The sequence below is a fragment of the Patagioenas fasciata genome, chromosome 27 (genome assembly GCF_037038585.1).
Source record: "Patagioenas fasciata isolate bPatFas1 chromosome 27, bPatFas1.hap1, whole genome shotgun sequence".
Lineage (NCBI taxonomy): Eukaryota > Metazoa > Chordata > Aves > Columbiformes > Columbidae > Patagioenas > Patagioenas fasciata.
This window is the reverse complement of record NC_092546.1, coordinates 3,579,042-3,639,989: the sequence shown is the minus strand read 5'-3', so window position 1 is coordinate 3,639,989 and position 60,948 is coordinate 3,579,042. Positions and strand designations below refer to the sequence as shown.

At 49.3% G+C, this 60,948-nt stretch overlaps 3 protein-coding genes across 6 annotated transcripts; 1 reads left to right on the top strand and 2 right to left on the bottom strand.

Moving 5' to 3' along the window:
- Positions 1-1,755: 1,755 nt before the first annotated feature.
- On the bottom strand, positions 1,756-7,995 carry RAB8A (RAB8A, member RAS oncogene family). The gene is made up of 8 exons (XM_065858571.2): positions 7,834-7,995; positions 7,473-7,533; positions 7,195-7,255; positions 6,778-6,855; positions 6,492-6,581; positions 5,310-5,375; positions 5,028-5,078; positions 1,756-3,477 (listed from the first exon to the last, which is right to left on the bottom strand). Exons 1-8 carry the CDS (start codon positions 7,955-7,957, stop codon positions 3,385-3,387), a joined length of 624 nt encoding a protein of 207 aa, XP_065714643.1. The 5' UTR covers positions 7,958-7,995; the 3' UTR covers positions 1,756-3,384.
- Positions 7,996-8,330: 335 nt separating this feature from the next.
- Positions 8,331-17,490, bottom strand: TPM4 (tropomyosin 4). 4 transcript variants are annotated; one of them, XM_065858034.2, is made up of 9 exons: positions 17,168-17,490; positions 14,783-14,908; positions 11,401-11,534; positions 11,022-11,139; positions 10,615-10,685; positions 10,302-10,377; positions 9,904-9,966; positions 9,755-9,824; positions 8,331-8,647 (listed from the first exon to the last, which is right to left on the bottom strand). In XM_065858034.2, exons 1-9 carry the CDS (start codon positions 17,279-17,281, stop codon positions 8,565-8,567), a joined length of 855 nt encoding a protein of 284 aa, XP_065714106.1. In that variant the 5' UTR covers positions 17,282-17,490; the 3' UTR covers positions 8,331-8,564. The 4 variants fall into 4 exon arrangements, with proteins under 4 accessions (XP_065714106.1, XP_065714108.1, XP_065714105.1 ...); XM_065858033.2 differs by lacking the exon at positions 8,331-8,647 and adding an exon at positions 9,033-9,236 and having other exon boundaries at positions 17,168-17,489; XM_065858036.2 differs by lacking the exons at positions 14,783-14,908; positions 17,168-17,490 and adding an exon at positions 13,522-13,689.
- Positions 17,491-26,435: 8,945 nt separating this feature from the next.
- On the top strand, positions 26,436-33,109 carry TINCR (TINCR ubiquitin domain containing). The gene is made up of 3 exons (XM_065858570.2): positions 26,436-26,898; positions 32,806-32,912; positions 33,031-33,109. Exons 1-2 carry the CDS (start codon positions 26,492-26,494, stop codon positions 32,807-32,809), a joined length of 411 nt encoding a protein of 136 aa, XP_065714642.1. The 5' UTR covers positions 26,436-26,491; the 3' UTR covers positions 32,810-32,912; positions 33,031-33,109.
- Positions 33,110-60,948: the final 27,839 nt, after the last annotated feature.

The following is a 60,948-nucleotide window of genomic DNA, read 5'->3' as shown; positions in this document are numbered from 1 at the left end:
TCCCTGTCCTTCTGGAACTGAGGGGCCACAACTGGACACAAGATTCCAGGGGTGGTCTCCCCAGGGCAGAGCAGAGGGGCAGGAGAACCTCTATTTAATCTATAAATGAAGACAGAAGTCAGTTGTGGTTCTTTCCCAAGCCCTGTGAACTTTGAGTAGAGATGGAGACCGTCCTGGACGGAGCTTTCCCGCATTTCCTCTCCAGTGTAAACCCCGGGCATCTCTAGTTCAAGAGAACCCGAGCTCACGGCAGCTTTTGAGCACGATCACCACCCCTCAGCGACTGTCGGCGGGATGGTGAGCACCTCACGCAAAAGGAGACACCGAATCATTTCCAGCAGCAGTAACGACATTTACAATAATCCATAGGATTTATAAGCCCGAGGCTGAAGTCTGACGCTGGCTCCGATGTCACGGAACGCTGGACGTGCCGCTCAGCACGGGACACACAACCCAAGTGTGAACGTGGCAAAGTGTGCAAGCAGCAGGTCCGGAATTCACACCTGAATTATTGCAACCAGCCTGGAGATCAGGTCAACCACAGAATTCTATGATATTAAAGTAAAGGAATCTGAGAACGTGCTCGAAGATGGGTTTGTTTCTCTACAAACCAAGTGTGCCTCAATTACCGGACATTCTAGTGGCATTCAGACAGCCAGAATGTGTTGTAAGCACATCGGTTGTTTTTCAGATCTGCTTAAATCCCTCAGTTTTACAAATTTTGTATCCAATTTCATACTTTTCCTCCTTAGAAAGCTTTCATGTACATATACATCACCGTATTCACACAGTACCTCTTCTGATTCCGTTTTCCGTAACATTCATACTTCAAGCGCACAGTAACTTAATTACGTGATGGAAACACCAACTCCACGCTGTACCTCTCCAAGATCCCACGTCCGTATTTAGTGACGCGTAGCCAAGCGTACACACAACTACAGCATCTTTAACCTCCCTTACATCTGCATTTCAGGCTTCATATTGCTGACGCTGATTTAAGTTCCGTGTGGTCTGCATACCCTAGAACAGTGGTGACCGTAGTCACAGTGAAGCTTCCTGAGACCAGGCAATAATGGAGTCGCTCGTCTTGTCAAAGGAAATCATGCTATAAATCACATCGATAAACATGTGCAACAACCAGTGGGAGTTCAAACAAAAGGTTTTTCACGTACAGAGTCAGCTCTGAATGCAAAAAGGTAGCTTAAGGTATAGAATATGAGGAGTGAACAACACAATCCCATCCTTCAAGTTTCACAAATTAATAACGTTTGTTTTTATCGAGATGAGTTATGGGTTCAGTTACCATCACAGGCACACCCCGTATCACACTGGACAGGCTGTGATCTCAGTTTAGAACGACTTATTTCTCCAAGCACTTTGAAATATAAGCCTGGCTGCAACATCTGGCCCTATCGAAGCAGGAGGATGGAGGCCACACAACCCACGTTTACTCCTCAGCCACCAACCACATCTGGTTTGTGTAGGAACACAGCGTTCATCGCCTCCCCAGTTCTGCCTCGGGAATTGTTTGAGGCACACAAAGCGTTGCTGTTCATCCTTATCTGGACATAGAAGCATCGCCTGTCCAGTCTATAGCTCTGCATTAACTACATGTTGAAGCACATATTGACTAGAAGGCTCCTCAGCTTAGTGTAATTTTACTCTACAGATACACCTGTGTGTAACCCGCTGCGCTGCACGTTCACCGAGGCCTCACGCTAAAAAGCCACAAGGAAACAAAAACCCACCATAAAGTTCTGGTTAGCGGAAAGCTTTATGTATCATTATAATCATGAGGAGAGCTCACCGTAATCCGCTAGCTATTAAAAGAAAAAATATATTATTAACATATAAAATGCATTTATATAAACCAGTAACTAACACAGTAAAATGTCCTTTTTCCATTTTAGAACAGGTGATACGTTCAGCCATTGCATGCTGCAGATTCACGAAGATCTTTAACTCGGTAACACGAGTACCACCCTGAGGCCAGAGCGAAATACCACGAACTTGAAGAAATCCAAACCGGTGAGTAAACTCATTAACTTTAAAATCAGCTTTAATTTGATCCTTAAGTGCAGTTGTCAATGTAAACACACCACGTTACCAGTTCCAGTGAGTCGCAGGACACGGCCGATCACTCTGATCCAATAAACCACATTAAACCCTTGCCAGCAGACTCCGAAGCCGATGGCTCCTGTGTCAGTGGAGTTAAGCCAGGCTTGCAGCCTCAGAACAGAGCGCTTTCCTTGGCCGTGACATTTTACACATCGGAATGTTTATAGGAATAAACACATGGAATATTTCCGCTGAGGACTGAACACCGTTTGCATTGACGCACGCTACCAACACGGTGCTGCTTGACATCCAAAGTGATCGATCCGCAGCAGCGAGGCAAATCTCAGTTGGAAAAGAAGTTTGTTTGCGGAAAGTGTTCATATGTGCAACATTTATTTGCATATGTGAGCAAGTGTGCATGAGGACACACGGCGGGAAGCAGTGCAATCCATCTGCTTGTCCCGATTTGGAACGCGCTACCACGCCACAAGAGATCGGGAGCCACTCTCAGCTGGACAAGGAGGAGCCACCCACGGTAACGCTACAAATATTGCGTCCCTACCCAAACCAGGGTCTGTTCCTCTAAGAACAGACAACACATCATTCGCACGGGACTCCTTGTAGCTGTCACCTCCTGCTAAATGTCTCTAAACATCAGTATTTAATTAAACCCAGTCAAGTCTAACGCAGATAAAGTAATTTCTGATGGTAAGGATCCATTCTATTTACAGCACGCTTTGGTTTTTTAAAAAAATAGAGATTCCTTTAAACTTCAATAGTGGATTGTCTAGAATAACACAACTGAATAAGCAAAATGAAGGATTTTCTCTCTAGGAGCGAAGAGGTGGAGCTGCAGAAAGTTTCCTTCTACCTTCTGAAAAGGTAAAGCCTGTTCTGCCCCCCTAAGTGCATTGAGCTGATGTTTCGATGCACCTACAGCCCTGGACATGCACATGCATCATGTACACACCTGTACTTTATTCATATGGGCATTTCAGGTCCTTCTTTTGATCATAACTTAATCTTCCTAGCTTGGATACGTGACAAACGCACACAGAGATGTCAGCCTGTCAGCGAAGGTGCGATAGCGCAGGTCCCGTCCGAGCCGCGCTCCCTCTGCCAGACAACACGCGTGGCCATCTGACAGCAAGAAACCTGCTTCATCTCCAAAATCGAAGAGTCAGACAATTACTAAAATAAACAATTTCTTATTCGGGTGGTCACAAAGTGACAAGGTACGTGGAGAACGCTAAGTCCACCAACAGGAACTCCCGCTCCAACAGGCACAGTCAGTCCAGCTGAGCGCTCAGGTTAAGGCCGTGTCCCTCACAGAAGAACACATCGGAAAAAGCTGCTTTTCTTTTGCTGGTCTGGGGTGATTTTGACTCCCTGGTTGCTGCCTTGCGGGCTATTGCCTTCCTGAAGACGCAAAGAATATCCAGTTATTTATTTACGCTTAACAGCTTCTAGAACTGTTGGGAGATCCACGCTTCATCCACCCATGTTCCTGAGTCAAATCTACTGTTGACAAACACCACCACTAACATCACCAGGAGCCTTCAGCCACTGAGCTGAACCTCCCGTCAGCCCCTATGAAGAGCCAGAGCTGCAGCTGCTGCTCCTGGCTTCAACCAACACGCTGTGCCGGTTCTTCCTTCTAGAACTCAAAGACTGCTGAGATTGGAAAGAATTACAGGATGCGCCTGGCTCTTGCTGAAATACTGAGTGATCATCAGCAAGACTCACAACATCCCAGCTCTACCGGCCACGGCTGGTGGAACGTACACGGATTCTTTGTGAGCTTCATCTCCTAACGAACAAACTGACATCACACATGTTTATTTGTTCTACAAGAGAAAAGCCAATTGTTTCTCAGCATGCTCTTGCAAAAGCTATCAAAAACCTACTTAGTTCTTTACACAATGGTTTGAAGCCAAGCCTGAAGTGTGAACTGGGCCTCCTATTGGTACGATTGCATTTTCACAGAATCCCAGAACATCAGGGGTTGGAAGTGCCCTGGAAAGCTCATCCAGTGCAATCCCCCCATGGAGCAGGAACACCCAGCTGAGGTTCCACAGGAAGGGGTCCAGGCGCGTTTGAATGTCTGCAGAGAAGGAGACTCCACAACCTCCCTGGGCAGCCTGGGCCAGGCTCTGACACCCTCACCCCAAACAAGTTTCTTCTCATATTCAAGTGGAACCTCCTGTGTTCCAGTTTGAACCCATTGCCCCTTGTCCTGTCACTGGTTGTCACTGAGAAGAGCCTGGCTCCATCCTCCTGACACTGCCCCTTTCCATATTGATCCCCATGAATGAGTCCCCCCTCAGTCTCCTCTTGTCCAGCTCCAGAGCCCCAGCTCCCTCAGCCTTTCCTCACACGGGAGATGCTCCACTCCCTTCAGCATCTTGGTGGCTGCGCTGGACTCTCTCCAGCAGTTCCCTGTCCTTCTGGAGCTGAGGGGCCACAACTGGACACAATATTCCAGGTGTGGTCTCCCCAGGGCAGAGCAGAGGGGCAGGAGAACCTCTCTGACCTACTGACCGCCCCCTTCTAACCCACCCCAGGTACCATTGGCCTTCCTGGCCACAAGGGCCCAGTGCTGGCTCATGCTCACCCTGCTGTCCCCAGGACCCCCAGGTCCCTTTCCCCTACGCTGCAAGACTGCAAGAACAAGAAACACCATTAAACTGCTCTACTGCTCACTCGGCTTTCAATAAAACAAATCAAAGATCATTTAATTTAGAAAACCTCAGCCATTACAACTAATTCCTGAAACGCAGAGACAATTGTTTATAAGCCACAGTCACAGCTTGACAAAACTAAATATCAGCTTCTATAACCTTCAGTGGATCTCCCAGCAAAGAGACTACAATGTATGTTTTTATACACTGAAACCACTGGCTATTTGGCTTCTGGTTGGCTGGTTTTTCCTATTGAAACACCGCGCGGCCCAAGTCACGGTTACTCACCAACTTCTTGTCCATTTTCGCTTTGATATCTCTTGCAAGAGTGAAAAACGCCTGTGACAAAGGAAAGTGTTACGTGTTACACGGCGCTCGAAACACCAAATTAAATGATGTAGCAAAACGCGGGTGAGGCAACATCTCCATGGAATACGCGGGTATGTCCTCGACAACCCATCTGAAGTTATTAAAAGCCGAGTTTTGCACCCAGCCAGGATGGGCAAATGTTCTCAGTGCTCCTTTGCACAAATAAGACAATAAATGTAAGAGAAAGGTTCCAGTACTTACATTCTCTATGTTTATATTCGCTTTTGCGCTGGTCTCCATGAATTTAATTCCAAAACTTGCAGCAAGCTGAATAAAAGGAGGTTTCATGTTAGTTGGGATCATTGTGGGAGCAGCTACAGATACAAGAGAGCGTGCGACCTCTCCTGACAAACGGAGCCCGGGATGTACCCGAGAGCATCAGCTGCAACCAGAACTCCAGATCTCTCCGATCAGCATCTGCTTGTCCCGGGCTCCGTGCTGCTGGGTTACACCCCCCATGCATTTTAATCCTGTCCTGTATCCAAAAGAGCGTGGTCAGCAGGACAAGGGCAGTGATCCTTCCCCTGTGCTCTGCATTGGGGAGGCCACACCTGGAGTGTTGTGTTCAGTTCTGGGCCCCTCAGCTCAGGAAAGAGATTGAAGGGCTGGAGCGGGTCCAGAGAAGAGCAACAAGACTGGGGAAGGGACTGGAACACAAGCCCTATGGAGAGAGGCTGAGGGAGTTGGGCTTGTTCAGTCTGGAGAAGAGGAGGCTTAGAGCTGAGCTCAGCACTCTCTAGAACGACCTGAAGGGCAGTTCTAGCCAGGGGGGATTGGGCTCTTCTCCCAGGCACTCAGCAATAGGACAAGGGGGCATGGGCTTCAACTCTGCCAGGGGAAATTGAGGCTGGAGATGAGAAAGCAATTCTGTGCAGAGAGAGTGGTCAGCATTGGAATGGCTGCCCAGGGAGGTGCTGGACTCACCGGCCCTGGAGGTTTTGAAACTGAGATTGGCCATGGCACTTAGTGCCATGATCTGGTCAATGGGCTGGAGTTGGACCAAGGCTTGGACTGGATGATCTCTGAGCTCTTTTCCAACCCAGTCCATTCTGTGATTCTCTACCTTGACTGACACCTGACCCACAACAGACAAGCCCATCCGCCTCGTCTCAGTGACCTTCGGCCAAGCAGAGACATTTCCTCACTGTCAAACTCCAGCGCGCTTTTCCTTTCCTTTGCTAAGAAAAAATGCAGGTCGTTGATTTGTACCCAAGACACCTGACCAGATAACCGACAAGAATCCTTAACCCACACTCATCTTTTCAGAGCTCTCCACAGTTGTGCTTAGAAACACCACCAAGGTACCAAAGCAGCACGTGAACAGTAACAAATGCAACTTCTACACTCTGAAGAGTTAAAATACATGAAAGCGACAGCACTTACCTTCTCCCCTTGCTCTCTAGAAACTTGTCTTTTGTCATTTGCGTCACATTTGTTCCCCAGGATCATTTTTTCGACGTCCGGAGAGGCGTGCTGGGATAGAAACAGACCAAAGGGACGTGGGTTTGGACAAACATTGTCTAAAAGACGGGGTACAGACCAAGTTCTAACAGGGAGATGCTGGTGCTGAGTTCCCTTCAGCATGGGAATTCAGAAGGAATTCTGAAGTATTTAAGGTTCAGTTATTTTTGGAAGAAGAAAGAGCATCTTTAGTAAATAGAGAAATTACCTCTTCAATATTCCTGACCCAGTTCCGGATGTTTTCAAATGATTTCTCGTTGGTGATGTCATAGACTAACATAATGCCCTGAAGATGAAGAAAAGGAAAGATTGTTTCAGTGAATATCAGTATAAGAAAGAGTTAAAGACTCGTCCTAAGCAGAAAGGAGCAGCTTAACAAAGACTATTTTTAAAACACCCTGCTCATGGTTCTACAGAACCTTTAATCGCCATTTATGCCTCACTAGATGAGCAGCGGGAGGCGCGTTCGTGTCCCAGCGCCATTGGGAGCTGCCCCGCAGCACACGGGACCACAACCGGGAACGCTTGGCGAGGCAGTTTCCGTACTGGGACCCAGTCGGTTGCGCGTGTGCCTCGTTAAACCCGGCTGAGCGGTGTGAGCTGAGCGCGGCCGCGCGGCTCCTACCATCGCTCCTCTGTAGTAGGCGGTGGTGATGGTTCGAAATCGCTCCTGCCCGGCCGTGTCCCTGCAACGAGAGAGCGCGGGGTTCAGCGGGCGGCCCGCCCGCCGCCAAAACTGTAAATAACTCCATTTAAACCACTCTGTAGATGCCCTAAAACTACCTTTCAGTTTCTAGGACACCGCAAACTGCTGAAAAGCACAAGTGGAGTAAAATGTAACGCTACCATCAGCCCCCCAGTTATCGGACATTAACTCAGGTAACGCGAGAAGAAAAGCCTCACCAGATCTGCAGTTTAATCCTCTTGCCATCCAGCTCTATGGTCCTAATTTTAAAATCAATACCTGCAAAGAGAAACAACTCAATTACTCGGAGTTGGCGTTTCCAAATTAACCCTTTCCCCTCTAATTTGAGCGCTCGGGTTCCGCCATTCCCAGAGCGGCCCCCGCAGCGCAACCTCAGCGCGGGAACCGCCGGCGGCCCCGCAGCGAAGCCAAGAGCGGCCGGAGCCACCGCGGAGCGTGAGGCGGGAACCCCCCTGTCCAGGCGGAGCCCGGGCAGCCCCGACCCCGCGGCCCCGGCTCCCACAGGCCCGGAGCGCGGCCGCTCCGCGGGGCCGGTGCAGCCCCCGGCCAGCCCCTCACCGATGGTGGAGATGAAGGTGGCGTTGAACGCGTCCTCGGAGAAGCGGAAGAGCGCGCAGGTTTTCCCCACGCCCGAGTCGCCGATCAGCAGCAGCTTGAACAGATAATCGTACGTCTTCGCCATGTTCGCGGGCACCGCCCCTCCGCCTGCGCCCGCCCCCCGCGCCGTCCCACAGGCCGCGCCCGCTGTCCGTCACCGTTTGCCGCGCGCTGATTGGCTGAGCGCGGCGCGCGTCACCGCGGAGTCCGGCAGGAAGCGCGCGGAGCCGGCGCCCCATTGGCGGGCGGTGTCCGCCCGGGGTGTGAGCGGCGGCGCGATTGGCAGCTCGTCTCGCTGCGTCACTTCCTGCTGCGGCGTTAAAGGGCGACCTCACGCCTTTGCCTGCTGGCTGGTTCGTGACGTCACGCGAGCAGAAGCGCCACAATGACGTCATGCGAGAAGCGCCGCAATGACGTCACTCGAGCAGAAGCGCCACAAGAAACGGGGAGACCCGGGATGAGAGAAACCGTTTAATATGAAACATCGGTGGCTGCGCAGGGGGAGCAGCTGCGGGGCTGTAGAAAAACCATTAATGGGGGAGGTGGTAGCGGACCCCGGGCTGGCGGGTCCCTCGGTGGGACTTCACCCCACGGCCCCGGTCCATCTTGGTCATAATTTAGGAGCCGTTTCCCAGCCACAGTGGTGGGGATCGGGGGGGGTTCCGCTCCCCCCGGCCGGGGGACTCGGCTGCTCATATACAGTTCAGTTCGTTCAGCGTCTGGTCCAGTGTCTGGTGCAGCCCCAGGTTCTCTTCTTTGGCTTGAGCGAGTTTTTCTGGTGAGAAAGAAGAAAAAAAACCACGACTTAAAACATATTTTATAACATTTTCATTCTAAATAAACCCCATGACTCCTTACCTTCCTGTTCAACACAACTGCAGCCACAAAATGATTGTTTAGGTAATTGCTCTAACTCAGTGAGGCTTTCGGACACGAGTGACGTGACAGGCGCGTTTTGATATAACATCGGATTTATAAGATGCGTCTTTCAGAGTGTTTGTTGTGCCGGGTTTTGACCCGGGAGATGCAGCACAACGGGTGCAGCCAAACGCACTCAGCTTCTCGCTGCCCACACCTGCCTGGCCCCGCGTAAGGAGCTGAACCGATTTTCAGTGTGTTTTAGGTGAATTATTAGGAAATAAACCCCCAAAGCGGAAAGGTAAGAGGTGTCTTGTCTTTATTAAGCTCAGTTCTTCCAGAGGACAGTGAAGGATCACGGGGGAAGCTGCACAGAGCGAGAGGAATCGCAGGCGAGGGACAGAGCGAGCGGGACGGCCCCGGTCACAGGGAGGTCATGTCATTGAGCGCATGGTCCAGCTCCTCGCTGATGGCTTTGTACTTGAGCTTCTGGGCGTACAGCTCGTCTGTTGGCACCGGAGCACGGGGCAGGACGGGCAAGAAATGCAGAGAAAAGGTCCAGAGAGGAGGAGACGCGGAGAGAAGCAGAGGGCAGCGGCAAAGAGAGGGAAAGAAAAGAAATCAGATGCGTAACTGAGCATCGGTACCAAGCGAAAAACACCCACAGCTGCCAGGTCAAACCTTCATCTACACTCGTTTTAGTTGCTCAAAATGATTTTTCAGTGATCAGATTAAGCAGGGTTATGTCTTGTTATTAATAAAAAGGGCTCCTGAGTCCATGTATTTGTGAGGTGGCCAAAATCAGGTTATTGTTACCCACTTTTTGAAGAATAACCTCTTGCAGGAAAGCGTCCCCCAGGCAGGAGGTGTCACAGCGGACAGACGTGTGCAAGGAGGCATCGCACCAATCTACCAACACACCCAGCGTCTGTCCTTTCCCAGTAAAATCTAATACCTGCTCCTAAAGCGTCACTGTCTGATTTGAAATCAACCACTTCTGCATGAAAATCGAGTAATTTCATACCTTCCAGGTCATCAATAGACTTTTCCAGTTTGGCAACTGTTCTCTCCGCAAATTCAGCACGAGTTTCAGCCTAAAAGGAATTAAATAAAGTAGTTGGACGATGCCATAAAACCAATGCCAACATACAGAGTGGGGGCAGATAAACTTACTTCTTTAAGCTTGTCAGAGAGAATCTTGATTTCTTCTTCGTATTTATCTTCTTTTTCCGAGTACTGCAAAAACAATAAACACTCTTTAAGGGAAGCTGTAGCAACAATGATACACGTTCATGAAACCGTGACCTATCTATAAACACTTTTCCTTTTCCAACAGCTGTAAAAACTTTTCCCCTCTTCGCCGAGACATTTCGGACTCTGGTTTGTAAACCATTGTTTTAAGATGGGGAAGGTCCAAGATCCTTCGCGTGTCACCTCGGACCAGGACGGGGCTGACCCTGCGCAGCACCAAACCACCCACGTCACCCACCGTCTGTTACACAGGCAGGAACCCAAACCCATTCATGTGCTTTCTGACTCTGCCCCATCCCTTAGTTGACCAAAGAACCCACCTTTTCAGATTGAGCTTCCAGAGACTTCAGGTTGTTGGTGACGTTCTTCAACTCCTCCTCCAGGTCGCTACATTTACTATACGGGGAAAAAATTACATTACTACTGTTTCTGTTACAGCTTAATTTTCAAGACACCTAAAAATACAAGGGATGAATTATAGTATTAAATCTGAAAGGAGAAAATTTGGTGTATAGGGTACAAAAAAGCTTCTCTACAGATACTACCTACACCAGTGGTAGCTTTTTCTAATGAGATAAAGCTTTGACCTCTACTGTATATTCCGAACTACTCTGTGTATCTCCAGTTACTCACACTTCGGACACCTCCGCGCGCTCCTCAGCTCTTTCCAGTTCACCCTCCAAAATAACCAGTTTCCGAGCAACCTGTAAGGAGAAAACGGCTGTACCGAGCTGCTCCGGCATCTCCTACACGGCCCAAAGCGCCGCGCTCGTGCTTTCCTCTGAACCACAAAATCACATTAAACCCCACAAGCACAGACATAACAGACTTCTGCCCTAAATACGTTCGATTTTACAGTGTTCTTAGCATGAAATACCTAAGGTGCTGCTAAAGTCACTACTAAAATTACACCTTTTAGGGAATGTTCCAAAGTTGAACCATCACGCAGTGATAGGCATACAAAGAATGACTAAAACTGCAGAGGAATTAAGTTGCTCACGGTTCTCCCGTGTGTTTAATCGCTCCCTTATCGCTTTTACCTCTTCGTATTTGCGGTCGGCTTCTTCTGCAATGTGTTTTGCCTCCTTCAGTTGCATTTCCTGAATCTCCATTTTCTCTTCGTCTTTCATGGCTCTGTTCTCGATAACCTTCATTCCTCTGCAGAGTGTTTAATGGAGAAGCATTTTAGCACTTTTATCTCAAAAGTCCCACAGTGGAATTCAGTATTCGTAACCCAAAAGAGGCCCATTCTGACCACACTCTGTGCTATTCAAGGCTACCAGAAAGACACCTCTAGTTCTGGGGCTCTGACCTGCAATGCACATCAGCGCAAGCAGATGTTAAATTATACAGGGAGATTTTATTGACGTATTTTCAATTTTTTAGAAACAAACAAGACAGAAAGAAGCGGGACGGTACCTCTCGCTCTCATCAGCCGCTTTCTCAGCCTCCTCCAGTTTCTGCAGGGCTGTGGCCAAGCGCTCCTGGGCACGATCCAGCTCCTCTTCCACCAGCTGGATGCGTCTGTTCAGAGCCGCCACCTCACCTTCCGCCTGCGGAACAAACCGCCCGAGCCCACGTTACCTACGAGCCCGTTGCTGGGAAATATTCTCGACTAAAAGTTTCCTAAGAACTGCGAAGGCTTCCCCGTGCGCACAGGGGGGGTCGGGAACCTCCGTCTCTGCCTGGTGTTTGTTTAAACTCTGGCATCTCAGGAATTCCAAGGTATGGAGTATGTGCTTTGTTTGTAACGGCACTTATCATTCCTGCCACACAATGAGGGATTGGATACCGGTTACCAACGGAAAACTATTTTCAGATCACTCCAGCGGGCTGGATCTACCCAGAGGAGCCACAAGTTCAAAACTCGACTGTTTCCATAATGGCTTTTTCCAAAAACTCCCCAGCTGGTTTGTGCGTTGTGCAGCAATTCCTGTCACAGCCCCTGCTGAAGTTCAGCTGTTTCACGACCCACCCGGGTCCTGCGCTGTGCACTCTCTGTGCTGTGTAATCTCTGTGCTGTGCACTCTCTGTGCTGTGTAATCTCTGTGCTGTGCAATCTCTGCGCTGCGTAATCTCCGCGCTGCGTAATCTCTGTGCGGCCGGCAGGGCAGATCCCACCAACCTCGGCTGCTTTGAACACAAAATTACATGTTCTTGCAAGAAGCTCCCTTGCCTTTTTCATGGCTTCCTGTGGGCCTTAAGGAATGAGGCGGAGGCATTTCTTAATAGTAAGGTCTGTTTGTGTATTATTGAATAAACTGCATGGTAATTGGGAACACTATTAATGTTTAAAAACCAGACTAGATAATAAATGGAGAGGTTGTTGGGGGAAACGCTCACATACCATAGAGGCAATATCAGCACATAGGTGGCTGTTAATCCATTGTGTCTATTAAGATATGGCTCCTTTAATTGCTTGTTATTTGAAACAAAATAAAGCCCCGCTTTAATAACTGCCACGTTTGCACCTTAATTGATTAACTGTCCCCAAATCCGAGCATGACTGCTATGGATAAGATTTTTGTTTCGGGCTTTAGATCCTGGAAGGGCAACTCTTTTATGCTTTATGTTAAACACTTGGAAAACTATTTGTTTGCTGCAGCTTCTCCGCTTTGGTTTCTGAGGCTCCTCCTGAGCGGCAGGAAGTGGTTTCCATTCATGGCCGCACCATCTTGGAACGGATTTCACTGACCCATCCAAATGGAAGCTGACCCAGGATTCCTACAGTCGTAAATTAGCCAACGTTTCATTTGCTTTCTACCCAGCTTTCTCGATTTATACACAAGGCATTGATCATGTAGAAAACCGGCGTCTGTTACGGGCCAGTCTGCAAAACTCCTTGCGCTAGATGGGATACTTTTAAGTGATATTTCATTAGGCAAGGTTCCCAAGCCATGGGAAGCCGGGCTGGCCCCACCTCTCCCAGCAGCTGCCCGCAGTCCTTATACGGTAAAACTCACTCGCTGACATGTGATAAAATAGCAGGAAGATGCCGGGAAGGCTGATCACACAGCAACCTAAGTGAAACCAGCTGTCCGGCCCCGGGAGAGCCGCACGCTAGCGGAGAGTTCGCGTTTCTCTGTGCAAGGCAGGAGGGAAAGTTCTCTCGCAGCAGTTCGGACGCTTCCCAGCTGTGGCGGAGCCAGCGGTGCGGCGCCCAGCGGCGGGAACTCCCCGCTCCTTGGCATGCAGCGCTTTTTCCTAATTAAACAGCCATTTCCTACCAAACTCCTAACCGCCTCCCGATGCCGAGCGCTGCTCGCAACCCTTTTTCCGAAGGAAATGGCCCCAAAGCGCGTTAAGCGGCAGCCGCCCCGGTCGAGCCGCCGCCCGGTACCCCCGGGGATGGTGCGGGCGAAGCGGCGGAGGCTCCGCGGGGAGTTCGCGGAGCGGGGAAGAGCCGAGGGGTGAAGGCGGCCGAGCCCTCCCGGAGCAGGGACCAGCCAGCGAGAGAGAGCCAGAAAGAGGAAGGAAGGAGCAGCGCAGCCCGGGAGAGAGCGACCGAGAGAGGCGAACGGGCAGCCCGGGCGGTCTCACTTTCTCCCGCAGGTCCCGTTCCAGGTCCAGCTCCCGCTGGAGCACCTGGGCTCGATCCTCCGCCTCATCCGCCTGTTGCTGCAGACACTGGATCTTCCTCTTGACGGCTTCCAGGGAGCTCGGCGCGGCCATGGGCGCGGCGGGACGGCCGGGGGGGGCTGCACGTGGCGCCGCGCGGCCCCGCGCCTTTCAATGGGCCGATGACGTCACGCGGCTGGAGGGTGGAGGTGGTGACGTAGCACGGAGGAGCCGGAGCGAGCCGCGCGCGGGCCGCCCCGCCCGGTCCCGCCCCCGCGCATCCCGGGGTCCCCTCGGGTCCCCGTCCCGCCCGGTCCCGCCCCTGCACATCCCGCGGGGATGCGGAACCCACCGCGAAGCGGGCGGGACCAGAGCTGCACGGACACCCCCGGGACACCCCGGGATGGGGGCGGAGAAAAGCGAAACCGGACCGAGCTGGGACCGGAATGGAACTGCATCCTGTGGCCCAGCTGCCCTGGAAGATTAGCACTTTGTTTACTTCGATTAAAGGAAATTTCGCCTTTCCTAAAGATTTCCCATCCATAAAACGCTCCCCCCCGCCCCATTCCATAGAGTCATAGAATCATAGAGCCACCAAGATGCTGAAGGGAGTGGAGGAAAGGCTGAGGGAGCTGGGGCTCTGGAGCTGGAGAAAAGGAGACTGAGGGGGGACTCATTCGTGTTTATAGGTATATAAAGGGGCAGTGTCAGGAGGATGGAGCCAGGCTCTTCTGGGTGACAACCAGTGACAGGACAAGGGGCAATGGGTGCAAACTGGAACACAGGAGGTTCCACTTAAATTTGAGAAGAAACTTGTTCGGGGTGAGGGTGTCAGAGCCCGGCCCAGGCTGCCCAGGGAGGTTGTGGAGTCTCCTTCTCTGCAGACATTCAAACCCGCCTGGACACCTTCCTGTGGAACCTCAGCTGGGTGTTCCTGCTCCATGGGGGGATTGCACTGGATGAGCTTTCCAGGGCCCTTCCAACCCCTGACATTCTGGGATTCTGTGATCATTTCAGTTGGAAGAGACCCTCAGGATCATTGAGTCCAACCATAACCCAACTCTAGCACTAAACCACGTCCCTGAGAACCTCATCTCAATGCCTTTTTTGGAACCCCCAAAACATGACACTGCCCTTCCTACCCCCGATCAAAGTGCTGCAACACAAACATTGGCAGCGATTTTTGTCACCTGTACTGTAAAACACACAGAGCGCAGCAACAATATCAGCCCCAGGTACGTACATCGGTGGCCTTCTTTTCAGCCTGCTCCAGCTTCTCCTGAGCGTCTTTGAGAGCCTCCGAGTACTTATCCAGCTCATCTTCAGTTCCCTTCAGCTTCTTCTGCAGAGCGACCAGCTCATCCTCTACCTTTCCAGAGAGACAAAAACCCATAAAAATAACCAAAATGAGCGTTTTGATGTATTGTCAGTTACAGTTTAACACGGTTAAAACCTCTATTCCTTTTAACCTGATATAACACACAAAGAGTAGCAAAAGACCAAAGTTCTGCTGGGGCCAGTGGTGTGAGCAGGACTGGTGGCAGGGAAAGATCATTAAAACCAGATCATCTTTAGAACAAACAGCGTTCCCTGGCATCTGGTTTAATACACAAACCCTTTTTCACCTCATTTATCTTTTGGATTCCGCAACACCCTGCGGCAGTTAATTCTATAGCATAATTATAAATGTTTTAAAGGGATGTGTTTGTTCTGACACTATTACCCGAGGAATAGGAATTATTAGGAAACTATTCAGTTATGTATAGCCAACAAAAAGTGAGTCGTCGTTCCCTAACCATCTTTGGTATGTTGTTGATAACACCTCCATCAGATGGGGAACAGGTCTGGCCCAACACGCCCATCAGCAACAGGAGGGACTTGTGACCTCCACAGGTCCCTCCCAACCCCAATTATTCCATGACTAATTGTGGCCCCACCAGGTACGCTCCAGCCTGTCGTACGGTTCCGACTCCTCCATACCATATAAATCCATATTGTACGCTAGAACGGCGCTATTTATAACCTGCTGGGAGACTGTTCAATGACAAACTGTCTCATGCTCCCCAAAGAATTTCCATTATCAGGAGGCTGATAAGGGTGCGCCTGCAAACCCATCTGCTCCCTCCTGTCATTTGCAACACAAAACAGTTCAGGCTGTAGAGAGACAGACTGAACCACTGAGCTCTGCCTCCGCATCAACCGAGTCTATCAAAATAGTTCGCTGAAAATAGTTTCAGTGCACCGACTTCCTTCTTTAACAACATTTTTGTAACGTACTATTCTTGAATGCTGTTGTATTGCTATCATTTTACTCAGAGTAGCCAGATAGTGCGAGAGGAAGGAACCCGCTCGCTGGGATGGTTTAGCAGCGGGACAGTGAGCGGGAGGAAGAAGGTGATGCTTATTTTGTGTATGACACTAAATTCACATTAAAAAAAAAGCTGAAAAATTGGAGACAATTCACAAAAGAGAAGCAAGATCAAAGGTTTATTCTTCTCTTTTAGCTTTTAATTGTGAATTAACCTCGTATAGATGCTTGAAAACTCCCACAAGTGTGTCATTTCTCTGTAAGAAATCCCCTTCGATAACTAAATGTAAAGGAAGGCTACGCGTTCAGTCGTGTAACAATCTGCTGAGGCTGTTCCTGAGAACAGAAAGTTTAGGAATGAAACAGGGATTATGGAATTGATGTGTGCAGCTTGTGGAAGTTCAGTGTAAAGACAAAGAAAAGTAATTCTCCTTACGTTGGGGGTGGAGGGGGCAGAGAGCAGCAACTCACCCTTTTGGAAACCTTTTTCTTGTTGCTTTAGCTAAATGGACGATCAGTTGAAAGTTTAGTTATATCATTTAGGATCTCAAACTGAACTTGAACATGAGAAATATTTGACTAAATTAATGCTAGTAATATATTACAGCAGTTTGGGAGATGGAGTAGAAGCAGCCACATTTAGAGGATGTAAAAGGAAAAGACATGGTAATTTTACAAGTGTTAGAAGAAACCTGAGTTTCAGTCATATTTCAAAATCATTCTGAAAATACTACAGCCCAAATATGAGGCAGACACCCAGAATAAAGAACACCGAAAAGAATATGAAAATGTTATCACTACAATCCAGTTAAAAGAAAAGCTTTCAAATTATTTCTAATCATTCTTAACAAAACAATCACACAATATATCTCCTGTCGAGGCACAGCTGGCACCTCTAAGGGTGCTCCGTATAGCAAGGACTAGACAATAAACTTTATCAATTCACTTCAAGGGGAGTCTCAATCAATGCTGAGGCACAGCTGACTCTTCAGGAGGTGTCTGAGGCACTCAGCTTTGATTTGGAGTGTCTAAGGCCTTTTCCATGGAATCACAAGCAGAAGAAAATGATGTAAGAAAACTTAGACAAGGTACTCTTAATAATCTGAGGATAATGCTAATTTTGCAAAGAGTCAGATGGCTATAAAGAGAAGTTAATACCTCGCCCTGGCTGCATGAGTGTAAAAGGCAAGAGACTTAGAAGATTAACACAAAACCTGACTTCAAATTATTTTACCTTCTCAATCAGAAAGTTGCAACATAGTGTTTTGTTACATTTCTTCCCACAGAGCATCCACAGGCAGCGTTCTTAGTTCCACTTACCTGTTTGCATTTGTCCTCAGCCGCCTTCTTATCCGTCTCAGCCTGCTCGGCTCTGTCAATGGCGTTCTCCTTGTCTAACTTCAGCATCTGCATCTTCTTCTTGATCGCCTCCATTTTTGCTACAGGACGGGCTGTGCAACTGAAACAATCCCAAAGAGCGAAGTTTTAGCTTTGTAACAGCAGTTGTACCCAGCCAGGTCACCGGGAAAATGAGCTCAAGTGGCTGTGGAGAGATTTAAACCCTGAGACCCCTGGACGAATCCCAGATCTCTTTGGCCTCTTCTCCGCTTGTTCGGACACCGTTCAGAGCCTTTCTAAGGAATGAGCTGGAACAGCCTCACCAGTGGAATCTTCACCGCTCCATCATCTCCTTATTTGGGTCCTGTTTTCCTAAAGAGAAAACTGTTTCCATTTTTAAGCTTCCGACAGAAGCAGAAGTGTTGACACACGAACACATGCTTGAAAGAAACCTTATTAGCACCCCTCCGTGTCTGCAGAGCAATTAAACAGCCCAGATCTACGGGATGGCCTGGCTTCTTATAACGTTGTAAGGTTAATGAGGGGAAGGATCTTTTCGGGTTACTTCAAAATAAAATAAAAATCTAAGAAGTCTACACTCGGGAAGTAGCTACATCTATGCTACAAAAAGATGCACAATATGAGACAGGAGGTTTTTTGTTTGGTTGGTTTTCCTGCGAACATAAGCCCTGGTGTTAAGGAACTAGTTATAATCTGTAATAGTATAATGCATAACAGGTCAGATTTTGATCTCAAGTTCAGGCTCAAGGGCATCCAGTGAGTTTGTCTTTGCAATTCCACTTAGTGAACTGAACAATACACCTGAAGCTGCAGCCAAATGAGCAGCGTAAATCAGTTTTTCTGCTGTTTGAAGCAGAAAACCCTTCTCTGTGTCAGGAAGGCAGGAGTAGGTGTGGGAGATCATCTGGAGAACCATCCCCAGAGCAGCACCCGGCCAGCCACAGCACTCTCTAGGCTGCTCAGGCCGCCTTTTGTCAGAGAGTTACCACTGTTTTGATTCCAAATAAAAATAAGGCTCACGCTCCTAGTGTACCCCAGAGCCGGACCCCGGCAGCCCCGGGCGCTGCCCGCTACCGAGCGCCTGGCGCCCCCGCCCCAAGATGGCTGCCGGGCAGCGCCCCGCGGGGCCGCGCGGAGGGAGCGCCAAGATGGCGGCGTCCTCAGGACTACAGCTCCCAGAGGGCTCCGCGACCGCCTCAGCCCGCCCGGCGCCTCCATCCCTCATTAACGGCAATTAAATAGACTCATTTCGGTTGGAAAAGACCCTCGAGATCATCGAGTCCAACCGTTCCTGTATAATTTGCGGAACAACCTATTAGGGACCTGGGGACAGGAGAGTGAGCATGAGCCAGCACTGGGCCCTTGTGGCCAGGAAGCCAATGGTGCCTGGGGTGGGTTAGAAGGGGGTGGTCAGTAGGTCAGAGAGGTTCTCCTGCCCCTCTGCTCTGCCCTGGGGAGACCACACCTGGAATCTTGTGTCCAGTTGTGGCCCCTCAGCTCCAGAAGGACAGGGAACTGCTGGAGAGAGTCCAGCGCAGCCACCAAGATGCTGAAGGGAGTGGAGCATCTCCCGTGTGAGGAAAGGCTGAGGGAGCTGGGGCTCTGGAGCTGGACAAGAGGAGACTGAGGGGGGACTCATTCCTGGGGATCAATATGGAAAGGGGCAGTGTCAGGAGGATGGAGCCAGGCTCTTCTCAGTGACAACCAGTGACAGGACAAGGGGCAATGGGTGCAAACTGGAACACAGGAGGTTCCACTGAAATTTGAGAAGAAACTTGTTCCCGGTGAGGCTGTCAGAGCCTGGCCCAGGCTGCCCAGGGAGGTTGTGGAGTCTCCTTCTCTGCAGACATTCAAACCCGCCTGGACCCCTTCCTGTGGAACCTCAGCTGGGTGTTCCTGCTCCATGGGGGGATTGCACTGGATGAGCTTTCCAGGTCCCTTCAACCCCTGACATTCTGGGATTCTGTGATTCCCCCACCCCTGTCCCTGCCCCATGTCCTGAGAACCTCATGTCCATCTGTCCAGCCCTCCAGGGATGGTGACTCCAGCACTGCCCTGGGCAGCCTGTTCCAATGCCCCACAGCCCTTTGGGGAAGAAATTGTTCCTAATATATCCTACTTAAGCCCAAGTTTAGCTTCTTCGATTTTTCTTTTCCCTCCGTATCTAAAACAATGCTCCGAATTTTTAACAGCTGTAAGTTGCATATTTAGCAGGAAATCAGTGCTGGCTCTTCCCCACCCAGTGTGCAACTGCATTCCCAGAACACATCACAGATCTAACCATGGCAAACCTCACACAACTAAATGTGTGTTTTCCCACAGAAACGGGCAGATTTGCCTCCCCCCTTTCCTGGCCCGCAGCTACTGCTGCAACAAGGTGGCCCCACGGGTGTTTTTTTGTCCGATTCTGATGGTTTGAACAGTGAAAGATAAACACACACAGGTTCTGAGCCTGGGAACGGGTTTAAAGAGTCGAGGTGAGGCACTAAATTAACAGCGCTGCTGAACCTGCAGAAACGGCATTAAAAACTAATAAACCATATTGATTCCCATTGCAGCTTGCGCTTCCCCTTGGCCTGCTCCGCCGTGAGTCTGCTGGCTCAGCCCCGGCCGGGGGCAGCGGGTTGCTGCAGGGATTTGGGCTGACGATGGAACCTGGGTGATGATTTAGGGTCAGCGCTGGTGACCACAGACCAGTGCCGAGGTGGCACGGGGGTCCCAGCAGCCACCATCATGCTGTAGCTGCCTCGGGTACGGCGCCGCTGCGGCCATCTCTGCTTAGCTTCCTTCAGAACTAAGTTCACCTTTAATAATTTTCTCCTGCTTTTTTCCAGAAGAGGCAGGTTTTGGGGAGCAGCTCTGGAGACACATCAAGTGGGGGAAGGACTGCGTTAGCCCCATTTGACCCGGCACGTGTAGGAACTCGTGTGATGGAGGCAGGAGCAAGACCGCGCACGCCTCTCCCTGGGACTACAGCTGCATGTTTCGAGCTGTTCCTGTGGCTGTTCTCTTCGTAATTTCTGATTATTGAGAGGCACAGAGGTGATGTTCCAACCACCTCACCAGCAGGCTTGGGCAGGCTTAGAATCAGGGTTGGGGAAGCAAACGCTGAACGAGACTCTTTTGCCTTTGTATTTGTACTGCAGGAAGATAATTTTTCTAATCAACTCTGTAGCATGACTCAGAGCCACTTTTGGAAAGGAACACGTCACCCTGTGTAGCCCTTCAACCAGGTGCATCGCCTTCTTCCTCTCACTGCTTCACGAACTGGAGAGAAACACCTGAAAAATTCACTTTGGTCACTCAGCCACGATAATCCCGTCACTCCCACCGCCTCTGGCTTTCATCAGCTTAGGAAACAGCGAGCAACCAAGATAGAAACAAGAGCCTTCCAAACCTTTTTTTTTTCCCTTTTTGGGAGTTTTTGGGCCTAGCGAGGCTTGGCAAGGTTGGGTGTGTCAATATGAGAGGACAGCAGAAGGCGATGGAGCCGGATTGCTGGAGCGTGCGCTCATTCCTTTGGCAGGGGAGCGTGTCTCAGCAGGCGTTCCAACGCACCGGAGGGGGTCCGAACTGTGGCCTCGAGTTTGGCTGATCTCAAAACTTTCTATGCTTTTAATCCCTACTTCTATCGCCCAGAAGTGACACGGGACCCACGCCATGGCCCACGTCACTATCTGGGAAAAGCAGATGCTTTATATCCCCATTTTCTCCCCCAGCTCCCGTCCCATTCTAAACTCCCGATCACTTTCCTCTCTCTCACATTGACTGAGCTCCAGCTCCTCCTCATACGCAAAGCTGCGTGTGTCAAGGCTAGAAACGTTTCAAAGCAGAAGAAAGAAGCTGTTGACAATCCTTTACCAAATTCCTTCCATTTCTTAATATAAGTATCTCCTAATAGTCCACTCTCTTGTATATTTTCTGTTCTAGAAACTATATGATATGGTGTATCAATAGCAGTGCACTGTGGCAAAGGTGGCACTACAATGGACAGCAAATTTGTCTCTTCCCAGCGTTTCCTTTTAAATGACAAAATCTGTAAACCCTCCCACCTCACTGAGTTGTTTTCTTTGCGAGTTGTCCACGCAGCGCTATGCGCTAGAACGAAGGGTACGGCAGGGCAGTAACCATCTGTAACACCCTCTTTCTGATGCTTTTTTCTCGTTAAGTATCCATTGGCAGATATACTCTTCCCATGCCTAAATCCAAGGAGAATTTACCTATTTTCTTGAATAATTTTGTTATTACAGCCCGTTTCCGGGCCACAGTGTGAGCTTTAAGCTCTTCCTTGCCATTAGATGGCAATGTAGATCCACAAATCCTCTTTCTTCCTTGAGCCCGTGGAAAACCATCTTGCTGCTGGTGGAATGGCTGGTAGAGCCTCCAATGTTTTATTTCCACCTACCTCACCTTTTAAGGCTGAGGCATCCTGGATTTGTTTCGCCTGCAAACGAATGGAGGCGGCTCCTCGAGCCACCGAGCGCTCGCTCTCTCTACATCTCTCTACATGGAGGGCCCTCCTTTGTGCACAGAGGTTTGTATTTTGCTCTTCCAGCAATTAACTCATTTGTCTCTTGTTTTTGCTGTTTCCACAGACATTTTGCTGCCTTGCTTACTGCCAAATCTGGTAAGCGAGTGAGTCATGGGCTGCCGCAGGCCGAACCCCCGAGGACACCGACTTCTTCCGAGGGCCATGAATCTCCCATCTGGGAAGTCAGAAAGAACTGCAATGAGAAATAACTACCACCGCCAAATACTTTCCCCTAGACCCATTTTTCAGCTTTTCCATTGTCTGCACTTGACTGGTTCATTTAACATGTGCCTTCCTGGGGTTTTTTCCTTCACGTTTCCTTTTCCACCAGAAAATGTCACCAACTTGCATCCAACGTTTTTTGCTCAGAAAACTTGCAGGTTCACTTGTGTTCCAAAACCAGGCAAAGTTTGCTCCTTCAAAGCTGAATATACACAGGTTTTTTTTTCTGGAGCTTGTTTGAAGTTCAATCCCATGCCAAACAGCTCCCACTAATGCAATACTGATACTGGGGCTGGGAAGTTGTGGGGCCTTCTGGAGTCTGATTCTGACACCAAGATGGATCCTCCTGCAGTAAGTTCAGCAGCGTTAGTGTCAGAAATCCTCGCTTGTACCCAAAAGGATGAACCCAGGCTCAACCCCTCTTTTTGAGGCATTAAAAAAGGCAACGTGTGATGCTGTCAGTGCAGATGGAAAGCTCCCGACCGCGGTCTAGAGGAGGGCAGGATAACAGGGACACTCTGCCCTGCGCCAGCCAAGGACGGGAAATCGTGGCTGGGATTCAGGGGAGCACAGAGGCCGTTTGGTCTGGGAACACCAGACCCTACAGCTTGACAGGCAGGTGACAGGACAGGGTCACCTTCTCTCATCACTCACCCCTCCCGTGCACATTAACATAAGCACCTTCCAGCTTTTCTGGATTCCAAATGGTCTAAACGAGGAGTATTTTGCCCTAAACCCCAGGAGAAGTGCTCTTCTGTCATAGAAAGGCTCTTTTTATTCCTGGCATGCAAGAAGTTAACAGTATTCCTAAGCACTCTGGCAGATGCGAGCGGTATGCTGGAGATAAGTTATATCAGGAGAAAGCGTTATCACTTGGGCTTACATATTTTTGTGCTTATCCACTGGACTTTAAAAAGCTGTTGCATTTAACTACCCATTTTTCAAAGCATTTATTAATCATTTATTAGCTCTTTGTTAATTTGCTGTAGATGTAACTCAGCATATAAAGCGAGCCCAGTCGTTTTATAACCAAGGAGGAAAGCACTGGGTGATAGGAAAGGCTTTACTCATCCTGCTTATCTGGAAAGCACTTGGCACATGGTGGTACAGCTCTGGGTGCTTTAGGAATAGAAATAATAGCACCTTAAACTGCCCCATCCACTGAGATATCTGGGCACTGGGTAAATTAAGTGAGAGGCTGGAGATTTCTAACCTTTAGTTATCAAAGACTCACTCCAAGCAAACATCGGAGGAAAATCCTTATTGTTCAGCACTACCGAGCGCAAATCCTGGGATCAGGGAGCTTCAGGAAACAGCAAAGTATCTTCCTTGCCTGAAAGAGCAGCACTGTCAGAGTGGTTTCCTCAAAGAATTACAGGCTCTGCCAGGGGAATGAGGGTCAAATTTTCCCCAGATGTTACAATTTCCCTATGATTACAATCAAGAAATAAAGAAACCTTTATGGAGCATCATCCCATTTCTCCTCTGTTGTCCTCTGCAAGGAGAGCAGCACAGCAAGCAGCAAAGCACAGCCACTGCCAAAGAACAGCAAAAAAACCCAGCCTAAGAACTAAGCGTCTCTGTTCTGTCATTATAAGAAGACATTATAAAGCCCAGGATCACCTCAGCCAGCTTGAGGCATCTTAATGAAGCCCCGAATTCAGGCAGGTGTTTCTCTTTTGCTCTAGTCAACCGAGTAAGGAAGCTCTGAGAACAGGAGACATCACTTTATAAATGCTCTTGCTTTATTTCTTCCCCAACCTGGGTTTTAAATTGCTTTTCAGGCTTTGCTAATATATGTTTCTCTGAATGTTTGCATGTCTTCTGTTTGCCCTCAATACAGGGAAATGCTTAAGTCAATAAGTTTTTATTTGATTTGTAAATAATGCCAGAGTGACACATTATTACAGGTTCGCAGAGCTCTGACTCCATGGTATGATGTGCCACACACGTCACCCAAGCAGGCTGCACAGGGTAGGGGGCTGAAATACAAATAACTTGGAGGAAAGACCACCTAGAACTTCATCCTGTACCTCTGTTTAGCCCACAAATCGTCAGGGGCTGGTGAAATAATTGCTTTGGACAGATAATAAAACATCCTCCAGCAAAACTAAGGTACTTAATATACTGCCCAAGTCAATTTCCCTTATTTCTGCTGTCCTCTTGCTTTTAATAATGGTTTAATGAAAAATTCAAAATTAATTGAAACTGGCATTAGACATCCACGTGTTCCAGGGAGGGTTTCACTGCTTCGATATTTCATAAGCTGACTTTGCTGCTACGCTCCTCCTTATTCTGGCTTTTGTAGGCTACAATATCATCTCTTTTCACAAAACAAAGGGTCCCAAACAGGCGGATGGGGGCACATGGGCAAAGTTTGCAAGCACATCACAGACAACGCAATAAAAACAAGAGCTGTGTGTCTTCCTTCTGCCGCCATCCCCCCTTCCTTTGTAACGATGCGCATCTGAGCCTTGAGTGGAAAAAGCTGGCCTAAAAATAACCAGGAGCCGTCTGAAGGTGTCTGAGGGAGCATTTGGCAGCTGTCGGGTTGTCACGTACGCTGGGACGGCGGTGCCGATGGACTCGCTGACACCAGACGGGCGCTGCTGAAATGAGGATGTCCTTAGTCTCCCTTGGCACTCGCTGGGCACATCCTGTTGGCCAGAGCCATCAGGCCATGGGGTGCCTGGGCCTGGTCCAGGTCTGGCTGCCGTCAATGAGACGCTGCCCTCGGGTGGCGCTGGGAATGGGATCAGTCCCTCGCTTCACCCCCCAGACTCTGGTTTGACACCAGCGATGATTTTGGGTTCCCCAAGTGAATAAAACCCCAGTGGAGAAGGATTTACCAGGCCCAGGCCTGGAAGTTTCTGTGGGTCTCTGGAAATGAGATTTCTCACTGAGATCTGGGGGACCAGAGCCTCATCTGTGACCTTTTTTGTTCTAAAGGCTTTGCACCACTCTGTGCCTCAGTTTCTCCTTCTCTAATAGTGGTGGTGTCCTGTCTTCAAGGAGATTATTGACATATCTGTAGAGACAGACAAATGTTCCAACGTTAAATGCTCCGAATGTTAAATGCTTCCAGCCCATGACTGTGCTAAAAGCTGTTCCTGTTTCTCACAAGGTGCTTAATGGACACACGTGTTAGGATCTCAATCATGAGATGAGCAAACAGAAACACGGCGTGAATCATCTCGAGCCTTTGCAGCAACTCAGTGGCAGTGAGGGCCCAAGAATCCCAGTCCCCACCAAAACAATCGTACCTGTACAGTGAGTAAATCTGGAACGGAAATCTTACTCGCAGAAGCTTTGGCTTTTCTCAAGCGTGCGGGGAAATCTCCGTTGTCTGTTGTGTAACTGAAGATATTTGCTGCTGTTCTTGGCAGAGACACCATGCGCTGGGGAGGGAAAAATGGAGATGTAAGGAGAGGGTGGAAACCTCCCTATTTTTCAGTGAGAGAGGGGATGCCTCTCTCATTCTCAATGGGAGCTGAATGCTGCCATGTCTGAAAATCTGACAGTTCGTGTTGTTATCTAATGGGCAAGAGCAGCCCCTTTGTAGTGAAGAGCAGACTCTGAACTCAACTACCTTGCAGCACGTTGGTCTGAAAATACGGGTCTGTGGTGCGAAGAATGGACAAGGGAATTAATTCTTGTAATATAGGCTGCAGGAAATTACCTACAAGATAACAGGGTGACTCGATCTTTTCGAGCAAAAGAAAGAAAAAATGACTTCCTTATCTTGATGATGTTTGCTGTGAAGTATCATCTTGTGACTGCCAGAGTCTGCCTTGCGGGATCATTCAATTACAGCGGGCGCTCGTGGCTGGCATCGCTTCCTTCCTTTTGGGGGTATTGTTGTGTTTACTGCAGTGTCACTCGTCCCTCTCGGTGTCCGGAGGCGGCTGTTGTCGCCTGTTTGCCCTGTGTGCCCGCAGCCCCGCGACGCCGTCCCCGCTCATGTGCTGGTGCAGCATACGGCCGGCCCTTCAATTAGGCAGTGATCTGCAAGGAAGAGGAAATCATGGTGACGAACCAGCAAGGAGCACGTGTGTGAGTCAATATTAGATATGTGATGGCGTGAGGAGGAGTCCTGCCCCTCTCGGAGGGTCCCAGCCTGTTTGCCTACAATAATTACACAAATCTCCTAGGGGGAAACTGCTCTGCACTAATGAGGTTCTGTCTCCTCTGGCTCTCCCTCATGAGGAACTTTTCACTATGCAGAGTACTTTTCTTCATTAAAACAGCCATGTTAAATAGCTGTGAGGTTCCTCGACGCCTACTTTATGAACTGATCTACCCCACAGCTGGCGGCTTTTTTGAGCAAGACACACAAGGTTACCAAACCCATTCATTTCTCACACGCACCCACGTTTCCAACGGCTGTGGAGACCCAGCTCTCAAGCCATCGGGACGAAGAGCGCTGTGTGAAGACGTTGTAATTACTACGGGACTCAGGGGTGTGTGGAAATGACTCACCCAGACGTTTCCCAGCCAGCAGGCTCCTGCAGCCAGGTGAGCTCTTCCCTGGAATGCGAGGCACGCAGCGCGGCAACCGGGAGGAACAGGTTTGGCAGGAGGTTTTAAGCGATTCGCGGCAGACGGCCTCTTCAGAGCCACATCCCTGCCTACCCACCTCGCAGCTGGATGTTCACACTGGCCCTGGGGAGCTGGACAGGATGGACACGCTGCGGAGGAGCCTTTCTCGCTGGAAGAGGTACCACATCAAGGTCCACCTGGCTGATGAGGACCTGATGATGCCCCTCACGGTCAAGCCCAGAGACACGGTGATGGACCTACGGGCTCTCTTAGTCCGGGAGGGCGTCACGTCCTGGAAGAAGTCGTTTTATTACAACTCCAGGCAGCTCGAGGAGCATGAGACCCTCAAAGAAGCCAATATCCAGAATGGCTCTGTCCTGCTTCTCGTCAGCAATACAAGGTAGGCACAAGGAGCTCGTCTGCAACGGGGGCGGTGCACGAGAAGGGGAATCGCTCTGTGGATCTCAGCCCTTTGGGATGTTTTCCTGTTGGGCTTTGCAGAAAGCAGCTCAGGAACTCAAACCCTGCGATTTTCAGCAGATAGACTGGGATTTGTGGCTCTTCAGCTCCAAACACGCTATGGTGTGAAATAAGGGGGTAGAGGAGGAGGGAACCGGGTGGATGCCGCCTGTCCTGTCCCTGAGCAGGTCTTGCTTTCCCATGGCTGAGCACAGAGGGAGAAACAAGACGTGCAAAAGGGTGAAGGAGCTGGTGCGATGTGGGGAGCGCTCTGGGAGCCTCTCGCTTCTCCTTATTCCTTCCTGTCCTGCCTGGCTCCCCACATTTCTTATTAGTAGATACTTTCTGCAGGTATCTGGGGGTGGCACAATCCTGCTGTGACAAGGAGGAGCTGTGAGCCACCAGCAAAGCACAGAGTGCTGGGCAGAGGCTGCAGCTTCCCAAAGTGTGGCCAGATCGCAGCAAAAACCAGTGAGTATTTTGGTGATACAGGGTAGAAAAGCATGGGTGCACTGTGTTTAATTCAGCTTGCTAAGTCCTGAGCCCTCTGAGTTATGTGTCTGTGCTGATCAGAGTTTCCCCTGCAGAAAAACCTGCACTAAAGTTCCTGATTATGTGCCACATCCTGGAATGGTCCTATTTTCCAGTCCAGAGGCAGCTTGAAATCTCTCAAAAAGAAGATTTAATAAAGCATTTCCTTTCAGAGCTCAGCCAGACACAAGAGATTTCACATCGCTCAGCTCACTGCAAAGCCCAAGTCACCCATGGCCCCTTTCTCCAACATCTCATTTCAGCTCTCTGATTAACTTGGCTCAGCTCCCCCTTTTCACCTTGTTTTTAATGGCAGGAGCATTTCTATTTGTTGCTGTTTCTAGCGTTTGTTTTCCTGAATCGTACAGCCCGAATTTTTGAGAGTAAAAAAGGGATTCTGAGGGACTCCACCGATGGAGCGCACATATTGGTGCTCTCTCTCGAGACACCTGATTTCCATAACATGCTCTGCACCTTCCCACACGCTGCAGACGCAGGTGTAGCTGCGGCGATGCAAAAACCACCAGGAGATCCTGTCCCTGCTGCGCTGAGTTCAGGGTGCCCTCCTCAATTCAATCCCCATTTCTGAACATTTAGAGTTGCTCCAAATCCCAGCTCAATTCTTGGGAAAAAGGGCAGGAGGTTTCTATTGTTTTCTCCTTGAATTTCATCAAAACCTTCCTTGTTCTTAAACAAGCACCTTTGTCCAACCTCTGATTCCTTTTCCCAGCGCCGGGTCTCTCCCTGAAGTCGTGTCCTCCTCGAGCTCTTGGACATGAAGGATTATCGGGCTGTGACAACCTCAGCCACCTCCAGAGCATTTTGTGTCAGCTGTGTAAGCTTGGAGAACACTAGGAGAGCAGCCTGTGCAGTGTTGGGAATACCTACGATGAAAAGAGAGGAATAGAGAACACAGTGCTGGCCTTGGCCAGCAGCCCTGAGGATTTCAGAGCTGGTATTAGTACTCCAGCACCCGGGTGAAGGATGGACCCTCTCCATCAAAGGTCAGCATCGTGCTTCTTAACTTCTCCCTGAAAATCCTGGTGTCTCCTACTTACTCTTTTGTACTGAGACGCCAGCCAAGCACAGCTCTATTAATTCCAAAAGTGGAGTTGCTCTGATTGCCAAGGTCTGCAGCTCTGTCGTGCCTATAAATATTAATGGTCACTCTGTATGCTACGTGTTCCCACAAGGGGCTCACAGGACAGTTTACTTTGAACCAGAGAAAACATGAAAATGACCCTATTTTTCATTCCCCCCCTCGGCCCTTAATGCCTTTGTAGATAATTGGCATTTAGCGAAGGCCAAGTCAGCATTTTCACTTCTTGCTCATGTTTTCTGGGGTTTATAACTTAGTCATAAAAATTCACTTAAGTCTGCAGCTTGGAAGGAAAGCGATGAGCATACTGGCAAACACTGAGAATTTATTTGGACCTTAGTGTTCAGAAGTTCAAGGAAGCCATTCCAGAGTTCGGTCAACACGACCTCTCACCCTGGGAAAACACACGGGCAGGTCAGACCCGGGAATATCACATCCCCCTTGTGCAAGGCTTGTTAATCACATTACTGCCTGATTGAGATTGCAATCCTGTTGCGGTAGAAGCCGAGCAAAGAACATGCTGAAAAAACAGCTTCTGCCCTAGAGAGCTACATATTACAACACCACGGTTTGCAAGTGAGTAAAACAAGTAAAGACTTGAAATGTGAACGAAGCGGCAGAGAAACTCCCCAGCTCAGCAGCCTGTGGTGTTCAAACCATGGGTGCTCGACGCGAGGAGACCACCAGCGAGTCTCGACGTGACGAGAGCAGCCACACGACGCAGCGCGTTGTCCCCAGCGCCCGGGTGTGATCGGTGCTGGCACCACAGCCCACGCCACGGCACAACCAGTTTGGCTGGCTCGGGAACAGCGCGGGGCCCCAGAGCCGGGCAGCTCGCGGATGATTTGGGGGTGATGTGGGAGTTCCTGAAACCAGCACGACGCTTCCCGAATTTCGTCTCACGAGGGGCCTCACGGGGCGGCCAGCAGCAGGGCTGGACAGCGGGCATTTGCATTAGCTGTTGATAATTTGTTGGCTGCATTTTGATGTTTGGTGTTAGATGGAGGGATATTGTCTCCAACTGGTGAATCCACCACTTAATCCATGAGCTATTTCAAAGAGAAGAAAGAAATGGGCGATCCGGAGCGATTCCTCGATGTGCCGTGTGCCTGTCACCGACCTTTCCCAAGCGTGTACAGCTCCAGCTGGATGTGGATGTGGATGTGGAATGAGCACAAGCACAGAGCCTTTGCACTTGGTTTCAGGCTCCTTTCTTGCGCAGTCACCTCTGGCATCAGTCACACGAGGTCTGTGCTAATAAACTAAGCAGTGCCTGGACTGCTCTCTGTTCATGTTGGAGTATCGCACTGCAGTTTTGGCCCAGTCCAGATGCATTTCATGGGCCAGGGACTGTTCCTTAGCCTAGAGGTGACTACACAGGTTGATAAGATAAGGCTCTGTGCCAGCTGTGCTCTCTATGCAGAACAAGGTCCCAGGGACATTGAATCTACTTCCTCAGCCACAGCACATGGGACCCCCTCAGTCTTATAGGAGCTGAAGTTCACTCAGGCCAAGCAGCTCTTGCCATCATCCATGGTTTGCCTGGAGAATGGAGTTCAATAAGTCATCGGTGAACAGGTTAAATAAAGTAGATGCTGGCACCGAGTTTAGCAGAAGATTCTATTATCTGGAATCTCTTGGTGTTGATTTTCTGGCCTGCAGCCACCTGCAAACATCTATCTCAGGGCATTAGCTCAGTTACCATAACAACTCATCCAGGAACAACTCCTGACAGCTCCAAGAGCCGACCAAGGTCCCACGTGATGTAGAAGCCACTCTTAGGTCAAGATGAGCATGTACAGGATTCTCCCTCTTCTGCCATCCAGCCTCAGTGTCCCCGGCGAGCGCCAGTGCTTAGACAAGTTTAATATGCTTGGGACCCCGCTTTATCATTCAGAGGCTGTTCAGCCTAATTTTTCAAAGGTCCATCCACTCCAGGAGCTACCTCCTGGCAGAATAACAAAACCATTCATCTTTGGGGAACCCGGCTAATTTCCTTATTGGCATTCAGGTTACAGTCTCTGATTATTGGATTCATAAATGAAAACCATGACTGAGCCACTTGCACAAGGTCCACTTTAGCTCATGCTAAGGAACTACTGCCTACCTTTGAGTCTCGCGATGCCATAAGGATCGATGTTTGACATAAACGCTCAGTAATGGTTCACTCCAAGCTTACCTGACTCCACTATCCTGTCCCCTCTTGTCACTCTCACCAGAATTGCCTGAGAAGCAGTCACCAAGCACAGGAGATGATGTTGGATCTCTAGGAAAGAGAAACCAGGAAAACAATGGGATGGACACAGTTTGACCCTGCACAGAAAGCCAACATTACAGCCCAGACATGAATTAAGCCCCTTACACTGGGTTTCAATGTGATTTTGGGATGCCTGTGCGTTCCACTGACCTCAGCAATTACTCCTGAGCACAGAGGGGAAACTTTTCGCTCCCATCCATCTACTACAGCCTTGCCCTGTTAAGCTCAGGCCTAGCAGCAGGCTCCAAGGCATCTCGCAGCAGGATAACGATCCTTTAAATAGCACTGGGGCTCCCTCTTCTCGGGGAGAACTAATTAAGTTCTTCAGCACATGCTTAGACATATGTTGACCTGGTATGGCCTTAACGGGCCTGCTTCCATCTACTAGATAAATAATACTGGCTTAAAAAATATCCTCCTAGAGACGCGTTACTCAGGCAACAGCCAGGTGGGGGACTGACTTCTCCATCTCTGTGGCTGAACGTAGCATTTATGTGTATTACTCACAGGCCAAGCTCTCTGCTGTTGTAAACTCCTCCAAATCAGTTAAGTGATTTTTAAGTTCCGACAGCGCCGGCGCAGTTACCTCTGCTGACCTCTCGCAGCGTACAGGCCAGAAAATTACACCTGTAGTTAGCTTAGGTACTTACTGTTCAGCCCAAGAAGCTCATTTAACGAAAGCAGAGGGTTGCATCAGCGGAGATCATGGTCCATAGAATCTCAATTCCTTCCCTGTGCAGTTGCACGGGATTGCAGTAGATGAAACTGAGCTAATGTGTCCCACGGCGGGTCTGTCTTGGCTCTAGGCAAAGAATTAATGAATGGAAAGTATATTCTATACCAGGTTTTTCTTCTGGTGTGATATGGCACAGCTCCCTGGACTTCTCTGCAGTTGTGCTGATTTATACCAGCTGAGGATTTGGCCCAGTTGAAATAAACGCCTTCTGCGCCTTGGTGTTTTATGCGGTAAATGAAAAACAGGGTGGGCTCACAGCACATCCTCAGCTATTACAATCCCCTGAAATTTGAAGCAAGGAAGCAAGCGCTGGAATATTAATCCTGTTCTGGCTTTTGCAGGAAACCTAACCAGTGATTGAACCTAACCAAGCCTAAGCAGGCTTGTCCTTCACCAGCACCCAACAAAAATCCCCACCCTATAAACTCTGAACTTCTTTAAGTCCTGATGAAATGTTTGCAGCATAGGCTCAGTTTCTCATCTGCATAATTGCAAAGAACAACTCACAGAAGACTCACCCTGCGCCGCCTGCCCGGCTGGGTGGGGCGGCTGCTGGGCAGAGCTGCTGCCCACGGGCCGCGCGGGTCTTGGTCGCCGTCCAAGGCACCATAACGAGCTCTGTGAGCAAACGGGAGCCCTGAAGAGGTACCCATAGAAACCTGGAAAGCTTCAGCCTCTGTTCTGGAGACCCCAGGCGATGGCCCTAGATGATTTCTAAGGGTCTTCAGAAGAGTAACTGAGAAATTAATCCTAGTTTTGCTAAGCTTAACTTTTCTATGCAGGGTCTGTAGTCCTGTCAGAAAATGTTTATGGAACCATAACCCCAGAAAACCACCATTTACTGCTAATGCACGGGGGCAATTCAAGCTCTGTCTTACCGTAAACATCCTCCAAGTGCTCCTAAAGATACAGGCGGCCCTTGTTCTAAGATGAGAAATGCATTTCCAGGAGCACACACCAAAGAGGGGGAGCCTTGCCTATGGGAAAAAGCTTCCGGACAGTTGCAGGTTATCTGGAAGGTGAAGGCATCTTTTGCAGAAGGATAAATAGGTCTGAAACCCTGCAAGTGGCTTATCCTCAGCTGTACAGTGTGACTGAGAAAACCAAACAGCCAGAGGATCGGGTTGATATTCTCCACAAGCCGGGGTCAGGGCCTCTTTGGTCAAATGCCATTTTCGATCGCACGTCTGCAGCGCTTCAAGTATTTGTCTCTTTTCTTATTCAGATAACGGCAAAGAGCGCAGCCAGAGCCATGGGGGACGGGGAGCGTGCCGAAGGGTGAAGGGAGGCAGATGGAGAGCTTGGCTGTGCAGAAGCAGCCACCGGCGCTTGGTAAGTCCCCCCAGCTCAAGGACTGGTCAGAAAGCAGCTCCGACTGTTTTCAGTGCTACCCATGGATAATTAATCCAAGCAAAAAGAATAAACCCAACAAATAACGTTTCCTCACCAGCGCGCCAAAGGAGAAGCGTGGGTGAGGCCTCGGCTCCGGAGGGCAGTGAATCCAAGTGAAATGCCTGTGAAAGGGTGATTTCTGCCTGGTGATGGAGCGAGAAGGAGCGGAGCTGGACGTCGCTCAGGGCTCTAGATGGGGACATGGGACATCTGAGACACCTCCTGACTCACAGGATCCCTCAGTAAGTCACCTTTCCTACGTTTAAGTCTGAGATAAGTTGTTCTCCCCTTTCTCCCGCTCTTTGTCCATCCAGCTGAGACTGTGTGAGCAGTTCCCTGATGTTGAGGCTGAAGTCTCTGTACAGCAAATAAGCTGTAAGTGCCCTATTGACATCCTGGAGCTTGACAGCCTTTATACATTGATCACTGCTCCAGCAACTACCTCACCTGACATGACGGACTCACTGATACACCAAAACTGCTTCATTTTTGAGCCAGGGTTTATCAGGCAACAAGCATCCACATGTTGTTCTTCCATCTGCGCCTCAGTCCCCCACTCCAATAACTCCTGATTCACCCCAGTTTGATGGGAAGAGAGAGGTCTCGCAGACCCACGATCCTTTCAATTCTCATGAAAAAACAGCAGCTGGGTAGAAGAGAGACATTTGAGTTAATAACCTACTGAAGGAAAGGTAATTACACCTCTTGCTCCCTATCTATTTGGAGCTGGCATTTAGACACCAGCTGGCAATCCGGCCCTGCTGGGCTCAGACCAGCGGCAGCACTTGCGGCCCCTCGTCTGCAAAGTGAGAAACTGCTGGAAGAGCTGACGAGTTTATTAGGGGTCCAGGGGGATAATTAAAGGTGCCCTGGGGGATTACAGTGAGCTGGGAGCACCAGGAAAGGAAGAAATCAAGAGGATCAGGAGAACGGGTTTCACCAGTTCCTCTGCTCGCTGAACAACTTGATTTTTAGGTTCAAACTTATTTTCAGGACCAAATGGATGTTTCTTTAAGCACTTTCCCTAGAAAATTTAAATGACTGTCTTGCCAAACCCTCCCAACCTGCATTTTCTGGTTTTCAACTGAAAAACATACCTTTCTGGAGGGTTTTTTTGGCAATGAGAAAACATTTTGATTCTTTTTTTCCAACAAAAACCAATTTGAAGAAAAGCCACGGAAAAAGAAGTTGCTCAGTTTTTTCCTTTCTTAGGAACAAAAGCATTTCCCCAAGTGCTTCCCTGGACTTTGCACAGGGAGATTCTGTGAGACAAAGACGTTAACGTAGTCACGGCTGAAGATCTTTCAGTCCACGCACGTCTGTGTGTCTGTCTGTCCTAAAATAATGAGCTTTTTGGGGCAGAGCCAGTACTTGTTGTGAATGCTTGGAAAGTGCCTCATGCAGCCCAAATTACAATGTAAATGATCATAATAATATTAAAGTGGAGGCGTGACACACTCAGCACCAGGGTCCTAAATCCACGTCCTGCTTCTAATAGAAGGTTCGGTTCGCCCCACAAAGCCCAAGAGACCAGTTCTGGACCTGATAATCACAGACTTGCTCTGCAAAAGGCGAACTGACCTGAGTTGAATGAGGTCCAGTATCTACTCTTAACACCTCGTGCCGGTAGCTGGCAGCTCTGGGCAGCTCTGGAAGGCTTTTTGCAGCTCAGGGGATATCTGCAAAGAGTAAATGAAGCGTGGTGGTGTGGGGAGCTGCCTGGACTAATGTTTCTTTCAGAGATAGGCTTTGATTGACGCTTCAAATCTGCCTGACAATCTTCTATTCTAAGTGCAGTCGCTGCGTTTCTTCAGAGCAGGAAGAGCTGGTTTGGTTGCCGTCCTTCAAATGATGGAGCTTTTCACATGGGAAGAAGAAGAAGAAAAAACAACAAAACCCAGCAAACCACCTGGAAACGGCTACAGGTAAAGCAGAAAAAGACCTAAACCTAACTGGATCTATTGGAAGTGTTTCTGTTTTGTCCCTCTATGCCATAATCCAATGCGAGGTGTACAAGAGGCTGTTGCATTGCAGAACAAGAACTGACTGCTCGCTTTAACTGCTCATTATGTTGTTGTTTTCCTTCAAGAGGTTTTTAATGCATTGCAGACAGGACTGTGCAACCCTCTCCTGCTCGCTCGTTGTACTTTTCCTCTTCTACGGCCCGTCCTCCCCACGCTGCCTCTTACTCCTTAGTTTCAGGCACCCTTGGCGCTTGCGAAATGCTGGGATGAGACCATTTGACAGCCACTTTTTACAATGGAATTTAGACGTGGGTTTACCTGAGCCTGGCCAAGCAGAAGCTTGGGTCTCCAAAGGGGCAGAGGTGTGCTCCTTCTGAACTCAGGCTTATGTGGCCAAACAGGTCTCTTGTTTGAGGTGTCCCGTCTCTCCTCCCCTGTCTGGGTCCACCAAAAACCAGCCACGCTCTTCAGGCCGCACAGTTTCAGGCTGTTGTTGTACATACGATCACCAGGAAAGATGCTGATCACAAGAACTGCTCTGAAATGGATGTTTCCCTCTTTCTCTGTGAACACAGGTGTGGCCAAGACCAAGGACCAAACCTGAAGGGTGTGCAAGCTCCCATCAGCGTGTCAAGCCTGGGCGCATCACGAGGTGGGGACATTTTCAGCTTGGATGGGATTTCTTCCTGTCAGGAGTGTTTATCTTCGGGATCCTGCCGCTGACGGGGCATCGCAGGCGGGATTACCAAAGCACCGCCGTTCGCTGCTGCGCTCAGCTCCACCTCGGAGCCACGGCAGCTGCTCTTCTCGAGCGGCAGGAGCAGAACACAAGCCCAGGCAGCTCACCTCTGCAGGCTGAGACATGTTTCAGCCACTGTGCCTCTCCTGTACCCAAGTCGCGGATGCATCGAGCGCTTCAGTTTTCAGGCCCATCAGCCTGGCAGCTTTCCTCGGCATTAAATTTACTTTTTAAACTTCCATCAGTGTTGTACCCAGAGGGAGCGCAGGAACAGATGCAGCCTGTGAAGTCTGGCTTTAATTCACCTGCCTCATTTAATTTGCTGCCCTGCCTTCTAATCAATGACTCTGCACTAGGGGTCCTGGGAATACAGATATTTTTTCTCCGTATATAGGAGAATTCGATGCAGAGGCTGCGCTCTCAGGGTCTCCAGCAGGTTGTGTCACGTCTCCTTTGAGGCTGCTTCATTATGGATCTCCCTTCCCCAGCAGCACTTGCAGACGCTCTCCAGTTCGCAGCAGCTGCACCGCATGTCCTCGCAAGGGCCCGTTGGCCTCCCGACGTGCTCTCCTTCCCGCTGCTCCTGGTTTTCAGCCACATGGCTTTATTTTCAGGTCCACAGGCTGCTTTTTGAGGCTCTGTCACGCTACCTCAGGTTGTGGAAGCCAAATGTGTCTCGTTACCTCCCAGGTGCTCCCAGCAGCATCGCAGGGCCAGTGGTGCTTTGCAGTGGCTCCTTTCTCCTGGCCAGGCCATCGTGCCTCCCTCTGTCCTGTTTATTGGGTTTTTCTGATCTCACGTTAATTCCAGGCAGTGTTTCCTCAACGAGCCGGTGTCCAAACCCTGGGAGACACGGTTTTGGCTGGCAGCACCTATTTTGTGATGTTGGTGCTTTACCTTGCATATTATAATCTGTATCAGATTGCTCTCTGCCTGCTAAAACGGACAATTAGGATCCAGTTGTAATGCAAATTGCACGGTGGAATAAAAACCACGGGGAACAAAATCACAAATAAGTGTTTATGTCAGCCTTTGTTACCACATAATGGGTCCCCCTCAGTTACTGCTCGCTGCGAAGCATCAGCCGGCAGAGAACCCGGTGTGCCTTTGTGTTTTATAGGCACGAGCTGCCGTGCTGCTCTGTCTAAAACTGCCTCGAGGCGCTCGCGGGCCCCGATAATGTGTATGTGTGCAAACCGAACAGACAGATTGCCGCCTACACTGGAAATTTGATGATTGCCTTGTTTTTCCAAGGCTGTTTTATACTGCAGGCCAAACCCATGGGGTAATTTCCAGTCTCTGTGCACAGGGCTGAGATGACGTGGGGAGAGAAGCGCGGAGACGCTGGAATTTCAATCTGCCGCATAATGTGCTCCTAATACCGATAGTCTTGTAAGTGTGTTGTTGTCATCGGTGTCACTGTGGTTGTCATTGTCGTTGTTGTCTTCCCACGTTTGGTGCTAAATGTTGTAAATGCAGATAAATATTTGAATTCGTCAAACAAAACTAAAGTTCCGGTGGAATTAAACGCACAGGAGTCCTGCAAAGGCAAATGGAAGAGGTGCGTCTTCATTTAAAACAACAAACCCTAGTAAAATAAAGCGATACGCTGCCGATACAGCTGCTTTTACTGCATATCAGCTTTGCATTTCCCCAGGCCCTGGGTAGCAGAGAATCGAGCAAAACTCATCTTTGAGAGCTAAGGTGGAATATCCACTCTTACAAAGTCAGGCAGGTGTTTGAAGGGTCTGAGCTTGACCTGTGAAACCCAGAGCGAGCGCAGCGCCTGCTCCCATCCCGCTGAACTGGTGGTTTCTAGAGGCCGGCGAGGAACAGGAGTGAGAGGTGGTGACGCCAGATGGATGAGCTGAGTTCAAAGTCCTCCTAGACTCTATGGCAACAGAGCTGGTATAGCTACACAGAAAAAGCCTTTGCAACTACCAGAAATGACTCTAAATGGCCTTATTTTCCCGCTAGCAGTGAAATAAGCAGCTTCAATGGGGAGGAGTAAATCCATTTGATTGTGCATGTTGCTGGGAATAACCCTCTTATTAGTTATTAGTAATAACCCAGACTATTGCCAGCAGTGTGGCCACCAAAACAGCCTTATCCGGCAGAGAACCCTCGTGTTGCTCCTAATGTTTCCAATTACAGCTAAACGAGGGTTAGCTCACCTGAAGGAAAGAGGGGCTTCTATACCTTGGGGGTGTGAAACGGTAGCTCCAGTCCAGGATTTAGATGAAAATTGTCCGTTGAAATCGATGGCAAAGCACCTGATGACCACAGCAGAGCTGTTCTCACAAGGCAATGCCCTGGGAATTCTCACTTGGGATACACCAGATTCTGCTCTCCTGGGTGCAATTATAAATCTAACGTAGCTTCATTTGAAACAACTGCTTTTGTCCGATGCAAATGAGATTGAGATCTGGTTTCCATACACAATGGAAACCGGGTGAATGATGGAAAACAGGAATCAAATCTCATGTAAATCTAAATGGAAATACCGTGCTCGCTGTTACATCAGAATAAATTGGAAGCGAGTCTGCTGATTCTAATGGAATTCATCTGGATTTACACCAGACTGTGGCTCGGCATTTGTCAGTTGGCTGCACATCGACATCAAAACACAAACCATGCTACCTCATCTGAATAGCTTTGAACAATTTCTTCCTTCTCCTTTACATTTAAGCAATTGCCTTTGCATCCTGATAGCTGATTAGTCTTTTCAAACAAATAAACTCCTGCAAACAGACACCAACAAATGAGCCCTACTCCTGCTAGCATTTGCAGAATCTAAATGATGAATATGAAGCACTAAGCTTGGTTTTGGAGTCACTTAAACTTGCTCCTATTCCCCTGTGTTCACAACGCAGAGCAGTGGGATTGAGCTCAGGGGAGGACAGACTTGAGCAAAAACTGGGGATGTAGTTACTCCAGAAAACATGTTATTTCCTAAAAAAAGGATTATTTCAAAATGGCAATCTTACTTATTTGGGATATAAATAGCTAGAACATGTCTTACTGACCCAGTGCCGTCCTTCAGGGTTTAAGCCCAGGCTTTAAGCTCTGGGTACGTCAGCCTAGACCTGTTCAGTTCTGCTTCCTTACAGCTTCCTCGGAAGCTTTTAGTACAGCGAGAGGATGCTGGAAGAGAAGAGTCTCCTGCTGCTAAGCCTCCACCAGCACTGGGGAGGTGACTTTATTGTAGTTTAATAGTAAGTTGTCAGTTTTCAAGCCTGTCAGCGCGGTGCTTTCTCCCACAGCGAGGCGCTCATTGTAGCAAGGAGTTATTCCTGGGCTATATGAAAGAGAAAAGAGCTTCCTTTCTTCTTTAAAAGGAGAGAAGAAATAGCCTTCCTGCCAGAACCCCAGGGATGGTATTGGGCTATCAAATGCTGGGAGAACTCCCTAAAAACGTTCATTATGGTAACGCCTAAAGCAGCAAAAGCTGCACTGAGAGCTGGCATGAGGAGGGTGAGATGCAGGGCCAGTCCATCCACAATCACCTGCAAAGAGCGTGAGGAAGCAACACGAGATATTGGAATACTGGGGACATTGGAATATTGAGGGATATTGGGGATATTGGAAGCGTCTGTTCTCTCCTGTTCCAGAGTCTGGAGGCTCCTGCTCATCCCAGCACCTCTTCTCTTTCCTATTGCTGTTGATTGAATTTTGTTTCTATTTTTCTTCACTTTGACCACAGGTAAAGGAGGGGAAGCGGGTCTACAAAGCAATTTCCAATGTGCTTCCCAATCTGTCTGTCTGCTCCATACAAATAGTTGTTTTTCTCAGGGATAAAGGCTGAAGATAATTCCTTTAAGTGGCAATTAAGCTCCAGGTGGCTGCAGAAAGCTGCAGCTTTCTCCAGCTCCTGTGGAGACACAGCTTGAGCCACAGGTTTCCCTTCTTCCCTGAACCAGGACAGTTTTTCTTCTGTCTTTGTTTTGTGGCTGATGGTGATTATGGCCCCGCTCCTCCAGGGCTGCCCAAAGTGACTGGAGCAGCGGGGAACATGAGAAACCGAGGATGCTCCATAAACTGGCTGCATCCTCTTTCTAAAATGCACTAATTTCAGAGAGCATGGAATAGTTTCCTCTCAATCCTGACTCGAACTCCTCGTGTTTCACCTGCAACCTCTGTTTTCCAAGCACTGAGTCCAATTCAATCTCCTTTCACCCCTGCTGCGCTGGCAAATGTTGGAAAGAGACTTTTGATCACGTTGTGTGGATTATTGTGGGCTGATGGAGCAATACTTGCACTCCCAAGACTCAAAGCGAGCCTCATCAGCGGACGCGTGTGATCAGCTTGGCTCATTAGTTAATGAGGTTAATGCGGACACCTGTATGAGCCAGCTGATGTGCAAGGGGACGTGTCTGGCCACAGCGATTGCTCAAGATGACACAGCAAGTCACTGGCAGAGCCGTCAACAAGCAGAGCACAGCATAGGGCTTTATCTTCAGGCCTTCTCCAGGTCTGGAGTGATCCCATCCGCCCTTCGGAGCGAGCGGATGGAGCCTGAGGAGACAGCTCCAATTCAATCTGGCTTCAAATCCTCCCCACGCCTCCATTTGCCAAGGAACGTGCGCCACTAACGCAGAGGGTCTCCCTTTCCCAGACAGGCTTATCATCAACGGCATCAAACAGCGGGACGTTACCATTTCTACCTGGTTTTAATGATATATCACCCCTGAATTACACACCATCCGTGACAGTAATTTTCTCCGATTTGGACAGGTGGATGGAATTACGGCGCTCTCTGTTTGGTGTGCTAACAGAACCAGAATTAATATTTTGTCTCCCCTGGCTTATCTTAGCTAGACAGTAGCTATTATTTCACCTACTCTGTTTCTCTTCCCCCTCCTTGCCACAACTAAAATAATTCCATTTTGAGCTACACTTGAAGCAGGACTCACCGCAAATCAGATTCCAAATTCCTTGAGCGGAGTCCGATCTCAACGCTCTCAATCTCCCCAGGTCCCAGCACAGACGTCACGTAACGGGGTGGATGGAGCAGGGAGAACATTCCGTGGGTCACCGCAGACACCTGCGCACAAACACACACACGTGTTTAACTTTGTGGGCGTGCAAGTCAGCGCGGGGCAGAGCCAGACGCTGCTTCCCCCGGCACGTGCTCCTGATCCCTCACAACGTGCTTTCCTCTGCCCTTTTTCCACCTCGCTCCCACCCACGCTGAATTACGGTCACCACCGCTGGTGTTTGCCGCCCCGCGTGGGACGCTGTGTTGTGTCAGATTCTATTTGGTTTGCATCGTTTGCCTTTGTTTTTTCCCTTTCCTGTCCCTGCTCATGGTGGTTGTTTTCTCTTCATGTGCAGCATCAAAAGGCTTTTCCCAGCTCTTTTCTTTCCCTTTATTGCCTTTTTCCCCCCCTCCTTTCTCCCCATTTTCCTAACCCTAATTAAAATGTGCTGGGCACAAAACCTGTAATGAAGGACTGGACTCATTATTTTTGTTTATGGCAAAACCCAAGCAGAACAGAACTCTAAATGGGCTCTGGTTGAGTCCCATCTCCCTCCATAAAGAGTGCAATAAATATCAGCCACATTGATTTTCCTTCCCCATGAACCCTTTGCTATTTGTTCTGGTCTAAATGCACTGTGTTTTCCTCTGAGGTTTCTTTTGCTTTAACTGTTCTATTATCTGTTGTTGTTATTAATCTATGTTGAGTGTGTAATTGAGATCCTAAGAGAGAGGTTAAGAGAAACCCTTTGGGAAGACATCTGAACTACACAAAGAAAGAAAGAACCCAAGGCATTGAGGCCAACTGCTCCGTTTACCTGGTGGAGCCATTTCCTTCATCAAGGGCTCTCATTCACTCCACACTCAGCTCTCCTTCTGTAATTAGCTCTGTGTATGTGTTTTTAACCTCTATTTGATTTTTGCATTGATTTCGTTGCCTTGGGGTGCATTCGCACATTGATTCCCTAGCCCTGATTTCTCCATTACCTGCAGTTGAACGTTGAACGGGTGTTACAGTCGGGGACGCCGTGGGCAGAGGAGGGAGGATGTGGCCTCTTTTCCTTCCCATCTTCACGCTGTGATTTAAGCCGGCCCAAACAGAACTTGTTTTGGGTTGATGCGGCGTCCTGAGCACTCGAACTTCCCGTCTCCCTTGTTCGGCTGCTGCCGCAGGGCTGTATTGCAAATACACAGCATCCATTATTGCCCGCTGACTGTATCAGCTCCCTAATCTCAGCAGATAAAGAGTTCTTAGTGTTTTCTTAATGTCTCTTTGTAGTTTATTAGAGGCCTAGGAGGCACGAGAGGGAAATGAGAATGTGACTCAGAAATCCCTGGCCCGCGTCACGTGCTCCCTTTGCAATCTCATTTGTAACCAGACTATTAAAAGTAAATTATCCGAGCCAAGTGGCGACGCTGCAGCGTAAGGGCTGGGGAGGGGGGAAGAACACTTCCCTCTGGTGTCTCCAGATGCAGGTAGCTTAGTTCAGCCAGTTTAATCCGCGCCTTTCTGCCCACACTGGGATTTTTGCTGTTGGCGCTGGCAGCTGTGGACACGGCTGCCTTGATTCCCCCTCCAGACCTGATGTGTGGATGCTTCACTCTCCTGATGCGAAGCAGGGAAAGGGAGATGGAGGCGCCTTCCCTGAAGAACCCACCGCGAACTGACAGCTGCTGACTCGCTGTCACGTTTCCATGGCGTTTCCATCACGCCTGCTTCCAGAGATGTCTAATAAACGAACGAAAACTGGGATGAGGGATTATCAGGCATTAAATGGTGCTACTGAGCCAAGCCTCCCGCTCCGTTTGCTACGACAATTTCTCTTTCCTCCTGCAATCCACGGTGGGGCCTCAGTTCATACAAGTGAGCTCAACCCTCAGAAGTTCCCTTCTCATCCCCCCTATTTTATTCAGGGGTTTCTCCGAGTGTCTCCCTGACTTTCCATGGGATGTGGACGCACCCGTTTACAAACCCATGCCGCTGAAGGTTTTATAGAAGTAATATTGACCTTCCCATAGACGCTGAAGAGAACAGAAAGTCCCACTTTTCTGTGAAACTAAACTAAAATTGTATTTGATGAGTTCTATAAAATGCTTATAGATTTTGGCCAAAATATCTCTTTTCCCACAAAGGCCAGAGGAAGAATATTTACAGAGAATGGGGGAAACGCGTTTCTGAAAAACATTTGTGCTGGCAAATGGCTGCAAATCTGTAATCTTACAGATGTGTCTGAATAAATAATAGCAGAAATTTGGCTGCATTTGCAAAAAAAAATACATTGGATTTACAGGCTTGTTTCAGGTATAACCGGGATCTAAATTAGACTTACTGGGTATTTGCAAGCTTTATATAGTTTATATATACATACATACCCAAGGGTGAAAAGGTGAGTCTCTGCACACTAGGAGACAATAAATGGTTCAGGGTTAGGCTGGGCCTGCAGGGCTGCGCGGGGCAGAGGAAGATTCGTTCTGTTTCTGATCCCACAGCATCTTGTGCCTCCTTCCAAAAGGTGCAAAAAGCCGCCAGTTCTTCCTCAGAGCAGCTCAAACCTTCCCTTCTTGCTGCTCATTGTCTCCTGACACGAGCTCATTGCTTATCAGCATCGCCTGCCCTAAACTCTGCAAACCAGCAATCAAGCCTCTTCCCTCCCTTGAGTAGCATTTCCAGCAACTGGAGAATGTCTTAAAACAAGAGCTGGATCTTTATTTGCTTTGTGGTTCTTAGCTTCGTGTTTTCTAGGTTTTCTGCCATGGAGAGAGCATAGAAATACTCCTTTCATTTTCAACGAAAGCCGAGATAAACTGAAGCACAAGAGACTGAGCACTGCAAAAGGTTTCCGAAGAATTGAAAGTGCTACCACCTAATACATCGTGGCCACAAGCAACCTGTTGTCTGAGATAGCCTAAACCAACCCATTATTACAAGGTACTTAAATATCCACTAATTAAAAACATACAAACTCTTTTTATGTGTGAGCTTCATAAAGTACCTGATCCTTGCTTTCTCCTGGAATCTCTTCCTTTCTTCCCACTGAGTCTTTTATTTCCCTCTTAAGTCTCTGTCTTTTCTCAACCCCAACGGCTTTGCTCAGTTCATCCTCTGTCATTTGCGGCTGGATCTGGAAACACTTCTCAGGATGTTTGACATATCCATCATTTAGATAATCAGAAGGAAAAAAACCCTCAGTTTCCGGCTATGAACATCCATAAAAAACACCGAGGAAATAAAAAACCCTCACCTTGAACTTCCCCTCCTGCTTTTCTTTTCATTTCGTTTGCGAATCTGACTTGACAGTCTTTGCTCTGGCAAAAGTCCCACTGAAGTTATTAAGGGCAAGAGCTTGTCAGGATTAAGAGGAAGGATTTGAAATATCTGTGAGTGATAGCAATAACCCCAGGTCTATTAGGCCGGATAAGTATTTGCAAAGGACATTAACCCCGGTGCCTTGAGCTGCTGACTGCCCTGGGGGGAAAGGAGATGTTTCCAATGGGGACACCCACCCATAGCTGCTTGTAATAAGGTTTTGCATCCCTTCCTGAACTCGGAGCACTTACAGCATCCATCTGACCATCAGAAACAGGGCGCTGGTGGAAATGAACGAGCAGCGAGGAGCCTAAATGGGAATTAAACATCCCCTCGGTCCATTTGAAGGGCAAACGCGACTCAGGGCAAAGGTGAGCGGATCAGGAAAGGAGAAATCAGGATGCAGTCAGTTAAACATGATTTTCTTACACCTTTTTATGCTTTCTTGAGTATGTTAACACCGGACAGACTCGGGACCACGTGTATGTGCAGCTGGGCGCAGGGAGGCCGGTTTACAGGTACCTGTGTCCCGGTGTGCGTGGCGAACGCCGCTCGCGCCGCCTCCTCTGCCGTCATGCCCGACACGCACGTGATCCGCCTGTCAGGGGAGATCACATTAACGCGGATGTGCAAACCAAATAAACAAATTTAAAACAAAAAGAGCGTTTCAGAGGCTGTGTTCCATTCCCACCACCCACCGCCATTTATAACTAATTGGGGCTTTGTTATATTCTCTCACCCAGTGACAGATAAATACTAAACTCCACTGGTTAACAATAATCACCCTAATTATGCCAAGATGACATTTACAATACAGGCAATTGCTAATCCATTACCTCACTCTGCTGAATACTATAGCACTCAAATTAAAAGTTATTCACCCACAAAGAACAATGTTTTAGTAGCTGACACAGCTTAGTAAAGGAATTTATTAAGGTAATTTGCAGTTTTCCCATAAATAAAACATTCTAGAGTTCCTCTGTCCTCCCCCCACTCTCCTCAAAACAATCTTTTGTGATAAATCTCTTCTTTTCCCTCTCTTGTAGTGTGGTTAAAAGAACAATAATTGAAACTGTCAGACAGAATTACGTATTTAAATTTGCTTACCTGAAAGCCAACGGAGAGCTTCTCTTCCATCCCTGCCGGTTCTGTTTGGAGAGCAGGGGTGATGCTTGTGGTAAAACCTTTGCCAACGTGGGGTTTCGCTGAAATGGCTCTGAACGCATCGGGGAGTTGTGACCAGCGCTGAGATGTGCAGCAGTCGATGGTCCAGTGTGATAAACCAGCTGGGACTGATGGGACTCTGGCCCTCACCAGAGAGATGCTGAGGAGGAAGCAAAAGGGGTGAGAGTTGCATTAAGTGTGGGCTTCAACTCAAGCACGAAGGAAATGCTTAAGTGATGCTCCAAACCAAACTCATACCAGAACCCAAAGGGGCTGCCTGTGTATCCCAGCCGTGGCAAGCAGCATTACAACACCCCCAAAAGGGGAAAAATCCCCTTAAGGAAGAGAAGGAGCCCCATTGACAAGAATTAATGGAGGGAGGAAAGAGTTAAACACAGAAAAAAGCAGAGCTGGGTTTCATTGCGCCCCCTTGCACCTGGTGCTGGCAAAGCCTCCGCCAGCAGATCCAGCTAAAAGATGGAGCAGGAAGGGCTTTTTTTTGTGGTTCGGTTTTTAGTGTTATCACGGCAGCTATGGCCAAAGCCATTTGCAACAGAGCAGCAAGTCGCAGCAAGCCAAGCGTCCCCGCGAGCGCACCCCCGCTCGTGCCGGCCACCTGCAGCGGCCGAGCCACCGTCCCCGCGGTGCCAGGGCCGGCGAGGGCTCAACGAGGCCGGCAGCGCGCGGGGAATGCGCGGGGAACGCCGGGTGTTCAGGGCAGCGTCTGCCGCATTGATCGCTGGCTGCTCAGGAGGTGATGGCCAGAGGAGCTGGGAGCGGAGCTGCAGTCCATCTGTGTTTCCTCCGCAGACCCTCTCTTCCTGCCCAGAAATTTCATCGCGGTGTAAAAAGAGATAAGAGCCATTTCTCTGGGATGTTACGGCACCGGCAGCTGGGCTGGAGCAGGAGCTTGGGGTGGAGAGATGGCCAGAGATGTGGTCAAACAGCTGAGCCCTCCAGCACGGACACCCAGGGTCTGTCCGGTCTCAGACCTGTTAGATTTACTCTGTTTATGCAGGTTGTCGTTGTGGCAAACGAACTGTGACTCCGCATTGTCCTGCCCCATCCGTGCAAGCCACGGCGTATGTGACCATCGTAATGACCAGCATCTGGGATACGAGAGCGAGCCCGGTTTTACTCTGCACTGCTCCAAGGGAACCTGCTGGAGTGGAGAACTCCAGCTCTCTGCTTTTTGGACCAAAAAGCGCTTGCAGCATTTGGGAACAGCCCTGAAACGGCGCACACAGCCGTGCACCCTGCCGGCTTTGCATCCAGCGCTCTGGTTCAGCTCCTCCGGTGTGAAGCGCTCTCAGGGGCAGCTGGGATGCTTCTGCCTGCTGGGTGGCAGCTCTCACCAAGATCTGCAAGCCTTGGAATCACCACTACTCCTCCTTCTCCCCCAGCTCAATTAGGAGACAATGTTTTCCTGCTCACCTGCTCTACCTCACACTCCTGGGGAGTTTTTCCTGCCCGTCCTTCTGCGCTGGATGCTGATGGACCAGGCTCCACTCAACAGACACCCATGGCAGGAACGAGACAACTTCCAAAAGTGCTCCTGGGAAAATAAAGAGTGTTTTTCAAGAAAAGGCCTCACTGCAAAGGAAGTCTGAGTGAGGGAGAGACGCGCCATGAAAGATAAATCTCTAAAACGCACACCGAACTCACGTGGGGGTGCTTCTCTCTGGAGATAAAGTGGTGTTAATTTGAATGAACTATATTCCTTCCCAAGGAGGGTAAACGAAGTCTGATTAAAGCCACTTGAATTCTGAAAAAGAGAGTCTGCCCGGGGAGTTAATGGCCAGTAACAGGCAGCAAACAAAGGCGGGTAATGCCGGTCACAGCAGGGCTCAAGCTTCAGCACGGAACTTCTTATGAGCTGAAAACTGTATTTCACCTCAACATATAAAATGACAACCCCCATCTGTACAGACAGTACCATGTGCCACTCTCGTCCCTGCTCACGGCCACACAGGGCTGTAAATACACAAGTGCAGCGGTATTAAGAGATCAGAAGAGAACGGCTTCCCACTACGGCTTGGAGGGACGCGGTGACACCGCGGTCTGGGCTCCGCTGGCTCACGTCACCCTCAGCTGCCAAAATCACCACCCAGGGAAACGCAGAAGCCTGTTGAGCTCACCCATTCCAGCTGTGTCCACAGTCCCAATTCTCCCTGGAATCCCTCACTTATTTCCCCTCTTCTTTTCCCAACCTGTTGCCATAAAACCAATCTTTCATTTCCCAAATTCCCACCTGGTTGAAGCCATTTTTCCCACGGTTCATCGCAATCGGGGGATTTCTTCCTCGCTGTTCTTTAAGGTGCAGAAGGATGGAGCTCCCTTGTTCCTCACTAACCGCAATTATTTCTGGCTTTTCCGGCTTGAGCTGCATGTTCCTCCTCTGCCAAACTTCCACTTCTATGGGGCAGCGCCTGGTTCTTGTGCATGGGAGTGATGGGAGAGAATGAAAGAGGGAGGGAGAGGGGGAGGGAGGAAGGAGTAACATGAAAATCAACAGTTTCTCTTCTTCTTATTCTAGGTCAGAAAAAGTCTTCCCAACTTTACAAAAGGCATATTGAAAAAAAAAAAAATCAGTAAATTCATGAACATGCAGTTATTACTTAGCAGACAAATTACATTTCTTCCGAAATGTTCCAAAATGCATTCATTTTCAGAGTACATTACTTTCATAATACTGTGTGGAACATTAAATGAGAATTTCCCTGACTTGGCTACAGAGCACATTTTTATATTTCATAGTCTGACACAGAGCCCAGGGTAACTAATGAAAATCTTTTCGAAAAGTGACAATCTTGTCTCGCAGCCTCGCCTGTTGAAGAGATTGCAACATAAAACAGATGAGTGCCCTGCTTGACAGCTAATTGTGTCGGGCTTAATTACAACAAGCAGAATTTAATCGGCTGTGCAGTGCAGTTTTTTAGGATGGGGGAACCATCTGGAATGTACCTTGCTCCTGGGCTGATGGAGGGGCGGCATCGCTGGATTTCAAAGGCAGGGGAGCGACCGTGCGCGGATTGAAATGCACAAGTAGTTCCGTCCTCGGTGTATTTCATTTGAGCCGTTTGATGAATTTGAGAGATATTTATGCAAACCCGCACGCCGTTGCCTCGCGAAGACAGGGGTTTGGAAAGCTTCCCAGGCTCAATGTGATGAGTTTCGCTCCCTCCACGGCCCCGCGCGGCGGCCAGACCCCGGCACTGAGCTGTCGAGCTTCACGCATTGGGTCGCTCTCTTGGTCCCTGCGATGCCGACCTCTCCAACCTCCCCCTGTGGGCAGCCCCTTGCTGAAGCCAAAAAGGGCCCCAAACCACCAATTCACACCACGTGGCTGGTGGAGTGTTGTGTCCAATCTCTTCTCTTCAAGACTGGTGAAGAACAGTGCTGGAATAACCTTTTCCTGCTGTCTAAAACCTTCCCTTGTGCAAGATTCCTTTTAGTTCCCTATATTTATTTTATTATTTTATTTTTCCTATTTTAGATATTTTTGCATCCTACCTGTGTGGGGGACTACGGTGGGTCCGTGGATTCCCTGACGGAGGGCATGGGAACAGAAATTAGCCTTGAAGATATGAAGGCCTATCCATGAGAAAGATGGGAGTAAAGGAATATCCGGAGATGTTAAGGATGTACCTGTGAGAGAGAAGGGAGTAGAAGAGTAACACTGATAGCAAAATCAGCTAATGAGATGTTACTGCTCTAACTTGTAACCAATAATGAAGACACACGTTAATTGGTAAAACTGTATAAAAATGCACTTGTGGCAATAAATGGCATCTACTACTTCCATCCTGGAAGAACCTGGTCTATGTCGTTTGTCCATCTCAACCACGACATACCTGTTTATGGTGTTTTTTGCTTTGCGGGAGCTAGTTTTTTGATGAAGAACGACCTCTTGCCACCTTGTTCAATTTGGGTTCTGCTTGCATGGCATCGTATGGTTTTGGTCCCAAGTAGGACCGAACCCTCCCTCTTCCAGGCAGGAAGGTGCTGCCCCCTACTCCTGGAGCTGCTGCATTTCCCATCCAGGTTGCTCATGCTTGAGCAACACCAGCACCTGGTGGGAGCGTGTACGAGTCACCGCAGCTGGGACTCGAACCCACAACCACCAGCTGTTTGTATTGGCATGGAAATATTTGAAAGGGAAGCACCCTAAGTCAGGGATCTCTGGGCTTTCAGCAGGAGGGGAGGGACAGGAGAGAAGAATTAGGCCTTTGCGTTGTTCTGTATGGCTCTTTGAGGCTGAACATGGACACGCAGGGAATCAGGCTGGGGAACACCGACCTTGGCGAGGCTGCCACCGTCTCCTGCTGAACTCTGGTGGAAACCGGCGATTGATAACAGACCAACTCCCTGAACCGCAGGCTAAACCAGTCCTGCGTTTTCTCCCCCTGAATAGATTTAATACCCAGCTATTAAAACAGCCCTTTGTCATGTCAGAACAAGGAAGAATGAAACATGCATTTCAAAGCCTTTGAAACAACAAGAAGCTCTTGCTAGCACAGGCCTGGCAGTAGCTGCGTGCCCACAGAAGGGTCCCTGCGGGCAGGAATGGGGCTGATCCTGCCCCAGGGAGCAAGCGGGGCTCAACTCCACAGCATCCTCACTCACACACAGAGCTATCGACACCAGTGCCGTGGGGATTTAGCTGTTAATGCAACTGCCCCAGCCCGTGGCGTGCCTGCACTGCCCAGGCGAAGAATTAATCACTGCAAACTCTCAGGACAAAGTCGGTCACAAAAGACACCTCTGAGCTCGCCGTGTCGGCAGCGTGCAGGCAGGTTCCTCACTTCAGAGGTGTTTATCTGAGCCTTTGCTGCCGGGTGAGCAGCGGTACCTGTGAGTGCGCTGAGCCCTCAGTGTCCATCCACCGCTGTTTGCATCCGCTGAGGGTCGGCTGAGCGAGGCCTCTCCGCAGGGTGCCCAGCAGGGAACTCTCCGGATCTAACACCCTCTGCCAGGCCGGCGTGTTTAACCCACCGCCTTCCTCCGGCACTCGGCATCGCCCGCTGGGCCCTTCCCTCGGTGGCCGCTCGGGCAGGGCTGTTGCTATTCCTGGCCTTTAATCTGCTCCTCGACTTCTGCCTCGGCTCCGCTGTGAAGTTCCTTCACCTCATGCAGAGTTTTTCTTGGTGTAATTGGCTTGAGGCATCTTCCTTCTTTCTTCTGCTCCCTTGTCCATTTTACCCAGTCTCCTACAGTCAGCCAGCTGGGTTGACATTGCTCCCACGCCTCCCAAATCCTCCGGCGCTGATTCTTTTGTCTGCACCCCTCTCCCAGAGGCTGCTCTGGGTTTACCTGTAAGGCAGCTGGGAGCAGAATTTAACCCATGCTCTATGTTCCCTGGTTTTGCATCAGATGCGCAGAACGAGCTGCTGTGCAGCCACCGCTTCCCCATCAAATGCTGCTCTGGCTTTGCTGAAGTGACCCCCAACTCACCACGCAAATGTCTGTGCACTGACAGCATTCACAGCCCGGACCCCAACAGGCGGCACGACCCCCGGTTCCAACGGCCAGCAGCACCTGCAGCACTTGGGTTCATTCCCAGCCTTCTCATACGACCTTGGGCAAATCGCTTGACCTCACGGTTATTTTGCCCCTTTGTTCAAATGAGAGGAATGAGACCATCTGTAGGAAAAAGCTCGGAGATCTCTAGAGAAGCAGCTCCCGCATCCCGTACTCATTGCAAAAATCTTCCTTCTGTTTCTTCCCCTCTCCCCTCTGTAATTTTCAAGCCAATAATCATTAGCCATCCTCCAACGAGCTTCCCCCCCCCAGCAATTATTATCTATTATGCCCATTTTACAACTGCAAAAACCAAGAGGCAAGGTCAGCCAGTGGCAGCTGAGGAGTCAGAAGCAGAGAGAGCACAGAGAGAACGGCCCATTTGCCAGCCCAGCATCCCCGCTTTGCCCACCAGACCTCGCTACACTCCAAACACATATCAGGGAAAGCCAGACGACGAGCATTGTCCACAGCGCTAATCTTCAGAGGACCATATTAGTGCAATTTGATGTCAAGACGCCTTATCTATCATGAAGCAAAGAGTAAGATTAAAGGACTGGAGTTACAAGTGCCTTTTTGTTTGCACTAACTGGCTGAGTGTCTGTCTGGAAAACAGAGGCTTTCAATCTAAATTGCTGTCACGTTTGCCATACAGGAGTAGATTGGTCTCAGCACCCTTATTAAAAATACCACTCGCATTCTACAGCGGTGGCTTGAAATTCTGCGGCTCTCAGGAACGAGGTTGCGAAGTGGATGTTGAAGAGCAGATGCTGATCGCTGCTATCCCGGTGTAAATCTGAAGCAGCTTCTTTGATAGCGGTAGAAAAACTCCTGGATTTGTATCGCAGCTCGACACTGGGCATCAGCAATTTGCACCAACCCAGCAGCAACACGTCCTGCGCTTCCCAAACTGGCAGAGCTGCTGTGGGGCTGCAGATTTGCCCATTTGTCACCCTAAAACCGATACACACATTGGTGTACAGGACGGTCAGAATACAGCCATTTCAACTGTATTTCTCGGTGAGTTATTACTCCTGAGCATCCCTGAAATGACTGGGGAGAAGAAAGAAGGTGGAAAGAGACTAGATTTAACGAAAGAGGATGGGGTAGAAAATGCAAAACAAAAGGCGAGGAGGAGCATGGGGGAGAGTGTTATCAAAGGCTTGTGCTGTGTGCTTAATGATGCTTTAATTCCATAATGACATGGAGGCGCACGAACATGAATATGGAAGGCAGGTACAGCCAGGATCAAACACGCCTGGGTTTTTTGTGCTTTCACCTGAAATGCATCAAAAACACACTGTCAGATGGCGTTTGCTACACTTGTCTCTCGCTGCCGCTACTCTGCCTGGCAGCTACACTGACACTGGTCCAGCCATAGGCCCGGGGAGGGAAAAGGGGCTGCAAACTTCGCTGGGGAAGAGGGTAATAACCATAACCCAGAGCAGCAGCTATCCGAGAGCGCCCGGCGTCGCTGCTACCAACAGCAGCCCCGTGATGGCAGTGGCAGGTTAAAATCCAGCCAGCTCAGCTTTCTCCCTCGCACGGCAGCCTCAGCAGACACAGTTCCTCGAATATTGACAAAGCCAACAACTTTTACCTGGTTCATGCTGGTTCTCTTCTTGCTTCGAGGGGAATAATTCCTTTCCCAGAGTTGCAGGAGGTATAGGGTGGCAATGGAAGGAGGGGACATGGGGCTGTGACAAGAGGAAACTTGGAGGCATGAAGGCAAAACTGGGGTATCAGGGGGAGGGAGTGAGGGGAGCAGATGGAGGAGGATGCCGGGCAAGGGGAACACACCTTCCCGGCATTGCTGCAAGCGCTGGGGTAAATCCTGGGCTCTCTGTGGCCCTGGGAGCAGTGTGGCTACTGCTGATCACCATGTATTTATTTGCACGGTGCCACGAGAGCATGGGGGACTTTACAAGAGCAGGAAAACGGAGCCTTTGCCTTTAAGCATTTCACAACTCAGCAAGGAGAGAGAAGATTAATCTGAGCTGGTGCTTTGGAGGGCAGCAGGGAGACAAAGTGCAGGAGGGGGCCTTATATCATCAAGGCATGGAGAAGGAGGGGAGCACGGGGAACTCAGGGGGGCAGGAACTGCAGATCCTGACTTTAAGCAGCCGGATGTTGCATTGCAGTATCCTTGCTCACCTGTTCTTCATTCCAATTTCCCGCAGGAATTCCTGAGTCCAACTCCTGTACGTTCAGCGGCAGGGGCAGAAATCTGCATTATTTTCCCTATAATTGAAGCTCAGAGCTCACCAAGACACTAAAGAGTGGTTTATCTTCTCCAGAGGTCTAAGTTCACAAGGGAACAAAGGGGACTCTGTGGCACAGGGGATTTCCTTGCCCTGTGCCCTCCAGGACACACGGTGACACCAACTAACTCAAGAGTTGAGCGCAGAGATCCCTGCCCTAAGTTTAAACCTTGCAGCGTGGATGGAGCTTTGCCACTGCAGCTTGGCCACCTCCTCATCCTCATCTTCCTCATCACCTTGGATGTGCTCCACATACAGAACACCCCAGGTTTAAATGAGCTAAAAGATTAAGTATGTAAAGTGTGAGCTGACTCCAGGCTGCCAGAGCTGGGAAAGGAGCAAGGAGATATTAAGATTAATCCATCACTGATTGCTCTGTTGTCAAAGTTGAGCAAAATCGCTCCAGTGAGTCTTCTGCTGCTACAGGAGACCCAGCAAAGTGCTGGGAAATGCTGAGCACTCCCTGCCCCAGCCTGGATGCAGCAGGAGAAACTGGCTCCTTCAAAAGGCCCCTTTACTCCCTTGGTCTTCCCACCCCCGATAGTTTTTTGGCACCTGCTTCTCTCTCATCCTCTCGCCGATGAATGATGGATCTGTCGTCTTCACGTTTCCAGGGTAACAAAAAGAAGTTTCCTTCCAGCCCAGAGGTAGTGCAAACCCATTCTGCTGGAAAATTCAAAGCGAGGATTAAAATTTATAAAACAGCACACGACCTAGTGCAGCATCTCCCGCTCCTGCCAATTCACTCAAATTGCCACATGTAAGCGGCAAAGCTGAGGCCACCTGCACGGGATCATTCAGTGGGTCCCTTGTCGCGGCTGAGAGCCAGCGCTCTGGATAGAGGTTCGTTTGTGGGGGCTACGACCCACCAGTGGGTCCCATGGCCCCTCTAAATCAGTCTGCACTCCTTCCACTAATGAGCTGGTGCATCCAGCCTGGAGAATGGGGAAGAGAGCGGCTTTACTTTGAATGATGATTCTGGATCTCCCAGCTCTCTAATATGGGAGCATGGAAGAAGAAACAGAACAATTTACACCCAAGGAAGGGTTTAAATATTCTTTAAGCTGGACGATCGGTTCCCCAAGAACCACATACAACAAACCTCATGATCTCTGGAGGCACCAACCTGAGATACGACGGGCTGGAGCAAACGGCTTCACAAGACTTAAAGGGTAACAATTGATGCACTTAATATTTCAGGCCATTGAACATATTTCTTCCTGAATGAAACCTTTGGGAATGAAGTAAAAGGGGTGGGTTGGAATCGCAAAGATTTCTGTTCTAAAGGGAACAGGAGGCTCAATATGCACCGACAGAGCCCAAAAGGACGCGCTCACCCTGCTGCGCCTTCCATCCTAAACCAGCAAAAGAAAAATACATAAACCCATGAAGCACAACCAAACCGGACCAAAAAAACCAACAAACAACCCAAAAAAGCAGGGAAAAAACCCCAAAAGCCAACAAAAAGTACAAAGCAAAAAACCCCCAAAGTAAACAAATAGAAAATGAAGCAAAAAAACCCCCAAGTGACTCCAAGGCATCCCTGTGTTTAAGCACCCCTCTTGTTGTGCCTCTCACCAAACTCCCTGCGATGGGTTTACATCCCTGCGATAAGACCAGAGCCAGTAGCTGGATGCCAACAGATGGAAGCAATAAGCAAGTACAGTGAGTGCAAGAGAAATTATCAACAACCACACACAGAACATTTTCTCCTACGCTAGCCAAGGAGAGTCCATTAATCCTCATCTGGAAATCCCTGCGCCGTTTGCAGCGAGGATCCGATCTGCCATGGCTCTGCACGTTTGCCTTGGTAACGTGGGCAAGGAGGGAGGGTAGGAAATCGCACCGTGCACGGGGGTCCTCAAACGCAGGCGATCCCAAAGCATAATCACTAATAAATGTTGAATTAATAGTTTATGAATGTGTTGGTAAGTGCATTAAAATGATGCGTGAGCACATGAATATCCAGAGCAGGCAGGAGTCGGGGAAGTTATGGCTGGAAAGGTGTTAACAAGGTGATTACACGGGTTGCATGTGGAGTCTGCGAGCGCTGCGCTCGCCCCTGTTAGATGAGCAGTTTATGGCACATTAGGACTGAACCATCTCATTGCAACCTCCTCTTTGCAAATCTCTCGCTTTTTAATACAAACAAATGGACGACGGTTTTCCAGATAACAATAACACCCAGCAGTGTGGACCAAAGCAAATGAGTTAATTGCTTTAAGAAGCTTTAACTGCATTTCCATCCGCTGGAATTAAGGCTTGTGGTAAAACAAACATTCAAAACCTCCAGCAACAATAAGCAAGATACACAAAGGGTCAACTCCAGTAACCAGTGTGGACCAGAGATATAAATAACACCAGGCACTGAGCGATTTTGCCTGTCTGGCTCTTCCCTCTCTTTGAGCTCCAGAAAACGGAGGTTGATGAGCTCTGTGAGCAGGTGCCCATTGCAGCCCAACTCCAGAGACCTTTGGAACCGCTGGCGCTTCCTTGCCTTCCTCCCTTTTCTTTCCTCATCTCCGTACAGACAGGTGGGCTGGGATGGGGGCAGAGTTGTGGACAAATCCACCTGTCACCTGATTTTGAAGCCTAGAGAAGCACATTGTGGGGTTTGGCGTTGTTGCACAAGCTGGTTTTGGCCGGGAGATTGAGCAGGAAAGCCAGGGGAGCACAAGAGCTGCTCTATCTAATCTCATCTTCTTGAACTAATAATCTCCCTGGCTGTTCATGCTTTTAGATCTGCTCTATATTCTACCTAATCTACTTTACCCGTGCCTCATCCATTCAGGATCACTCCTCATCTGTTCTAATGATTTATAATCCATATTGGATTCTGAGAAGAAGTTTTAAAAGGCTCTTGTGAGAAGACTAAGCCTTGCTCTAAGTTTTAGTTTTTGTGAGTTATGTGCCTAGATACGAGTCCAAAATGTTGGGAAATTCACTATTTGTCTACTGTACCCTGAGTTTGAGTTCATTCCAGCTCGATTTAGGCAACTTTTCATCGCGTATAACCTGGTAGCCTTGCCCGGAGCGGCGGCGGAGGTAACAGCATCATCAGCACTAGAGCAGAGATGACATACGGTATTTGTGGCATTTACAAAGACAGAACTATAGTTGTGACCTTTTGGTCTTTCCACAATATAAATAAAAGAGGGAAGCACAAATCTTTGCAGGTGCCAAAAAATATCAAGCTGCCTACGAGGCATTTCCAAACCGCCCATGAGTGGAAACAACCCCCAGTTCCCTCCCCATCATGTGCTGCTGATTACTGGGGGACTTTACTCGTGGATACAGCAAATATCACCATGGAGGAAAGAATAATAAAAACCACAGCTTGCGACCAAGACGGCTCCAGTTATTTAGCAATCGAATATTGAATGATTCCACACCGGTTACTCAGGACAGAGAGCCCGTGATGCTGTGCTCACACGAGCAGCCAGCACCTGAGTTCATGGTCCTGCCCAGTACAACGTGTTCTCACATCAACGCACCCACCGGCTTAATTCTCACTTTCACTCTGAATCACCTATCAGGTGCTTTGGATGTGAAAAGCATTCAAAGCACTAAGTATCTCTCCTCTTTACATGGTACATCTCATCCTGCAAAGGATGCTTCGGCTCGTATTTCGTGCAGACAGGGGAAAAAACAGTCAGTCTCATTGTTAAACAAATACAACTAGTGATTTACTCGGGAAAAACCTCTAATGAGGTCAGAGGGTGAAATGCCACACTGCGACTGGTGACCTTTTCTCATCTCCAAAACAACATTTGCTAGATATAGAGATACACCACTCATTGTTATAAAGTGATTGAGGATTTTTGCTTACAGAGAGATCCCAGTTTCTCACTTCTGCTGCTGCTCACAACCTCATTCCAACAGTGACTCGCAGCTAACGACTTGCAGCCCTGCAAGGGGTTCCACTGCAAGTTTGTGTGAAGAAAAAGTCTCTTCTGAAGGCAGAGAACGGGACAGGAGATTGGAAACAATTTGCTAACAGCAGTCAGTGCACAAGAAGGGTTTGCAGCTTAATAAACAAGCAATAAAAAGCCCATGGCCAAACCTGCTTTGCCCCAAGAAAAGGGTGTGGGGGCAGGTGAAACACAGCTGAGGAGCAGCTTGATAGATCTGAATGGCTTCTTCTGTTCCTAAACTGGTTTTCCTTCCTTTCCCTTGGCTTTCCCAGCCCAGAGCGGCAGCTCCAGGGGTTGCTCCATGGGGTTCACACGCAGCCCCTCGTGCACCCACACACACGTTCACCTCAGCAGCATCTCACCCCGGTCACGTTGTCAACGAGGAGGAGTTTAACCCACTGGCCATCGGTGAAACAGCAACATCTTTCTCCTTGACATTCAGGCGACTGAAAAGCTCCTTGTAGGGTCAAGCACAGTGGCTTTTAAATAATGCATTGTGTTTCTTATTGTGTTGGTATTTAAGTGCTGGCTGAGAAAGAAAAAACAACCAGGGTCCCAGTGCTCTGTGTTCTTTCTAATGGGGCCATCGGAAGCCCTTGTGCAGACACAACACCCCCAGCCGCCTGTCCCACCGCTCACGTCCCCTCTCCGTGTCCCACACGTACCTCAGGAACCCGTCACAGGGGGCAGCAGCCACAATCCACCTCGCTGACTCTCAGCTCAACATTTTGGAGAGCCTGGTTTGAATTTTCAGGCTTGTGCTGTGTTGCCAGGAGCTGTCACTTCTACTCGGATCAGTCATCTTGAGCGGTGTGTTAGCAGGTGGTGTCACACTCTGCCTGGGATCACTGAGCAGAGCTGGGGAAAGGAGCTGGGAACACAGGTGACCTCCTGCCGGCGTCTCTCCCACTGCTGGTTGTCACTGCACAGCATTTTATTACTGAAGTCACCCTTGTTTTCAAGCTGCCGGCAAGCGAGGGTGAGTCGGGACGTAGTCGGTGTCCACTCTGCTCTGGGCCAGCACATCTGGGGACCCAGGTCACAGCACTTGGGAGCTGATCGACGTCTCTCTCCTTCCACCATAGATCATCTCTCTGGTTCCGATGCTTCGTGTGCCTCTGGAATTAGAGTGTGCAGCAATAAAGAGCGGCTGATTTTAGAGCAAACCGCTGGTCTGCACCACACACCTTTGCCTGCACTATCACCCTTAGCGTGCCATCTAGGGCTCCGCCACACGCAATTCGTAACCATGCAAAAATGAGTGGATCTGCTCCAGATTTACACCACGACAGGAAGGGAATGTTGGCCCAGATCATCTGTGTGTGTTTTCTTTTCTTTTCTTTTTTTTTTTTCCCAAAAGCAATTAATTAGCCTTGGTTCACAGCAACTTCCCTTCCAGCAAAAACGAGGCCTCGCTGCGCTAGCAGCCCTAATTGCCATGTCAGATATTTCATAGCCCCATTCATTCCCCAGCACCATCAGCTATTGTTATAAATTAATAAAGCCTGGACACATCCCGTATTTAAGAATGAAAGCACAGAGGAGGAGAGTGTGACGGAGCCTTAAAGAGACAGGAGATCGAGGGCTCCTCACAGGACCCCGAGACTCTCATCTCCAAAACCAACCACCAAACGTGGTTCTGGAGGTGTTGCTAAATGCAGCTGCCTAAAAACACATCCTATTCAGAATTACAGGATATTTTTAGACTGTAAAAGAGAGCAGATATAAATATGTCTTCATTCCTGCTGCAATCCAATTGGCTTAATCAGTGACATCACTGATAGGTCTGATCCACGCTATACAAACACAGTTTTTATTATAGAACAAGGATGCAAAGCATATACGCGTGTGTGTGCCTGGAGATATATATGTTTTTATATATTTGTAACATATATATTTATATACAGGCACAGACACAAGTTCCCCTCCCTCTTCTATTGAAAAAAATGCTGCCTGAATCATTTTCACAAATAAGACAAACCCCGTATTTTGCTGGCAAAACGATTACGGCTGTCAGATCTGATGGACGCAGCGTCTGCAATGAATTATTCATGGCGGCTAATTATAAGTTGGCAGATCTCCGGCGTTGTGGCACAAACGGGCTGGAGATCCCAGTGATCTGTAACCGATCTGCTCCCCCGAGTTCCTGAGGCACCAGGACAGAGGGACAGACTGGGACCACTGACAGCTGCACAAGTACGCAATATCCACTGGACCCTTGTGGCCAGGAAGCCAATGGTACCTGGGGTGGGTTAGAAGGGGGTGGTCAGTAGGTCAGAGAGGTTCTCCTGCCCCTCTGCTCTGCCCTGGGGAGACCACCCCTGGAATATTGTGTCCAGTTGTGGCCCCTCAGTTCCAGAAGGACAGGGAACTGCTGGAGAGAGTCCAGCGCAGCCACCAAGATGCTGAAGGGAGTGGAGCATCTCCCGTGTGAGGAAAGGCTGAGGGAGCTGGGGCTCTGGAGCTGGACAAGAGGAGACTGAGGGGGGACTCATTCCTGGGGATCAATATGGAAAGGGGCAGTGTCAGGAGGATGGAGCCAGGCTCTTCTGGGTGACAACCAGTGACAGGACAAGGGGCAATGGGTGCAAACTGGAACACAGGAGGTTCCACTGAAATATGAGAAGAAACTTGTTGGGGGTGAGGGTGTCAGAGCCTGGCCCAGGCTGCCCAGGGAGGTTGTGGAGTCTCCTTCTCTGCAGACATTCAAACCCGCCTGGACACCTTCCTGTGGAACCTCAGCTGGGTGTTCCTGCTCCATGGGGGGATTGCACTGGATGAGCTTTCCAGGGCCCTTCCAATCCCTGACATTCTGGGATTCTGGGATATAGGTGGGGACTCAGCCCTGCACGGTATGGCATAACCCAAAAAGTAACCCCAAAAGCCACAAAGGTTGTGTGCTCCAAACTGCCACTCAGTCTTTAAGGATCTAACAAGGGTAAGCGGCGTGTTGAAGAGCTCCAAGGGGTCTGTCTGCTGCCTTACAGCCAGCACTGGGACATGGCAGATGGCCCAGGAAAGAGCATAAAATTGGGGCCAGCAATTTCAAGCCATGGCCTGGGCTACCTCTCCTAATCAGCACCGCTTCCTGCATCTCTTGTGCCTTTTTGATTCCCAATAGCAAGAACTACTGTGACTCCTCCCTTCCTCTCGCTGCCCATGACAGAGCCCTGCGGCTGCTGATAAAGTGAAAAGGGGATTTTTCAGGGCACAGCGGATGAGCTCAGGGGTACCAGAGCCCTGCCCCAGCCCTCATTAATCCACTGCGACTGGGGAAGATCCTGAACACACGCTGAGCCTCTGCCAAAGCGCACAGGCGCGAGCTGAAGCGTGTCTGTAAGGCCCGTGCTGAATCACAGCCCCGATGATGGAGGTGAGGAAGAGGAGGGAAGCACAACGCAGCGGCCAGTTGCACTGGTCTGACTGGGAAGCAGAGGCACCGCACCAGCGCACGCGGAGCAGAGCGGCCGCACGGGCTGGGGGCGACGCCGTGTCACCTGCTGTTGGTTTTCCAGGCAGAATTTCAGGTGTCCCTCCTCAGCGCTTTACCGCAAGCCCACTTGGAGAGCTGGTTTAAAGCCGCTTGCTTCGAGGCTTTGAGGACTTTCCAGGGCTTTTATTCATCACTGGCTGGAGAATAAAGCATTAGAGGCACAAGCAAAGGTCAGAAAAGGTTCCCTGTTCAAAGACTTCTCACATGTAGGGGTTAAATACAGCGTCGAACTCCAGCGCGGAGCACGCTGCCGCTCCGAGGCTCCATTTCCACGCTGGAGCTCCCGTCTGAGCAAACCAGAGCCAAAACTCCCAGGGTTTGACTGGAGGTTTTGGATAAACCCCCAGGAACTGCCCCGCACCAGGAAACCTGAGCGTGTGAAGATCAGAAAATCCATGAGCACATATTCTCCAAGGGAAACATCCAAGGGAAATGTCTTTAGGCTTCTCCAACCCATTAATCTTCAACCCAGTAATATGAGATTTAATGCTGTTAGCACCGAACACCTAAAGGAGGAGGTTCAAGACTTATTGGTTCAAATAATTTTGAACTTCAGTGGATATTTCTTTACAGCCCAACCGAGCCAGTTACTGATGGCAGAAACAGGACACACCTAGAAGAAAATGAAGCCCCAGT

Coding starts and splice junctions, on each gene's coding strand:
- RAB8A (XM_065858571.2), bottom strand. CDS start 7,957: ATGGCGAAGACGTACGATTATCTGTTCAAGCTGCTGCTGATCGGCGAC. Junction 5,376..6,491: donor CTAGAGAGCAAGGGGAGAAG/GTAAGTGCTGTC, acceptor CCTTTTATTCAG/CTTGCTGCAAGTTTTGGAAT. Junction 5,079..5,309: donor CGAATATAAACATAGAGAAT/GTAAGTACTGGA, acceptor CCTTTGTCACAG/GCGTTTTTCACTCTTGCAAG.
- TPM4 (XM_065858034.2), bottom strand. CDS start 17,281: ATGGAGGCGATCAAGAAGAAGATGCAGATGCTGAAGTTAGACAAGGAG. Junction 10,686..11,021: donor CCGACCGCAAATACGAAGAG/GTAAAAGCGATA, acceptor TTCTCCTTACAG/GTTGCTCGGAAACTGGTTAT. Junction 10,378..10,614: donor CGCGCGGAGGTGTCCGAAGT/GTGAGTAACTGG, acceptor TTCCCCGTATAG/TAAATGTAGCGACCTGGAGG.
- TINCR (XM_065858570.2), top strand. CDS start 26,492: ATGCGAGGCACGCAGCGCGGCAACCGGGAGGAACAGGTTTGGCAGGAG.